Below are 53,203 nucleotides of genomic sequence, written 5' to 3' on the forward strand. Positions count from 1 at the left end.
CAAATTGTCCACATTTTACCCTCCATTAATATTTAGTGTCAATTAGGCCCTTACGATTACAAAATTGTCTCATATTTATTTTTAAATTTCAGAGACCTCATTTATATTGTGTTGTATTGTATAGGACGACATTTTCATAAAATAGACTTTCTTTACATAAAAATAAAATTAAAGTTATCAAAGCAAACATTGTATTTAAACTAATAACATAACCTTCCCTCACGTTGTAAATGATTAATATTAATCTATACCTCCTTTATTTTAACTTTAGTTAAAGTTCTTCTTTTCATTTATGTAACAACTATTTTATTCTATTTATTATTAATGAAAAAATAACATATGTGGACTGATTTGTCCTCCCTAAGATCATGTTTTTTGATTAATTATTATTTTATCAATTCTCCTTTAAAAAGTTATTTCCTAGGAATTGTTATCATGGGCTGTTCACCCATACGTTCCCAACGTTTGAGCTTTTTGTTTCTTCATGTTTTAACTTTTTAGAGAAAGTATCTTGCCAACTACTCTGTGATTGATTAAGAAAATATAGGAAAATAAATTGAAAATAAATTTTATCTATTAAAAATATAAATGTCTTATTGCAATCCAACAACACGTGCTAGATAAATTTTTGATAAAAAGATGTCTTTAAAATGATGAGGCAGTATAGAGACCTTTACCTCTTAAACCCAATTTGCCAAATCCAGTCCATCAGAATACTACTTAATTCCTAGAAGCAAAAACACGAGGAGCACTTGACATACTTACTTACAAAAAAATTACAAGTAAATTACCTTTATTTATTAAAGAAACACTTAGTAATATTTTTTTTTTTTTTTTTTTTTTTTTGCAGAAAATATAATGAGAAGATTTGGGAGGGTTGAAGAGGAATAGGAAAAGAGAACCTTTAAATTATTTATTTTAAATATATATATATATATATATATATATATATATATATATATATATGCTCATTATTTAGAGAAGACTGAAGAACAATTTGGCATTTTTTGTTTTCAGTTTACTCGGAAATGAGATATTAATAAAATAATAATTAATCCAAAGAGCATGATCTTAGGGAGGGCAAATCAGTCCATGAATGTTATTTTTTCATTAGTAATAAATAGAATAAAGAGTTGTTACAAAAAAGTTAAAATGAGGGAGGTAGTCGTAACATTGAGGAAAAAGGGCGATGGAGACAAACGTGAGGGATGAGATGCTACCAAAATTTTTCCTTATTTTTAATTACTAACGGAATTAATTAGCATTAAAAGTTGCCGAAGGTCCAAAAAGGATTAAATTTGTCCCTAAGTTATACAAAATGGTCTAAATATGTTATTTGTTGGAGTAATAATTTGGATAACATATACCTTTACCCCCAAACAACAACATATTCAATATAATCCTATGAGAATTAATTATGTTTTTATCATCACAAACTTGACCTTTATAATTATTTGTCCTCCAAGAATATTCACTTTATTTAATTGTATATATCTTTTGATTTTTTTCTCTTGAGCTCCACTACTTTTAGCCAGATAATTTTTTTTATTCAAAATAATAGAGCTCCAATTATGTAGTATTTTCTTTTTTCCGAGCCAAATTCGTAAAACCTCTAGTGAAAAATCTATCTTTTTTTTAGCTAAATAAAGAAATTGCAACCAAAATGGTGGATTTAGCCAAGTTTTCTTTTTTACAAATTTGACCTAAATAGGATGATACAAGAAATTAACAAATTTAAAATGAAATAAAATATACAGTAGTCTATATGTTTATTTTTAAAGAAAAGTTTTTCACTTTATTTTTTATATATTTTTTCTTCCACTAGCATAGCCAGATAATTTCAATTATGTAAGGCTTGTAAATAAAGAGTACCATTTGTCTTTTATAAATAGGATGATACAAAAAATTAACAAATTTAAAATGAAATCAAATATACGATTGCTTATTTTAAAATAAAAGTCATGAAGCGCCAATTTGACATTAAACTACTTTTTTGGACTACACTCAAACTAGGCGCGTGAAGGGCATTTATATATTTTCGGGCCAATCAAAAAATGACATGTCAATAAATAAAAAAAGCCAAAATATGAATTTAAAAAAAAAAAGGGGAAAAATCCCCTTGTCTTCCCCAATTCTTCACCGGCCAAATCCCCTCTCCACTGCCTCACGTCACACCCCGTTCCCATCTTCTCCCAAAAGAAAAAAAAAAAGAACTAGCAAATGAAGTAGAAAGCTAAAAAGAACACCCTCTGTTCTTAATCACTGAGAATTCAAGCTAAAAGATCACTTAACTCAAATAAACAGAAATGAAGAACCCATTTTTGACTAACCAGTTCAGAACGACGTTTGGATCTTGCATTTTCAGATTTAACAAAACCAACTATTATACCAACTCCAACTATAATCCCAATTACAACACCCAAAACAAACGACATCCTTTAGCTCTTCTTCTTCTTTCAAAGCTCCTCTTTGTTTGTTGAACTAGTACTTTTTTCTTTTCAAGATTCCAGTAAAAGAAGAAAACAAATACTAATAGAAAAAATTTCCATTAAGACCGCAGAAGAGAAGTTCATCAGAAAAATAAAAATCGAATTGGGTCAAAAAGTTTTCCGGCGAAAATCCATTTTTTCGGCAATATTAGTACGACTCTGAAGTTATCTTCTTTGAAATTGTCAAAGCACTCAAATCTTAAATAACCCACAACACAAGAAGAACAAAAATATCAAAATAGATTTCCATTGTTTCTAATTGTACCATGGTTGATTTCTAATTTCCTTTGCGGTTACGAATGGGAATTTTGAGTTCGAATTGTGTGGAGCGGGATGAAGAGATTTGGTATATATGAGTTTGGGGCTAGCCCATTGTTTCCGGCGAAACTCCACCGTTTCCGGTGAATGGATCAAATGAAATGGAGAAAAAGAATGGGGGATGGCTGGATACATAAATAAAAATTGTAGATTGTTTTTTTTTTCTTTTTAAATTAGTTTTCTTTTCTCATAATTCATCCTTTAATTATTATTGTGGCCAAAATGCCACATGTATCTTCTATTAACGTTCTGTCACATCATCGCGAGTGCACTGCACACACTCTATAAATATAGTCAAAAAAGTATTTAAGTGGTATAAATTGATTTGGTTTAGCATATGAATTATGTAGAAATTTGAACTAAAAAGTAACACGTGGATAAAATTCAAGAGTATTTGGTGAGATTGGTTAGGGGTTCGAGGATATCGAAATATAAGTATTGGAGTAATTTTGACTAGATAAAACTTGAAAATGTGCGCTAAATAAAATATGTCAAATTTGAATAATCTGAATTATATACTCCCTCCAGTCCAAAATAATTGAGTGTTTAGGCTTGAGCATATGGATTAAGAAATTAACTAACTCCTAAAAATTAAGAGTATTTTGCCTAAAACTCTTATGAAAATGTGTATCGAGGTGTTATAAATTTGAAAAAAGAGAACTAAATACTTTCTTGATTTTGAAAAATTTCAATTATTTTGGACTGGAGGGAGTATCTATTTATCAACAAACTTTGCTAAACAATTTTAATCATACTATCACCGAGTTTGAACTCCAGTGACCTCGTAATCACATGAAAATTTCCAAGAAAAGAAGTCTATAAATTTTGGGACCAAAAAAAAAAAAAACAATTAAAGCTGGAAAAATGCAAGTAAAAGGAAAAGAAAACACATGTTGTATTCACAACGGTGTCGTTTAACATCTCTTTCAAATTTGAATTCAGGCACAACGCGGTATAATTCCTCAACTCACATTCCCAATCAATCAGCAAAGTTCACACAGAAGCAGCAGAAACTTCTCGAGAAAGAAAACCAAAATGAATTCTCCGATCAATTACGGCATTGACGACAAGGACCTAGACGACGACGCATTATGGGCGGTTATCGATTCCGCTGCTGCCTCCTCTTCCTCCACCACCACCGTCGCCAAATACTGGAAACCTCTACCTTACAACAACAATCACTCTCCAACTCGTCCTTTTCCTAGTATATCTAATCCTTCTTCTAGAAACTTCCAGAACCATCACCGTGACGGAGAAGTACTTAATCACCGGCCACAAAAAATCTCCAGGTCAAACACTAAACTGCGTTACTAAACGGAGAGATATTTTGATCATTTTTGTTCTTATTCACTTAAATTCAACCACTAGAATAGTAGATACTCTCTTCGTCCCGATTAATGTGATATTTTTTGTTTTTCGAGAGTCAAACTTTGAAGCAAATTTGGATTAGGTTACCTCAATACTTTAAGATTTAAAATTTATATATTTAAATGCTACATGAAAAGTTTCAATTTATGTGATACTTTTCGCTTTTTGAGAGTTAATTTGACTAAACTTTGAAGCTACTTTGGATTAGATTAATTTAAATATTTTAAGATTAAAATTTATATATTCAAAAGCTACATGAAAAAATCCCAAATTATGTGATATTTTTCATTTTTTGAGAGTCAATTTGACTAAACTTTGAAGCTAATTTGGATTAGATTAACTTAAATATTTTAAGATTAAAATTTTACATATGTGAAAACTACATGAAAAATACTATAAATTGTAACTTTTTGCATATCAATTTAGTGAAAAAATACATCTTAAAATATTAGTTGAAGTTCATGCAGTTTGAATCTCGAGAGCGAAAAGTATTACATAAATTGGGACAGAGGGAGTACTATGTATATCAATAGTTTAGCCAATTGTGTTAGATATAAGTGTATCCAAATAGCTCAACAATTGCAACAGCTAGAGAGTTCTGGCATGATAAATGATGCTGTTTGATATAAGATAATATCATCTTACTAAATCTCCAGGACAAACACTAACTGTGTTACAACAAGTCCGAATCAAATGGCGGTAGTAAAGCACGTGCAGCGCACGCCTACTGTGACGAATTATTCTTCACCGGTGGCTCAGGTGATGGAGTATGATCACAGCTGTAACAGTCCGTTTGGTTCGGATTGTTCACCGGTGACTATGATGAGTCATAGCTTGGCTGGTCAATTTCCATCCGTTTCTCTGTTCAAGGAGTATCAAAATGCAGCTATGGCGGTAAATTCATCAATTTTCACTTTAGGATAAGGACATTTTTGGTTCCTAAATTATAGGTATATTCTGAATTTTGGTCCTTGTGATGTATGATGAAGCACAGGCCTCATTTGTTTGCCTTGTTAAGGTCTGAATACGAATGGTTCCATCATGCCAATTAAGTGCGTTGTTTTGCGTTAAAATCTAGCAACATTGGGACTTAATAGGTCTTAATCATTAAGATCTTACATCAAATCTTAATATCATTAAGAAGTATTTTTGTATGAATTTTTTTTTTACCACCAGCTCCACCCCAACCTCACCACCCACCCTCCACTCAACCCCACCCTAGCCACTACTCCACCCGACCAACCCCAATCCCACCCCCACCACCCACCCCCACGCTCCACCACCCTTCACACCACCCCCCCCACCTCCCACCCCCCGCCCCACCCCACCACCCCCTATCTCCCGTCCCCACCCCACCACCCACCCCTCCGCCTCATCACCACCCACCGCGCGTATGAATCATCTCCACCATTACTTAGTGAACATAAATGTTTCATTTTTTATCAAATAATATTTATTTTATTGTATTTATTTTCGATATTTAGTTATTTTTATTTGAATTGTATATTTATTATGTTTAAATGAATACATTATGCACATTTAGATGTTGAAAAACAAACAGTCTTAATCATTCAGTATTCAGACCTAGAGACAACATCTTAATCATTCAGATGTGCATTCAGATTCAGACGTCTTAATCTTAATGAAAACAAATGGGCCTTAACTTGTTTAGTCTTTTTATGTAAGAAGTCGAGCTACTTTTAGAACTATATTGCCGTCAATTATGGAGTAACAGTTATGAGTAATTAGGTGGTGGAACGACTAATAATTACAGTAAGTGAATATTCACAAGCAAAAGGACCAAAAATGCACATTTCAATTAATTAGAGGTTAAATGCTCTTAGTCAGATATACTAAGGATTAAATTTAGAATTTATCAATAATTGAAGGACCAAAAGTGCTATTAACTCTTCACTTTATTTTATCATATTCGTTATAATTCATGTAAATTTCAAGCACTAGATAGTACGTTTATCAATAGTTTAGCTAATTGTTTAGATATAAATGTATCGAAATTGCTGAAGAACAGTACAGCTAGAGAGTTTTGGCATAAATGGTGCTGTTCGGTCTGAAATTTAATTTGAATTTGGCATACTACCTGTTGTTATGTGCACTTAGTTTATTGATTCACATGTAAAATTGGTAGTGCATAATAGCCTCTTTCTCAATATAGTTGGCAGTAGTAGCATTGCTTCCTGTTCAAGCTACTTCGATGAACTTGATGAGAAAGCTCTCTAAGTGCTAGTGTCTTCTAATTTTTGATCCTTCTCTTCACCTATTTTGCATTGAGGATACTCGTAAGATGTATGCTATTTGTAGATTTGTAAGGTTTCATTCCCATTTTTCCATTATTTCGTTTTCTTGGTGAGTGACTTGTCTAATTTCCTCATTGAAAATCAGGTTTCTTTTGCCATCAGAAGAAACGTATCTCTCTTCTCTTATAGTTTTGTGATATCAAATTTTCTTTAGTGGTAATGTAAGTACTTCAGCCTCTTAAACAACATTGGTACTTGATAGTAATTGAAGGAAAGCTGAACCAAGAGAAACTATGGAGAACAAGATAGTAGAGAATTTTAAGGAACTGATGAGGAATGAGCATTTTATGCTCAAATTGGATCACCCAATTATCATGCAAAATATCTTTGAATGAGTAGGCAAAACTTGACTATCTCCTAAAATCTGAGCAATGTTTGCACCTTTACTAGAATAACTTGTTACAAGTCACCTACAAGATAACTAGAAGTCTAGAACTACACTGCCTGTCAGTTTCTGTTAACGTCTACAATCAGCAATCACTGCAGTTGTCTCGTAATGACATTTTCTGTATATAAGAATGTGATTTCTTCAGGCCTTAAGCAATTAAACATTTTACAGATTCTGGAGAAAAGTGACTACACTATGATTTCTAGACATCCCTTCATCAAGAAAACTGGTATGTTAACAAGCTTAGGTCATTGGTTTGTTCTACTCTCAGTTACGTTTTACTGCATAAATGGCTATTTGCGCAGGTTGGAGGAAGATATCCTTTTACTTCAATCTATCATATGAAATTAAAGACAAGACCATCGAATTTGATGAGAACCGTAATGTCCTGCGTGCTGAGTTTATAGTTCGGGCATATATGCAGTATGTCTTTTGATTCACTCACTATTCTAGCGTGTTACTCTGCTAGATTGTTTTCGTATTGTACCATTGTTCACTTTCTTGGTTTTGTTCCTAGGGGTGGTAGGTTCTCAGATGGATGGGGTTCATGTGAAAGGCAGGAGAAGAAATTCCTTAAACCAAATCATGATGTTCCCAGCACGGCAGAAACCAGAGCAAAAAATAAAGCATGCCAGGTACATAGATCTCCTTCCCCAGGAACCCTATAATAGATAAGTTACTTGTCCTCGTTTAATTCATTTTATTAGTTCACTGTTGCTCACTACTCATTGTGTTGGTGGAGCAATTTCTTTAATGATCTTAGGCTTTATTGTTGTCAATTGCCTGCAAATGCAGCTTGCACTTTAGGTGAATTCATTGTTCTTTGTGAGTTGGGTCTCTGGTGTTATTTCTTCCATATAAGGTGCATAGACAAACTACTTTGAGGCTTACTTCAGTTTTTGGGCCCTCGTGGTGCTATCAAGGCCTAATATTGTCATAGTGGTACTTGTGTATGCAGCACTAAAACTTATGGCTGTTTGTTTCTTTCGTAGCTTCCACTTGCCTTTATAAAATTTGCAGATGGATTTACATGTATTCTGGTTCTTAAGTGCTGTATTGCGTTAGGTCACTTGATTTTGATGTGCTAACCACAACTCTATTTCTAAGATTCAGATGATCTTCACTGTCTTGCTCATTTCTTTGTCGTTCATCCTAGCAAATATGAAATTCCTGCAATACTTTTATTCTGTACAAGCAGTGTACAAGCAGTGTTCCAATATTAAATGTCCCGCCAATAGGAAATGAGCCATGTCTCCTTATTTCGTACAATCCTTACCTCTTGAACTAGTTTTTGGGTTTGAGTTAGGTCCACGTCCACTCTATCAACATGTTATTAGAACCAGAGCCATTCATATTTCTTGGTTTTCTCAATATTGCCCCCCACCCTGTGTCATATTATCCATGCACCGGATGTCCAGACTGGAGGCGGTTGTTAGGTGTTCCATGTTGGTGGAGGAAATGGGCAGTTGTCTCCTTATAGGGTATGGGATAATTCTCACCTCATGAGCTAATTTTGTCCGATTGAGTTAGACATATAAGGTCCATTTTCTCAACAAAACTAAACCTGCCTCATGAGTTTGACAAAAAGTGTGAAATCCCCATAAGATCAGACCTTTACATTCCCTATCGGAAAGTGGAACAGTCATCTGTTTCCAAACCGATTGTATGGCACAAAGTATTGCGGGATATGAAGAAGAATATGGTGTTCTTTTCCACAATCATACATGCATTGTGCATACTGAAAATGCATCGTCCGTGGCAACTATTCCCTGTTCATGTTCTTGCCAGTCATGTCTACTTGCACCATTCAGTTTATGCTGTTTGGACTATTTATTCCTTTCAATAATCATCAATTCTATACTATTGTAAATTTGTTTGTTAGGCAACTCAATGAGTTTAAACATTTACAGGACTTGCTTGGAATTGGAGAATATCGACCTGGTTTGAGCCAGAGTACGTAGTAACCGGTAGAACAATCAAATCGTAATTGATATCGTGCTCTATACATGACTCATATGCCGTTCCATCATATAAGAAGAGCTAACTCATTATACAAGTCTCCTCTAACAAAATGTTCATTCAAGGCCTAAGTTGAGGTTTGGTTATATGAAAAGCTATTGAAACTAGTACAAGTATAGAAAGAAGTTGTATGTACTACAGTACACTCCCAGTGTGCTTGTAACATCTAAAGCTAACCATGTACTTTGACTTGTCTTTTTTTTTTTTTTTTTTTTTTTTTTTTTGCCCTTTATCCTCTCCTTGACGTGACTCCAACTTTCAATCTTGCTGACCCGGGTGCAATAATATACAAGGCAGCGGCATGGGCTGATAAATTCTATTGCTATACTTTTTCTAATTTGATACTATGAAATGACATTTCTATTTGGCATTTTATACCATATATTGACAGTTAGCTTGTCCTCATCGTCTACGAGTAGATGAGCTTTGCCATAATTACACTTTTTGACCCAAAATGTCAATTCTTGTTTCTTTAGTGGCAATGTGACATTGGGCAAAAAGGACCTAACGGCACAGCAGTAGAATATTTTTTTTTTATCTGACACACCGACACTAGCTCTTGTTAAATTAGATGTATATTTCGAGTATTGTGTATATTATTATTGAGATGGTGATACTTTTATTAATGATCTCCGTTGACCTCGCCGTTCTTGAAGAATGTGACCAATCTATGGCCCATAGTAGCTTCACTAAAAATGACTTTGAAAAGTTTATGACGTATAGACCATAGGTTCCAGTAAAAACTTATGCGAACAAGATGTTCACCCCAATCAATAATGCTTGATATGCGTATGCATATAAACTTCTTTCATTTAATTATGGTTAATTTAATGTGTGTGTATTACTATATTATATAAGAGCAAATGTGAGGACTTTTGTAGTCCTCACAATAATTTTTCAATTTTTTAAAAACTTTTTAATTAATTACTTTTATGTCTGTCTTATTTATTTAAGTCAATTTTTTTGTTTTTTATTTTTAAAGTCTCTTTTCAAAAGTTATCGAACGCAGGGACTTTTGTAGTCCTCACAATAATTTTCAAATTTTTTTAAAACTTTTAATTAATTACTTTTAGGTCCTAATCTTATTTATTTAAGTCAATTTTTTTATTTTTGTTTTAAAGTCTACTTTTCAAAAAGCTATCGAACCTCCTACTCATTTTCACGTTCTTTGATTTTCCGATTGGTGCTCGATATCCGCATTTGAGTCCAATTAATCAGAATAATTCGCACTGATCGCGCCTTTTATTCGGGGGACCGCTTCCTCCAAAGATTTTTTAATATCCATGTTCGAACCCCTAATCCCCGATTAAGAGAGGAGAAGCGGATCTGTTTTGAAAATTATGTATTTGTTTTAAAAGTTCATTAACTATGTATAGATTATTTATTTAGAACTAAATAACTTAAAATTAGGATACATAAGTTATAATGTCAAATTACAGTTCAAATTTGATTTGAATTAAATAATTTCATCAAAATGGAAGTTAAAATATTAAAGGAGTGGAATGAAAATTTTGCTTTCATATAACTACCCACTCTACAATGGTATATGGTGGTTGTTGTTGTTGTTGTACAACTTGTTTAACACAAATTATATTCTTTAGTTAAAATATCTACTTTTATATGTCAGTTTGGGCGGGAAGCACGGGCATCACATAACTAGTATATATATATATATATATATATTGTCATCTTGTTAAATTACTTAATTGGTAAATCTGAATGATTTGATATAAATCATGGGTGCGGTAAATTTTTACCTTTCAGTTCGAGGCCACTTAGTCCCATTTGAATCGGTATTCTGTTACAGTAATATGTTTTTTATGAGTATATTAGTTAATTAATTTCTCAATCGAATGTGTATGTCTTGGCTTTCTTAGAGTTAGTTCATTACTTCTTTTTTGCCATTGCATTTTCTTAATTTTTGTTCTCTAATGTACAGATATATGATGCACGCAACATAAGGTTGCATATGTAATTGCCCAATTTTGCTCTGCCATTTCAATCACAAAGTATGATTGCTAAAATGAGGCCATTCTTGTTTACAGCTAAATGTTTTTAATAATGTACTGACTGATGACCAATACTTTTCCATTTACATTTCTCCTTTTCCTTTCTCTTCTCATATGATTGGCAATTATTTTCTTGGATGCTTTACTTGACCTCATACTCTGTCAAAATTCTATTCAAACAAGAAGCTCTTTTTTTCTCTTTTCCGTTTATCAGGGCCAGCCTTAGACTCACTTTCAATATAACTATAATAAATATAAATGTTAAATCTCACTTTAATAACTGTGTCACCTTTGACCATGTGAGTTTAGCAAAGCATAATTAGCCTTAATTTGGGGGGGAAAAGGAGGATAGCAATACCTTGACAGCAAATGTAAACATCTAATTATGATGACACTATATGCTTTGCTAGTGACTGTTGGATTCAACCAAAAAGTTTCTTAACATGGGGAAGGGAATACAACTATGTGGGATCTATAATATTAAAAGTGCAAGGGTGTGGGCGCCAAACCATTAATAAAGTTGACTCAAATCTTGAAGATTAGAGTTTAAATTTTACCAATAATAAAAAAGGTAATCTCTTCCCATCTGTCTAAATTTTAGTAGACAGAATTAGTCGATATTTGTGCTGGTGGGAAGGTAATAGATACTTGATGAACAAAGACGAATTTAGAATTTAACTTTTAAGAATTTTGAACTGTAGGACAATAACAAGCTAAACCTAATTTATGTAATATACTTAGTGAATTTTTCAATACATATTCCCCACATTCATTTTTATTTATCCATTTTTTATTTTGCACGTCGCTTATAAAACTAATAAATTAAGTACATATTTTACCATAATTCCCATGTTAATTGGTCTATATTCTCAATAGACTTGAAAAGTAATTTGAAAAAAAGTAATTAATGTTAAGGGTAAAACAAGAAAAAAAAAGCTTGTCTTTCTTTTGATATGTTAAAGTGGACAAGTCAAATTAAAAATTTATTTTTAATAGAATAGACAAGTAAAAGTGAACGGATAGAGTATATAAGTATGGACCAAAGCTCAAGAGGCGTGCACAATAACATATTATAAAAAGGAATTAAGGGATCACCACGTTGTACATTTGTACTAACAGTGGCCCTCAGACCCATGAGACAGCGTGAGATCAAGCTACTTTTCCTTCGGAGATGCTATTATTATTAGTTCTCACTACCAGCACATTTTTGTATAAAATTCTTGTCCTTTTTACTTTTCTTTTCTTGTTCAGAGAAAGAGGATGAACTAAGCTGGTGGAGATGACATTTTATTCTTTTTCCCAAGTGACCTCACTCTTCACTATCCCCATAATTCTCACCAATATTAGTCTTTATTAAAGCCATCAGTCTCTTACAAACCAATTGTCAAGGAAAATCCATGGCTCAACAGGTATGTATTCCTTTGTCCTTAATTTTTTCCTATTACATGAGAAAAAATGGGGATGAGAGGAAAACAAAGACAATGAGAATCGAACTGACACCTATTGTATAAGTAACTTTCACCGATAACACTAGACTGTAAGTCGTAGTAGCCATAGTGGTCTCTTTTTTCCTTATTCCCCCTCATAAGCATCAAAATGGGATTCCTTAAAACCATTTTCTTCTATGCTTTTGCTATTACGTACCCTTTTATTTTGGAAGTTTTTATTGAAATGTGAGTTTTGATGATGGTGCAGGAAGAAGGGTGGCCACTTGGGCTGCAACCATTGAATGTGAGAAATCGTGAGTTTAATGGATCAATTTCTTTCAATACTTTGATCACTGGTTCTCCTTCTTCTTCCACTGATTCTTCTTCTGGCCTTGATACTGAGGTCTGTACTCTTTTTTTATTTATTATTTTATTTTGAAGAATATTCTTTATAACCAAAATTAGAAATACTATATGAACAAATAATGGTAAGAAGAGAGAAATATTGGCCTTGAATAGACTGATCGGTTGAGGATACATCAATAATGGAGCTAAGAGGATAATATGTAAAAGTTCCATTGCTTGTTTACCTTTTTTTCTTTTTCGATTTAACAATTTTGTATGCGAAGTTCACTAGGCCGATTAATTTATACCATCCATTAATAGACATACTACAGGAAATAAAGTATTTTTTGAGCTTAAACTCAAAATTTTTAATTAAAAATAAAGGAACTCATTTATCTCACGATAAGTGGTGCTATTTTTGTGTGTTTTGTTTTTTCCCAACGCGTGCAGCATCTTCATGTTATAGTGCTACTAGTATAAGTTTTGTAGATGTCGCTATGGGATCAATGTCTTATCAAAAGTGGAAGGGGAAAAGCAGCACTTTGCCCTTTCTTTACACATGGCCTTACAATTATTATGTTCTCCAGTCAATATCAGGTTTAGAAAAAGACAGTTTCTTCCAATATTTTAAGCAAAATATCTTTCATTTGATGAATGGGAGCCTGGAATCTATTATTTTAAATATTATTGGTTAATGTCTACTTTTTGCTTCAATTTTTGTAGTTTTTTATACATAAATTTATGTTTCGCGTTGAAAGTACTAATTACAAATGAATCCGATAAAAGTTGTTGTCGTGAAATTAGCCACTGATATTTGTCTTAGCATAGACTTCCAATATGCTCTCCTTCCCAAGTTAGTTATTATGTTTCGCTTCTCGATAGTCAATTTGACTAACCTTTGAAACTAAATTATATTACGTACGTAAATTCAATATTTTACTAGCAAAATTTAGATACTCAAAGTTATATAGTGTACTACAAGTTGTACAATTTTTCTAATGTTAATTTGATAAAAATATCTTTTAAAATGTTGGCCAAAATTTACATAATTTGACTCTTGATAACCGAAGCATGACAACTAATCTGGAACGGATCTTGAAGATCTTTTCCAATCTTGTGTGAATACAAAATACTTTGTTCACCGAACTATCATTTTATATCTCTTTATTTTCTTTAATCTAGATAATATTCATAATCAAGTAGTGGATTGACCATAAAGACAATATCCCATAATTGAAAAAGAATCTTTTTTTCTCTGGTTGTTGCAGTCTACTGCTTCTTTCTTCCATGACAAGAGCATTACTCTAGGGAGCCTCATTGGAATTACAAGCATTCTAGAGTTTTCAAGAAGATCAACAAGAAGAAGAACAATAGTTGAACCCAAAATGAGGGACGACAAGAAGAGTAATAGTAACAAGTCAAGAACTTGGTTATTTTCACTTTGCTCAAAATTAAGTACTGATGCAGTGAGCATGAACAATATTAATTCTGCCCCATCATTAGGCCATTTTCTTGAAGCAGAGAGAAAAGCTGCTAATGAAAGACCCAATAATAATGGTTATGGACCTGATGATTTCAATCAATTATCAGATAATTCAAATCATGTGAACAATAATTCATTGTTCATTGGTGGCCAAATTGCTCCTCCTCCTCCTCATGATGAGTCAAGAAAAGGGTTATTTGAGCAAGATAACCAAAATGGTCATGGTGGTCCTCTGCTTTTCTCATGTTTATGTGGGCACCTAGTTCATTGACTCATTTCAATTGTTGTGAAATTTTATTAGTATCATATTTGTTGTCTCCTTGGGATGGAAAATTTGGTTTAATAATAGGTGATTGTTTATTTGATTCACGAGGGGGTGATGAATTCTTGATTCTTGAGCATTTGTTATTGTCATTGGAAGCACTAAATTAATTTTCATTCAACATCTTGGTTCTTACACCACTTGTTTCCCTTGCCAGCAAAGGCGAATCCGGAATAAAAAATTTATGATCTCTACAACAATCTCAAATTAACATAAAACTAGTTAATTTGTTCGCGTTTCGTGCAATCGTAAAAGACATCTTTAAATCTATGAAATATATCAATTTGCGTGTATTTTCGAGATAGAAGAGATGAGTCCGTAGAACATAGATAAAAAAGAAACTTTGACTTTGAGAATTAACTGGTGACCAACTGGAGCTAATTCATTTGCAGTGAATATAAGAACAATAGAGACAATTCCCCCTTGCCCAATAAGTTCAATGTTTACAATAATGAAAATTGCATATGCTCTTGGAAGTGAAACTAAAGAATGATTTGCATTCACAGATTAAAAAAACAACGATACACATTTGTTTAGACTTTAGACTATGTGATGCATCTAAGCTTATCTCTTAGTACTAATTGAGTCTGTTTCAATGGTAATACATGAGTTATTCTTTCGACAAAAGTTGCAAGACTTCTTCCTTTCCATTGCAAGAATGTTTTCCATTTCACCGGTGTCTCACATTGGCAACATTTTGTAGTTACGTTGGGTTATTATTTGAATGTGCTCAGGTCTTGATAGAACAAATTGAACTTCACAATTTGACTCTATTAGAAGGAAAAAAAAAAAAAAAAAAGGTAAATGCAACATGCTATTATCTCTTGTTCAAGCAATTATAAATGTAAAATTTTAATAATCTTGTTCCACAACCAAGCAATTGCTCCTTTCACATGTGCTCATCTACATACATATGGCATTATCACGTCACATATAAGGTCTAATGCTAAATTAAGTCTTTAATCCCAAAGAATAAAATTAATTACCAAGTACTGCACAAATGTTGAACTAAGAAAAAAGCAAGCAAGGTATCATAATTTTTTTTTGGCTCCAAACTCTTTAAATTTTTGGGTTCAAGTCTCATTTTAAACATGGAATCAATATAAGTCTGAAACCCAACCCATTAGATTGACTGATCACCAATCAACCGATCCATTGAATATCTAAAACTTATATATGAAGGGAGCTACTAACAATTTTTGTCACCCGTCTACTTAATTAGTCCAATTATCAAGACTCCGTAGCAAGTCTTTTTGGTTCACACATATGCAAATCCAACGCATGTATTTTGATATAAGTTTCATTTGCATTTTAAGACCTTGTCTGCTATTAAAGTTTTTGCCTATGTTCATCAAACCCGAATTGCAAAATTATATTATATTGATAATGTAAAAAATCTTTATGTCATCAGTGTACATAACTTAGACTCATAAATTTAAATCCTCAAAAATTTCATATGCAAGTTCGACAGCTAGTTCGGTATGTTATTGTACTATGTAATGCAAGATTAAACTAGAGGCCTTCATTATTTTCATACATTTTCCTTCGTATTCATAAATGGATCCAAAACTTACACTAAGGGGATAATTTTATGATTAAAGAAAACGTATAATCACAAGAAACAAATAAAAGCATAACGAATACTGACATTGCATAAGTACTTCTCTCGCGTCATATTATATATGCCATATTAACTGGACACGAAATTTTTCATATTAATTAGACTTTTATATGTATATAAAACCAATAACAGTGATAATATAAGAGCTATTGAACTAATGTTGTCGAATTAGTTTGGTAGAGAAAGCTGTCACATAAACGTTCAAATTTACCATCAAGCAGACCATAAGAGAGGATTATATCCCGAATATATGGACAATGCATTCATGAATTTTGAAAATCTACCTACGGAAAGTGAAAGAACCTTTTGGCAACAATTTTTTTTTTTTTTTTTTTTAAATGTAAGACAGCACACAGTGACAACTATAATTATGCATAAGTTCTGTAGGCGTGTAGAAATATTAACCGCATATAAATTAGGATTTAAAACTTATATACACAATGTTATAGTTATACATGCATTTTGACGTGTTAATTAACAAGTTATTGACTTTATTTTATTTTACCAAGTTAGGCTTAAGCTTACTATAATGAGTTAACCATGGCGTAAGTCATATTAACGTGACGATATTAAAAAATTACTCAATATTATATTGTTAACGTACAAAAATTAATACTTTACCTACGGGATTGCACTAAATTTATTGTTTGTTGTTAGGCACGAGTAGGGGAGAAACACTAATATAAATATAATATCGGAATTTGGCGTGGAAAGGTGAAAAATTTGACACATGACTTCTATTGTGTACCCTCAATTTTTCTCCACTATAACTTGGGACCCAAGACTTTAGTAACCCAAAAATAAATTTTTGGAACCAAAATAACCCATTTAAAAAAAAAAAAAAAAAGAACCAAAATAAAACTTGGCACGCTACGTATTATGTGCGTAAAAGGACCAAAGGATAGTTTTACACTTAAGTTCTTTTACGCACAGAATCTGTGCGTAACGACCTGAAATAAATCGACCCCTTCCTTCTTCCCCACCACTGGTCCCCCAATTCAAAAAACAAAAAGAAAATCAGCCATTAAAGGTCGCTTTCCGAGGTCCCACGCGATCAAAAATATCATTTTCTTGTTTATTTCCAACCCAAAAGTCAATATTTTTGGTATATTGAAGTCTAGGAACAAGTTTCTTTGCAATAAAGTGGCGTATAATTCAATTCAAAAACTCAAAATCAAAGCTTCAATCTAGGTATTTTACTATGATTTTTCGATTACATTATTAACCTAAGCATTACTATTGTGTATTATTTGCGGATATGGACAAAAAAAAAACTTTTACGCACTTTTTTTGTGCGCAAAAGGCTGTTTCTGCCCCTTTTTTCATTTTTTTTATTTGTTTATTTGTTGTTAATTTGTTAATTGTTTATTTAGTATTTGTCAATTGTGAGATTAGTTATTTCAATTGTTAGACTAGCTAATTATTTATTTAGTTTTTTGTTAAGCCAATTGATTATTTGTTAATAATTTGTTAATTATTTGATTAGTTAGTTAATTGTTTATTTATTAATTATATGCTAATTGTTTGCTAGCTAATTGTTAATTATTAATCTTTATATCTTTAATTGTTAATTTATTTATTTGCTAATTAGAAATTGAAAATCCTTAGTTTAGGATTTAATCCTTTGTATAATTTCTCTGTAAAAAATTACATAACTAATACTACGTATTAGAGATTAATTAAAAAAATAATGATTAATTTAAAATGCGTAAAAAATATACCACTTTTGTGTAAAAAATATACCACTTTAATCCTTACTTCATGTATTAATGATTAATTTAAAATGCCTAAAATAGATAGGACACCTCCATGGAGCCGGGGCCCTTCGACAACAGAGGGGTACTTTATCTACAGCATGAGCATAGGTCCCGATGTGTATGGGATGTCTGGGATCGTCTAGTAGAGTGGTCCGTACCCGTTCGGGGGAGTCAACATGGGATATTCTAGAGGCGATTCCCCCATATCCTCGGGTCATAGATATACTACGTCAGGGCGATATCTACCGGTGCATCGAGGTTGGTCGGCTTGTGCACGATAGGGCTCTAGTGACGGCCATGATTGAGCGCTGGCGACCGGAGACCCATACATTTTATCTCTGCATTGGCAAGGCTACCATCACCCTGCAAGATGTTGAGGTGATTTATGGTCTACAGATTGATGGACGTACATTGTATAGAGAGTGGAGCGTCGCGCAGTACGCCGCCGATCGCTGTGAGTTGACTAGGTTCACTGGTTTCGTGCCTCAGCAGAGGGATATACGCGGACAAAGTCGATTGTTGCGGTCCTCCCTCCATGCTCACTTGCGCCTCGTACATTTGCAGCATCCGATTGGCGAGGCGACACCTCATGTTGATGTTGACCGACGTGCTTGCTTATATCTTCTCATCATATTCGGAGGCATCATGTTCCCGAACACGACGGGCGCGGATATGAGCATGAGGTATCCGCTCTTATCGAGGATCTAGACCCGGCACCGGGATGTTACGGTTGGGGTGCCGCCGTCCCGGCTTACATATACGTAGGATTTGATCGAGCCTCTATGGGCGAGGCTCGAGGTCGCTCGCATTTAGCCCTTTTCTTTGGTAATATATTTAAGCGTGTGTAATAAAACACTAAATATATTTTTTCGAAACGACGACCGATAAATATTTTTTTGATGACTATGACCAGATATGGGTGGACTAGGTTGAGACCTTTTCACCTATAGCTCCTCACCCTCCCGACGACTATGTCGTGCGAGGATATGCCATACGTGCGGAGATGGTCGCGAGGCCGTACCAGAGGTGTGGAGATGCACCCTGTCATTCTCCCGTTTAGGGATCAGTTAGACCGCATACCGGCGCCCGAGGTAAGTTTTTTTTTATTTAACATTAGTTTGTTATTTTTGTTAGTCTTTTATTGTTAACTAGTTGAATTCCTTTTATAGGCTTTCATATGGACGCCGTATGATCGATTTCAGGTCACCACGGCGTTTTTGTAGTATGGTGAACACACGTGGATGGCACGGTGTCCATTGATCCACATGGACATCGTTGAGCATCACGTGCCCGACCGCGTGTTACGCCAGTTTGGGTATGTACAAAACATACCCGCGGCTACACATCGGGAGCATACCCACTATACTGTGGACGAGCGTTCGATCGACAAGGCGGTATGGCGGGCGCGTATGCACCAAGAAGTCGATGCATGGAACGCGAGGATGACGACTACTAGCGGGTGTCGGACATGACACTCCTGGTCCGGCGAGTACATGACGTGGTACATGCGTATCACTCGCTCCGATTGCCAACCCCCGACGTCGCGCGTCCTGATGGCTGAAGATATGCATCACTCTCAGGAGCGTGTGAGGCGCTGGTAAGTTTTATTAGTCTTAAACTTAATCCATCGTCTTATTATGTATTACTTTACGAATTTATTCAATTCTTAAAATTTACAAATATATGCAGCTACTGATGACTCTGATGATACGCCATGAGAGCATTCCCCGTACGGAGTCCACCGACCCCGAGATAGTGGCATATGCAGCACGGATAGTTCAGCTTATCGACACTGGTATGACACGGGCACAAGAGTGGCATCGTGTCGATGAGGATGTTCCGCAGCCCGCTCCGCAGCCCTGTACTGGGTGTTCCGCAGGGTGATAGGGCGATAGGTGGTCGAACCGGCAGAGGTCTAGTAGATGAGCCTGACGATATAGCCCGTTAGGCTCCGTCGGCTACAGATATCCCGTCGACTTCTTCTTCCAGGCCGCCGACTTCACAGAGACCTGGATATATGCCAGAAATGTTCCCACATTATCATCCTTGGTCATCATTTCCACGGTGCCGCTTGTGATCTACATACGGGAGACTCGAGAGATGAGGGCATAAACTTGGATATTATTTTCGATGACTACTTTCTTCATCCTACAGCCAAGCCTACGGCACCATCTGCATCTTCGGCTCCGCGGGCCGCTCAGGAGCCTTCTCACATGCCATCTCAGGAGCCCGTCGACACACAGGTTTATTTTTTTTTTTACAATAAAATAATGTATTAATTAATTATTTTATTAATCTAAACTAAATTATTTACATGTATTATAGGTTCATTCTTCTGCGCCTGTGGACCCATCTCCTCTTGTTCAGATTGACCCGTCTCCACCTCCAGCTACAGCTCCGGGTAGCGCTCAGGAGACCGTTGAGGAGCCAGCTAAGGAGCCCTCTGACCAGCCATCTCAGGAGGCCGTCGACACACAGGTTTGTTTTTTTACAAAGAAATAATTTATTAAATAATTGTTTATATGTTATTTCATGTTTAGTTTATAAAACATTAAATTGTTTATATGTTATTTCGGTTCATTCTTCGCTCCCGTGGTCCGGCTCCTTCGATTGAGTCATCTCCGAGGCATATGCCGAGGGCTACTCGTGGAGACCGCCGCCGTCTCCCACAGAAGCATATTTTCACCGGAAGGCACGAAGAAGGAAGAAAAGATGATCTTGCCATAAATCATCCTGTCATTAAGAGGAGGAGAGAGGTTCCTGATGATAGTAAGGGTGGTGGGGTTAGGAGGATCCTTAGGCCTTCGGAGATTGTGTATTTGTAAATAAAAGGTACATTTTATGTTAATATTATATATATATCTTTGGGTATTATTTTTTTAATGATAATTAGTTATTTTAGTATTTATTGTTGATTAATAATAACTCGTGCGACATCCTATATTAATTAGAACCCTATAACGACGATCTAAATGTATATGTATAACAAGTTTTCAAACTTACTTCGAAGCACTTTACAACCCCTAAAACGATGATCTAAATGTATATGTATACTTGATGTAATGAGTCGTTATTATTGTACACTAAAAAAAATATTAAGTTCTATATAAAATATTTATATTCCGGTGTTTTGAAACGTGACTAATTTTCGGTCAAAGTATGGAAAAAACCTTAATTTTGAGTTTGATTTCCAAAGAAATGTTGGGGTGCCCCGGGGGAGGGTTTCACGTGGGCCAAACCTTTAAATGTACACTTTGGTCCTTTCACGCACAGATTCTGTGCGTGAAGCCTACTTTGGTTCTTTTTTTTTTTTTTTTTAACGGGTTAGTTTGGTTTCAAAAATTTATTTTTGGGTTAGAAAAGTCTTGGGCTCCTATAACTTGCGCAAGTGACATATTTTGGACTTCTTATTAAATAAATGGTACTATTAGTAGTGGCGGACCCAGGATTTAAGGGTCGTGGGTGCAACTAAAAGATAACTGCATTTAATATTATCATTATCAAAATTGAAATGCTGAGCAGTAGGTTCGGACACAAGTTTCTTGCCACCTAAGCCTTTAGGTTTCACCCGGAAACTAAAGCACCCAGCTATCTTATTGGTTTCCAAGGTGCTTTTTTAAGATTTATACGCAAATTTCATATATTTCTTATATAATTATACCTAGTTTATGTCGGGTTTAACCACAGCGCTGGAACACCACTATAGGTCCGTCTCTGCCTATTAGCTGAAGAGCAGAATCTAGGTAGTTTATGCTAAGTAACTCTTAATGACTAAAACTGCAGCTTTCTGCAGAACTCTACAACATAGACTTGCCTGGTCTGACTCAAGAAGTTTCCAACTTAATCAAATACTACTAAATAAATATGTTCCTAAAAGAGAGAGTGCAATTGACATTCTACTCTCTAAAATGTGCGTAAGGAATAAGACATAACGTGGCATCGGGGCTTTGCTTCAGTGGTAAGGATGCCACACGACGCGTGAATAGTGTGCGTGTCACGAGTGATGTATGAATAGCGTGCACGTAAATTCCGTGTCGAGTCAAATTAAGACACTTAAAATTTGAATGGAGGGAGTAACAACTTAAATAAAAGTTTTTAAAAGGGTTAAAACTTAAAATCTAAAAAGAAAAAAAGTAGTTGATCACTTAACGTTTAAATAGAGCCATTTAAGTGATTATTTGGACACAAGCAAAAAAAGTAATGGTACCAATACCATCCTCTCATATCTATCATCTCTACTCAAAACACTTTACAAAAACCACTCTCTCATTTTTTTCCCTTTCAGTTTGTATCAAAGAATCTTTTCTCACGTAAAGCTTTCATGCTTCTCCTTTTTTTCATTTTCTTTTTTATTTTTTCTTGTTAAGTTCTTGATCCATAATAATTATATATAATTAGATAATAATAATAAAGTATATCATTCCTCTCTCTCTTACAACACAGCTAAACTAAATGGTTCGAATCTAAATTGATTTTAGAAGCCCATTTACTCCGCAATTTAGACAAAAATGGAATTGTGATGCTGGAATCTTGGGTAGAGACGGGTGATATTTTCGTCGGTAAATTAACACCAACTCTTTCGCACGATCTTAAGAGAGTCTAGTTCCACAAGAGCGTTATCACGAGCCTTTACTTGATGAAAGGCGCCCTGTAAGATGCGCTATATCCTCTAGCTACTTAATTACAAAGTGATGGATAGTTATGATAATATATTGAATGAGCTTGATCCACTTTTTGAAGGTGATGAAAGGAACCATTGGAAGGTTTCAACTGATCAAATCCACAAAGATGATGATCAGATTCTTATAAATAGTCAGGAACAACAGAAAGCAGGTAGTGATGATGCTAAAAAAAATGCAGCTAGTGATGATGCTAAAAAAATGGTCATACAAAAGGTGACACTGATTTGCTAGATTTGAAAGTTGATGATCAATTTAGCTGTTGAAGCTTCTCAAAAAGTGGTTGTTACGGTCCGCTTTTACGCTCGCGCATAAAAGCTTCTCATAACTCAGCCTCTTTGTTGTGAACAAATAGATTCGCCACCTAATTTATTGAATATAAATTATGAAACCAATTTAAAGGTTAATTTTTGAAAACCTTTAAAAAAAATCAAGAGAACGGGTAAGGAATAATCGGTGATCCCCTAAGGAAGGTGCTAAGCACCTCAGTATTAAGGATCCACCCAATGCGGTTTACCTACTGACCTAACATTTTATGGCTAAAAGTTTGTATAACTTGTTTGTAAAATATGTTTAAGGTTTTTTATGTATAAAGTTTGAAAATAGCATATTAATGGCTAATTAATTAAAAAAAGGAAGTATATTTTATTTGGAAGATGAGCTTAGGGGTGTTCTTTTTTAGAGAATCATTTTGGCACTTTAGTTTGCAAAATGGTTTGCCGTTTTTTTTTTTTTTAAAATGTGCATGAGTTTTAGACCTTGAATTAAATTTTTGATCCAATTCCTTAAACTTGTAGATCTATGAATTCACTTTGATAACTATAAAGACATGAATTATCTTTAAGTTAATTAGGTATACTTGAGGCATTGGACCTCAATTAGTTTCCAGAAAATCCATTGAACCTTTGCACCCGAATTGGGCTTTGATATCAAATATCAGCTTATTTGACTTAAAACTCGAACATGAACATATAACTTTTGCCATTTTTGCATCATTTTTTTGAGCGGATTGCCCTTCTTTTGGGGTGGTCTTTAAATTTTGCCCGTCATATTTGTGGTCTTTAAATTTTGTTCCTCATATTTGTGATCTTTAAGTGTTGCCCTTCGCTTGAAAAGGTGGGAGAATACCTGAGGTTACGATTCAAACCTCCGCTCAGGCATAAATAAAATAAAAAATCGCAAGACAAGGCTTGGGGCACGTGTATGCCGGATCCGGCATACACTTCTTAAGGAATAACTATAGTTATGTCGGACCCGGGACAACTAAAAGTCTGCCTCATAAGGCAGAACTTTTCTTTAAGGCATAGTTTAGTTATGCCTTATGGGGCAGACTTTTAGTTAAGGCATAATCAAAAGTATGCCCCATAAGGCAGAACTTTTCCTTAAGGTATAGACTTTGCCTTATAAGGCAAACTTTTAGTTATGCCTTAAGGAAAAGTTCCGCCTTATAGGGCATACTTTTAGTTAAGGCATAACTAAAAGTATGCCCCTAAGGTGAAACTTTTCCTTAAGGCATAAACTTTGCCTTATAAGGCGGAACTTATAGTTATACCGGGTCCAACATAACTATAGTTATTCCTTAAGAAGTGTATGCCGGATCCGGCATACACGCGCCCCAATCTTTGCGATTTTTTTTTTTTTTAATTTTATACTTGAGCAGGGGTTCGAACCCAGAACCTCATGATTTCTGTGCGAAGCTCAGGGTTGCAACGTGAAGGGCAAAATTAAAGACCATCAATTTGAGGGGCAACAATTAAAGACCACAAATATGAGGGGCAAAATTTAAACACCACCCCAAAAGAAGGGAAATCTTGCGAATTGCCCTTTTTGCATTCTCAGAAACTACTTTTTAGGCCTTAAAACCAAATCTTGAAATCATATCGGAACCACAACTCAAGAATTTGCAAATTGGCCTTCGCTGGGGGTGGTCTTTAATTTTTGTCCCTCAAATTGGTGGCCTTTAACTTTTGCCCTTAAGACCCAAATTCCGCCTTGCGATTTTTTTTTTGGTTCGAACCCACAACCTCGGGGTATTAGGCGAAGGACAAAACTTAAAGACCACCAATTTGAAGGAAAAAAATTAAAGACCACCCCAAATGAAGGGCAATCCACGGAAAAAAATAAGGGGCAATTTGCAGGATTGTCCGTCGCTGGGGTGGTCTTTAATTTTTGCCCCTCAAATTGGTGGTCTTTAACTTTTTCCCTTAAGGCCCGCATGGCCAGTTTTCCAAATTCTACCCATGCAAATTCTAGGCAGAATTTGCATGACCAGATTTGCAAAATTCTACCTTGCATTTTTTTTTTACGGAGTTGGGGTTCGAACCCACAACCTCGGGGTATTAGGCGAAGGGAAAAACTTAAATTTGAACCTCTTGCCTCTTCGGTAATAAAATGACCAAATTAAACAATTTGACCCGAAATTAAGATGAATCATTTAATTAATTAATCAAGCTTCCTGATCTAACAAAGTACAATATTTATTTGCGAAAATAGACTAATTATAGTAATTATGCCATAAGTGACTTTAAATTGACAATTTGAAATAGATACCAAATTAAACACTTATTTGAACATAATTAATACTTAATACATACATACATACATATATACATATATGTAACTGAATAGCACTAACACAATTTAGAAAATATTTTTGACTTTTATGGATACGTACTTCACTCTGTTTGAAATTCAAGAAGCTTGACTAGTTAATTTAAAAATGTGAAGGGCTAAAATTGGGTGTCAACAGTGGCCATGCTAGAAAATGGTCAAGAAGTACAAAAAGGTGACACAGATTTGCAAGATGTGAAAGCTGATGATAAGGTTAGGAATGATCAGAAACAACAGAAAGAAGATAGTGATGATGCTCAAAAATTGGCCATGCAAGAAATTGGCCATTTTTAGCATCATCACTAGCTACTTTCTGTTGCTCTTCAGAATTTAATCATCATTTTGTGGATTTGATCAATTGAAATCTTCCGATGATCCCATTCATCACCTTAAAAAGGTGGGCCAAGTTCATTGGATATTTCATCATAATCATCCATCACTTTGTAATTAGCTAGCTAGAGAATCAAGAACTTAAAAAATAAAAATATAAAAAGAGGGTTTTTGTCAAGTATTAATCTATAAAAAGTAAAAAGAGAAGCATAAAAGCTTTATGTGAGAAAAGATTCTCTTATACAAACTGAAAGGGAAAAAAATGAGAGAGTAGTTTTTGTGTAGTGTTTTGAGTAGAGATGATAGATATGGCAGGATCATATATACACCTTTACTTTTTTGCTTGTGTCCAAATAATCACTTAAATAGCTCTATTGAAACGTGCAAGTGATGTGTGAATAGTGTGCATGTCACTAGTGATGATGTGTGAATAGTGTGCATGTCACGAGTTTGACGTTTCCAGGAGCTTTGTATGTAAGGGGGAGCGGCTCATACTATCTTCATAGTATTGCAAATATAGTAGGAAAGAAGGCAATATATGGTGATTCTTCTCAATGTACATGCATGTAATAATAGTTATAATTATAGTACTTCTCAATCTTCTTAATCTTATAAGAAAATGTAATACTCCCTCCGCCCCAATTTAGTGTCTTATTTTTCTTAGCGGTCAATCCAAAAAGAGTGTCTCTTTCTATATTTAGTAAGTTGACAACTCAAATGTCCTACATGACAAGTTTATAACTGTTCGCGATTAATTTTGTTAGCAGAAAATAAATAACTGCAATCATAAATAAGAAAAAAAATCATTTTATTGATTAGTTTGTGAGTATAACTCTGAATGTATCCCTCAATTCTAATCTCGGTGTTGTTCGCCTTGATTTGAGGGCCAATGTAGCGTCTTTCTCAAATGTAGGATGGACTTGTGTTGTTGTGTTGAATCTTAGAAGAACTTTGAGCAGCACTTTGGATTGTTCTTGAGGGAAGACGTCTCTTGAACTCTCTTTTTTGTTGAAGACCTTTGGAGAAGACTTATGTAGATGTCGTTTCTCTCCTTTGCCTCCAGTTAAGATGTTGTGCCACTTTTCAAGATGTCTTCAAAAGGGGATATGTGACCCCTTTATATAGGTGTGAGCTAGGGCTTGAGAGTATTTTGGTCTCCAACAAATTCTAGCGGACCTTGGGCTAGAAAGATGTGGGTTGGGCTTGTCTTGTAGAGGCCCAACTTAATGGATTAACCCAGTTGTAATTTGGATTTCATTCAAATCATGTGATTTTGACTTAAATAATTAATCCGACTTTATTAACCAAAATTTGACTTGGTCAACATGTCAATAACTTAGAATTTAATCCAAATTTTGTATGGATTAATTCAATTAAAATTTCGATGTCTACAGATGCCTCCTAATTCAAGACTTGTCGAGGTGTAGGCTTGCCGCAATTGTAGACGAGACTTGAAGTACCCGTGAAGACCCTTTTTTTTGTCTTCATGCAAACTTCCTTGATACTTGTTTTCGGTGACTTTTCTTGAGATGTGGCTCAAAAGTTAATGTTACTTGAATTTGAACAACCAAAAAGAGACAACTCTCTTCCGTCAATTTTGGGGAAAAATTTATTGCCTCAATTTTTTTGATCAATATTCAAATACCAAAGTTGTATTATAACTCCATATGGCAAAGAGATCCTTCCACATATGTTTCCATGTAGAGCCATAATCATTCCATTGAAAACTTGGTAAGGAACTAATTTAATGCACATGAATTGAAGAAAATATTGCTCTTCCTTTCACTCTTTTTTGAGTAATCTGATTTGATTTCATTTCCTTGTTGAACACCAATCAAGTATCTATTTTTTTCCTTTTGTTTTCTTGAAGACATTAATCACTCCAAGCCAAATTTGGAGAAAATAAATTCTCATCCAACTTAATCTTGGTAAGCCCTCACTCAACCGACTAAGAAATTCTATTGCAGAAGATGCTTTGCATTAAGAATTGTCACATCTGCTTTAAGCCCTTGATATCCAATCAGATGAAACCTTCTATTACTCTTTCAGCAAATCCTTTTTTTTTAGAGCTTGTATTGAACTTTGGAAAGATATGCACTTCTGGCCCATGATCTCACAACTTCGCGCAATCTCACGAAAAACTCCATCTTTTGATATTGGAGTGTCCAAATGACAAGCGGCTTGAATTTGTAGAAAGTAGATATCCAAGGCTATAACATATCCAAAAATCAAAACAAAACTCCTTCCGTTTTGATGGGAATTAATTTTTAAAGTTGAGCTCCATATCGCAATTTCTTCGACGGTTTCACGCCGTCACCAAAACTAATGTATATCGGTGTAGGTGCGTCCAAATGACATGAGGCTTGATTATAAAGATGTTACACTCGTAGGATACAACATATCCAAAAATCACCATCGAACTCTTTCTGGATTAATGGGAATTAATTTTTGAATTTGGTCTCCAGATCAGGCGGTTCTTCAGACAGTTTCATGTAGTCTCACCAAAACATCCGTATCTTGGCGTAGGAGTAGACGAATGATGAGAGTCTTGATTTTGAGGTTGTCACCGTCGTTGGACTGCGACATATCCAAAAATCAACACTGAACTCCTTCTTAATTGACGGGAATAATTTTTTGAAGATGGTCTCCAGATCTGGCGGTTCTTCTCTCAGCACTGTGCAGTCTCACGGAAAACTCCATAGCTTGAGATTGGAGTGTCCAAATGATGAGTGGCTTGATTCCGTAGAAACAAGACATTGATGGATACGACATAACCAAAAATCAAGATGAAAGTCCTTCTGAATCGGCTGGAATAAATTTTCAAACTTGGTGGCATAATCTGGCACTTTGACTTCAAACAACATTCATGGATGCTATTTTTTTTGTTTTCTTTCTTCTTTGTAGGTTTGCACGAGGGTGTAAACGGTCTCTATATCAGTCCGAGAAGATGCACGCGATGTCAGTTGACTTTCAAACTTCATCCATTGTTAATTAGCGTGGAACTACTTGGAGTGTTCATCCGTCCTATTTTGATGAAACTTGTTGCATCCCTCCGTCCAACTCTGCTGAGAATTGTGGATTTTCTACTTTGGCGAAGAACCACTTGGTGTTTCATCCTTCCTTGCAGCCCTGTAACTTTGTGAAGACATCACTTGGCGTCTTTGTTGTCACGTATTTGAACGGACTTCATTCCTCTTGGGAAAAAGACTTGGTGCGTCCACCTTTCCTGAGGCATCAGAGAGATCACTTAGAGTATCCACCTTCCTTGCGACGTTGATGGAGGAGACTAAAGTAGCCTTTCAACCTTGGTGAGCAAGATTTTTCTAGATGGTGCATCTCATCCATGCGACTTGGCAAGTGAACTAGATGCCATTTTGATGAAGACGTACAAAGAGCATTTTATCCTTCCAACGACTTGACGAAAGAATTTATAAAACGTTTAAGCCTTCAAGATTTGGTAGAGAAGTGTGTGTCACAATTCCCGTCATCCCGCGCTAAAGCATTGTGGCGTCATCGTTGTGGATTTTTTTTTACAGGTTATGAAGGAGCATAAATGGTCTCGATATCAGACCAAGAAGACGTCCACGTGATCGGTGAAGAACCACTTTGTATGACCATCCTTTGAGTATTTTTCACAGAAATAACTTGGAGCCTCGAATTTCCTTGCAATGTTTGTGGGACAATTACATGGTGCATCTCATCCTTGCGGCTTAGTGAGATTGACACTTGGAGTAGTCCCTTTTCAACCTTGGAAAGAAAGTCGATGGTGCATATCCCTTTTCTACTTGGTGAGAGAGACAATTGAAGTACCTTATTATTATTATTTTTTTACAAGCAAGTACATGAACTAAGTAGATATGCCCCCAGACATAGTGAGTAGACCCATTGATGCACAAAGATCCATCTACTATGAAGAAGTTGATGTAAAAAGATCGTCATGGAAAATCACTCCATCCTCCAAAGTTGTAGAAGATTATCTTTAGATTCTCCAAGCATGTGAAAAGCACCAACAAAAACTTCATGCAAGCAACTTTTCTTTGGCTCCGCGTTGAAGGGATGAATTTTTTTTTTTTACTCATGTGACTACACTTAGAAGGAAATTCTAAATTGCCTACGTATCTCGGTGAAGAGGATCAGGTCATTACGTAGTTCAGAAAGAGTCTTTTATTTGAGTTTTTTTTATGCAGTTTATAATCGTGCATCATGAAGTGTTGAAACGTGCAGTTTAAGCTCGTACGAAAAAGAGCGTTGCAACGTGTAGTTTAGGCTCGTGTGTCGAGGAGCATTGTGATGTGCAGTTTAAGCTCGTGCATCGAGGAGCATTTTGGGAAAGAACTCCAATAGTGTAACTGGATTTTCAACCCTTCATGATGAAGCATTGTTGCACCAACTCTTGATGTCGGACTTTATGCCTTTGCATGTTTGTAGATGATTTGTTATTGCTTTTGCCTTTGGGCTTTGTTGCTTCAAAGCTTTTTTATGCTTATGTCTTTTGTGAGCAGCTAAAGTCCAAGTTTCACCATCCTTTTTGTTGGAGTGGCCATCCACCTTGGACGTGTTTAAAGATTTCTTCAAATCCAGAACTTCAATTGGTTCGAAGCTCCTAAATTGTAGCACGACTTTTCCTTTTCCAATCTTTGGAGACGCAACAAATGCCTACTTCTTTGAGTTTCTAGCATCGCCTCTTCTTGTTGTGAAGATAAGAGCTAGCATGATTTGCCTCGACTATATCTTCATCATCAATGATTATTTTTTCGTCCCTAAACAACATCATAATCTTCTCTTTCAGGATGAAACATTTTTCAGTTGGATGACTGATAATGCGATGAAATTTGCAATACTTGGGATTGTTGACTTTGTTGGCTTTGTCGGGTCGTTTTGATGGAGGAAGTTCAATGACCTTCTTGTTCAAAGAACTCGTCAAGAATTGAAGGGACATCGAGTTGGAAAAGGGCACACTTTTGCCTCTAACTCCTTCAATGTTGAATCATGACTTTTCTACGGAGGATGTTGAGTTGCAACTTTTTCTTCATTTTGTTTTGCTGGAACTTTTATAGATGTTGTTCCTACGACTATGGTTTCTTCGCCTTGGTGCCTTGATGGTCGCTGAATTCTTTGTTTTCCTTCCCAGATCGAAAAACATGTGAAGCCTTTCAGCTGAGTCGCGATGCTTTCAGCCCATAAGTCATGTGTTTCGCGTTGCTAATTCTTTAAAAGTTTGTGGTTTAAGTCCTGAGAATGTATGCAAGGCCCCAATGCATTCTTTGATGCACATTTCAACAACAGCACATTTCGCAGACGATCTTTGGGCAAGCCTAAACTCGTTGCTCTCCACGGTTGGATGTAGTCAATCATAGGTTCGTCCTTTCATTGCTTGGTGGCTGTTAACTCTATCATGCTTACCGTTCGACGTGTGATGTAGAAGGGATTGAGGAACTCCTTTTCAAGTTGCTCCCAATTATCAATTGATTCTCGCTCGAGATCGGTGTACCAATCAAAGGTGTTTCCCTTCAACGAGCGAACAAGGCGTTGGCAAGAAGATCACTATATGTACTGGAAGATTGCTACAAGTCTCCACAAAATGTGGGACGTGTTGTCTTGGGTTTCCTTTGCCGTTGAATTGTTGCAGCTTCGGTGGTTGATATCCAATCGACATAGGTAGACAGCTGATTCGCTTGGTGTAAGGTTTAGAGTAGTACAATGAGCTTTGTGATGGTTTTATATTGAGCCCTGATGGTGTTTGTTATCATGTCTTGTAGTTGTTGGAAAGACAACGTATTTGAATCAACTTGATTTGCACTTTAATAGTTGGGCATCTTGGTGGCATTCAACCCTCTTTTTCTTGTGGTGTTGGGATGTGGAGTTGACTCGCAGTAGCTGAGTTCCAACTTGTTCATCAATTGGGCTATTTGAAGATCTTTGTCCTTCACAGATTTCTTCAACGCCTCAATAGTTTGCATTATCGCGATGAGTTGTTCCTCTGCGTTGGTCGCATTGGTCATCATGGCACTTACCACGTTAGAAGTTGAAGAATCCACCAAGTCTTAGGACTCGTAGAAGTTAGAGCATGCTTGAGAAACTTCTCTAGACGACAAAAGTGAGGTTTTGCCCTTAGATCTTGCAGTTGCCATCGCCGGTTTGGCTTTGTCTAACATCTCCAAGGAGATGAAACACTTCGATTCCTCCAAACCACCAGCTTTGAACATGCTACGAGTCATTGGGCAAGCAACAACAATAACATTTGTGGATGAAACATCAAAGCTTTTCTCCGAGGCCATCACAGTAGTAGATCTGAGAATTTATAGATTTGATTTTGGGGATAAAGAGATGAAGGGCGATTGGTCCCAATCGGTACAAAAATACGTCATGATCAATTTTGCTAGCAGAAAATAAATAACTGTAATCATAAGACAAATATAAGAAAAAATCATTTTATTGATTAGTTTGTGATTACAACTCTGGATGTATCCCTTGATTCTAATCTTCGTGTTGTTTGCCTTGATTCGAGGGCCAATGTAGCGTCTTTCTCAAATGTAGAATGGACTTGTGTTGATGTGTTGAATCTTAGAAGAACTTTGAGCAGCACTTTGGATTGTTCTTGAGGGAAGACGTCTCTTGAACTCTCTTTTTTGTTGAAGACCTTTGGAGAAGACTTATGTAGATGTCGTTGCTCTCGTTTGCCTCCAGTTTAGATGTTGTGCCACTTTTCAAGATGTCTTCAAAAGGGGATATGTGTCCCCTTTATATAGGTGTGAGCTAGGGCTTGGGGGTATTTTGGTTTCCAATAAATTCTAGTGGACCTTGGACTAGAAAGATGTGGGTTGGACTTGTCTTGTAGAGGCGCAGCTTAATGGATTAACCCAGATGTAATTTGGATTTCATTCAAATCATGTAATTTTGATTTAAATAATTAATCCGACTTTATTAACCAAAATTTGACTTGGTCAACATGTCAATAACTTAGAATTTAATCCAAATTTTATATGGATTAGTTCAATTAAAATTTCGATATCTACAATAACCACAAGATCAAATGACACTTTTATACATTATACACATCTTTAATTCTGTCCACAAGATTCAAAGTCTCTCTTTATTTCATAAACTCCGTGCCTAGTCAAACTAAGACACTTAAATTTGAATGGAGGGAGTAACAATTTAAATTAATGTTTTCAAAAGGACTAAATTTTAAAACTTAGAAAGAAAAAAGTAGTTGATCACTTTAACGTTTAAATAGAGCCATTTAAGTGATTATTTGGACACAAGTTAAAAAGTAACGGTGCCAATACCATCCTCTCGTATCTATCATCTCTACTCAAAACACTTCATAAAAACCACTATTGCATTTTTTTCCCTTTCAGTTTGTTTTGAAGAATCTTTTCTCACATAAAGCTTTGATGCTTCTCCTTTTTTATTTTTCTTTTTATTTTATTTTTTCTTTGTGAGTTCTTGACCCTCTAGATAGCTAATTACAAAGTGATGGATGGTTATGATAATATTTCAATGAACTTGATCCACTTTTTGAAGGTGATGAAAGGAACCATAGGATGATTTCAACTGATCGAATCCACAAAGATGATGAATCAAATTCTTATAAATGGCCAGGTACAACAAAAAACAGCTAGTGATGATGTTGAAAAAATGGCCATGTAAGAAAATGGTCAAGAAGTACAAAAGGTGACACAGATTTGCTAGATTTCAAAGTTGATGATCAATTTAGCTATTGAAGCTTCTCAAAAGTGGTCATGCTAGAAAATGGTCAAGAAGCACAAAAAGGTGACACAAGATTTACAAGATGTGAAAGCTGATGATAAGGTTACGAATGATCAGAAACAACAGAAGGAAGACAGTGATGATGCTAAAAATTGGCCATGCAAGAAATTGGCCATATTTAGCATCATCACTTGCTGCTTTCGGTTGTTCTTGAGAATTTAATCATCATTTTTGTGGATTTGATCCATTGAAATCTTCCAATGGTCCCATTCATCACCTTAAAAAAGTGGACAAAGTTCATTGAATATATCATCATATTCATCCATCACTTAGAAAGAAAATATAAAAAGAGGGGTTTTGTCAAGTATTTATCTAGAAAAAGAAAAACGAAGAAGCATAAAAGCTTTATGTGGGAAAGGATTCTCCGATACAAACTCAAAGGGGAAAAAATGAGAGAGTAGTTTTTGTGAAGTGTTTTGAGTAGTGATAATAGATATGATAGGATCATATTAGAGCCTTTACTTTTTTGCTTGTGTCCAAATAATCACTTAATTGGCTCTATTTAAATGTGCAAGTGATGTGTGAATAGTGTGCATGTCAAGAGTTTGACATTTCCAGGAGCTTCGTGTCCAAGGGGGAGCGACTCATTCTATCTTGATAGTATTGCAAATATAGTAGCAAAAAGAAGGCAATATATGGTGATTCTTCTTAATGGACATGTAATAATAATGATAATAGTACTTCTCAATCTTCTTAATCTTAAAAGAAAATATAATACTCCCTCCGCCCCAATTTAGTTTCTCACTTTCCTCAGTGGTCTATACCAAAAAGAGTCTCTCTTTCTCTATTTATTGAGTTGACAATTTAAATATCTTACATGACAAGTTTATAACCATAAGAATCAAATGACACTTTTATACATTATACACATCTTTAATTATGTCCAAAAGATTCAAAGCCTCTCTTTATTTCATAAACTCTAAAGATGTAGTGTTAAAATGCAATAAATTTAAATGGAGGGAGTAATAGCCTAAGCTTTTAAAAGGGCTAAAATTTAAAATCTAGAAAGAAAAAAAAATAGTTGATCACTTTAAAATTTAAATAGAGCCATTTTTTGTGATTATTTGGACACAAGCAAAAAAGTAATGGTGCTAATATCATCATCTATACTCAAAACATTTCACAAAAATGCCTCTCTCATTTTTTCCCTTTCAGTTTGTATCGAAGAATCTTTTCTCACATAAAGCTTTTAAGCTTCTCTAGCTAAATAATTACCACAAGTAGATCAAGTTCATTGAATATATCATCATAACCATCCAGCACTTTGTAATTAGCTAGCTAGAGGATCAAGAACTTAAAAAGAAAAAAATAAAATAAAAGATTCTCTGATACAAACTGGAAGGGAAAAAAATCAGAGAGTGGTTTTTGTTAAGTGTTGTGAGTAGAGAAGATAAATATGAGAGGATGGTATTGGACCGTTACTTTTTGGCTTGTGTCCAAATAATCATGTAAATGGCTCTATTTAAATGTGTAAGTGATGCGTGAATTTATGTGCATGTCACGAGTGATGCGTGAATAGTAGCTTAGTATTTAAGGGGGAGCGGGTCATAGTCTCATACTATCTTCGTAGTATTGCAAGTATAGTAGGAAAAGAAGGCAATATATGGTGATTCTTCTTAATGTACATTTATTAATAGTGATAATAGTACATCTCAATCTTCTTAATCATAAAAGAAAATGTAATATTCCCTCCATCCCAATATAGCGTCTTACTTTCCTTTTTCGTCTGTCCCAAAAAGAGTATCTCTTTCTATATTTAGTAAGTTGATAATTCAAAAATCATACATGATAAGTGTATGACCACAAGATTATTTTTATATTTAGTAAGTTGACAATTCAAAAATCCTACATGATAAGTATATGACCACAAGATTCAAAGGACGTCTTTAATTTATGAACACAAGATTCAAAAGTCTCCTTTTAATTCTTAAACTCTGTGCCGAGTCAAACTAAGACACTTAAATTGGAATGGAGGGAATAACAACTTAAATAAAAGTTTTTAAAAGGACTAAAATTTAAAATCTAGAAAAGAAAAAAAAGTAGTTGATCACTTACACGTTTAAACAGAGCCATTTGAGTGTTATTAGCAAAAAGTAATGGTGCCTATACCATCCTCTCATATCTATTATCTCTACTTAAAACACTTCATGAAAACCACTCTCTCATTTTTTTTCACTTTCAGTTAGTATCGAAGAATCTTTTCTCACATGAAGCTTTTATGCTCCTCCTTTTATCGTTTTCTTTTTATTTTAATTTTTCTTTTTAAGTTCTTGACCCTCTAGCTGGCTAATTACAAATTGATGGATGGTTGTGATGATATAATCAATGAACTTGGTCCACTTTTTGAAGATGATGAATGGAACCATCAGAAGTTTCAGCTGATCAAATTCACAAAGATGATGATCAAATTCTTATGAATGATTAGGAACAACAAAAAGCAAGCTAGTGATGATGCTAAAAAAATGTCCATAAGAAAATGGTCAAGAAGTACAGAAAGGTGTCATAAATTTGCTAGATTTGAAAGTTGATGATAAATTTAGCTATTGAATCTTCTCATAAAGTAGTCATGCCAGAAAATGGTCAAGAAGTACAAAAAGGTGACAAAGATTTGCAAGATGTGAAAGCTGATGGTGAGGTTATGAATGATCAGGAACAACAGAAAAAAGCTAGTGATAATGCTCAAATTTTGGCCATGCAAGAAATTTGCCATTTTTTCAGCATCATCACTAGCTACTTTCTTTTGTTCTTGAGAATTTGATTATCATCTTTGTGGATTTGATCCGTAGAAATCTTCCGATGGTCCCATTCATCACTTTCAAAAAGTTGATCAAGTTCATTGAATATATCATCATAATCATTCATCACTTTGTAATTAGATATCTCGAGGATCAAGAAAGGATCAAGAACTTAAAAAAAGGAGGATTTTTGTCATGAGTTAATCTGGAAAAGGAAAAAAGAAGCATTGAAAGGCTTATGTGAGAAAAGATTCTTTGATACAAACTAAAAGGGTAAAAAAAGAGCGGTTTTGTGAAGTGTTTTAAGTAGAGATGATAGATATGAGAGGATCATATTAGCACCGTTACTTTTTTTTTCTCGTGTCCAAATAATCATTACATGGCTCTATTTAAACGTGCAAGTGATGCGTGAATAGTGTGCATGTCACGAGTTTGACGTTTCTACGAGCTTAGTATTTAAGGGGGAGCGGCTAGGAGTATCTTCGTAGTATTGTAAATATAGTAGCAAAAGAAGACAATGTATGGTGATTCTTCTTAATGTACATTTAATAATAGTGATAATAGTATATCTCAATCTTCTTAATCTTAAAACAAAATGTAATACTTCCTTCATCTCAATTTAATGTCTTACTTTCCTTTTTGGGTAAATATCTCAAAAGGTCATTGAACTTTGAGAAACTATGTAGTAAAGTCATTGAACTTTGCTACATATCAATAAAATCACTCAATTTTGGCCTATTATCTCATAAAATCACTCAACTACATATGTCACTAAAAAAATCTGACATGACAATATTAATTAACTATTTTGTGCTATGTAGACGTGGGCCCCACAATAAAATAAAATAACTCTATCTTTATACCCACACCCACTCACCAACGCTTCATCCAAATGGACCAAATCCACAATAAAATAAAATAAATCCATATCTTTAGATGGGCGAATTCATAATTTAAACATCATAAATTATAAAATGAGAAAGTGAATTTTGAAATATATAAATCTGTATTTATTAAACTTATTTTTTCACAAACATATAAATCAACGTTCAAAGCATTGGATTTTATCGAACCTACAAGTCCTTGATTAAATCCAACTGTGTCTATGAGTCAACATTTGGTATAATCAGTGGGGCTAATAACTCTTTGTTTTAGATGAAAAAAATAACTTATTTTGATTAAATACATTGCATGTATTCCCTATACTTCAAAGCCATATCGTCACTATTTGCATCCTCTCCTCTTAGTTTTTGGCGGACTAGCTATGTGCAATTTTAAGTTGATCTTTTTTTTTTTCCCCTCTTTTCATGTTTATCGGTTTCACTATTAACGAATTTTATTGGTGTTAAAATTAATGTAGATTAATTATGAAGCTCTCACCATCAAGATCTATATACATATTTGTTTAATTTTGTACTGACATTATGTCTTCGTTACACAGATGATTTGTTGTATCATAAGATAGATTATTGTCGTGCCCTTACAAACATCAAGCACTAAAATAGTTTAAAATTATTTTAATTTCAATGAATCGGCTGTGATTAGTGCTCTTCTTTTTTGTTTCAAAATTGTTGTGTGTCGCTTAAATAATTTAGCATTTGAGTCGATGCTTTCACATGGAACTTTTGAAACCCACAAGAAGTTCTCCTTTTTCATAATCTTTTTTAACACCATGCTGCACTTAATTAGACACTTGTCAAAACAAATCAAGTATCTTTTTATTTGTGTGTGTGAGAGAGAGAGATCAAAGTGATGTTTTTCACTTATACTTCTCACAATATAAACTAAGTGAACTTTTTAACATTCTTAATTATCTTATGTGAAAAAATTACAGTTTATAGTACTTTTCTTTACAGTTTTTCGTATATCTAAATCTTAGTTTCCATATTTTATAATATTCATTGTCTATTATTGTGGAAAAATGGGTTTTGGATGAAGGGTTGGTGAGTGGGTGTGGGTATAAAGATATGAATTTATTTTATTTTGTTGTGAGACCCACGTCTACATGGCACAAGATAATTAATTAATATTGTCATGTCAATTTTTTTTAATGATATATGTAGTTGAGTGATTTTATGAGATAATAGGCCAAAGTTGAGTGATTTTATTGATATGTAGCAAAGTTCAATGACTTTACTACATAATTTCTCAAAGTTCAATGACCTTTTGAGATATTTACCCTTTCCTTTTTGTTAGGTCCCAAAAAAGAGTGTCTCTTTCTATATTTAGTAAGTTGACAATTCAAACATCTTGCATGACAAGTTTATAACCACAAATGACACTTTTATACATTACACACATCTTTAATTGTGTCCACAATATTCAAAGTCTCTCTTTATTTCATACACTCCGTGCCTAGTCAAACTAAGACACTTAAATTTGAATGAAAGGAGTAACAACTTAAATAAAATAAAAAATTAAAGGACTAAAATTTAAAATCTAGAAAAGAAAAAAAGCGGTTGGTCACTTTAACGTTTAAATACAGCCATTTAAGTGATTATTTGGATACAAGTTAAAAAGTAACGTTGCCAATACCACCCTCTCATATCTATCATCTCTACTCAAAACACTTCACAAAAACCACTCTCTCATTTTTTTCCCTTTCAATTTGTATCGAAGAATCTTTTCTGACATAAAGCTTTGATGCTTCTCCCTTTTATCTATTTCTTTTTATTTTATTTTATTTTTTCTTGTTAAATTCTTGACCCTCTAGCTCGCTAATTCAACTAATCAAATTCTTATAAATGGTCAGGAACAACAGAAAGCAGCTAGTGATGATGCTAAAAGATTGGCCATGCAAGAAAATTCACAAGAAGTATAAAATGTGACACATATTTACTAGATTTGAAAGTTGATGATCAATTTAGCTATTGAAGCTTCTCAAAACGTGGCCATGCTAGAAAATGGTCAAGAAGTACAAAAAGGTGACCCAAATTTGCAAGATGTGAAAGCTGATGATGAGGTTATGAATGATCAGGAACAACAAAAAGAAGCTAGTGATGATGACCAAAAATTGGCCATGCAAGAAATTGGCCATTTTTCCGGCACATAACTAGATGCTTTCTGTTGTCCTGAGAATTTGATCATCTTTGGGGATTTATCAGTTGAAATCTTCTGATGGTCCCATTCATCACCTTCAAAAAGTTGATCAAGTTTCATTGAATATATCAACATAATCATTCATCACTTTTTAATTAGCTAGCTGGAGGATCAAGAACTTAAAAAAAGGGAGGGTCTTTGTCAAGAATTAATCTAGAAAAAGAAAAAAGGAGAAGCATTAGAAAGTTTATGTGAGGAAAGATTCTTCAATAAAAACTGATAGGTAAAAAAATGAGATAGTGGTTTTTGTGAAGTGTTTTGAATAGAGATGACAGATATAAGAGGATGGTATTGACACCATTACTTTTTAGCTTGTGTCCAAATAATCACTTAAATGGTTCTATTTAAATGTGTAAGTGATGCATGAATAGTGTTCATGTTACGACTCGTTTAAATGTGTAAGTGATGAGAATCATATCTTTCCTCCAATAGATTTTTATGGAGATATGCGTCATTTTAATCCTAAATGGTTTGAGGATTATCCTAATTGGTTGGATTATAGCGTAAGTAATGATGCATGCTGCTCCCAAACGCACACACAAGTATACGCGGTCATACAAGTAATATAGGAATAAAGTCCAGATGGGACTTATGATTAACTATTTACTAAATTAAACTAATGCTAATTATCTAAACAAGAAATAAAATCCAAAGTTATATTTATAAACTAACTAAAAATAAAAGAAAGCAAATAATGAACTTCAACCAAGAAAGATCGGATTTTTATCGGAGAAGAAATAGATCTAGGGTTATGACCACTAACGATCCAATTGCTATACCTATTTTATTTCCTGGTTACTAGTTGACGGGTTAGTTGTAACTTTATGATATTCTTTCGAACTACTCACAAGCCTGTAGATGCTACTATAACGCCTATATTTCTATGGTTGCCAGAGGTAACAAGAATGCATTTACTTCTCCGTAAGCAACTAAGTAGTGTTAAAGGGTATATTTCTATCCTCAGTAGCGAAACAATTAAATCGAACAAACTCTATTTATTCTTATTACGTACACGAATTCCCTCTTTGAAGTCCAACTCATGCACCACAGATAGTGTCAAACTATTGGCCAAATAATCAAACAATTAAGCACAAGAATAAATAAGCAACCCAAAGCTGGAAATTCAATAGAGATAAACAATAATCAAACATCAACTTTCATGTTTGTATCAAAACCCTAGAACTAAAGAGTTTAGTTCCACATAGACATGGAGGAAAAACAACAAATCATCCGAATAAAAATGTAAAAACGAGTATTACAGAGAAGAGAAGGTAAAACCCTAACTACGGCCTCCACGGCGGCTCCAAGCTCTCTCTAGGATTAAAGTTATGAACTAAGGGTTTCAAGTTATCCAAAGTTATGTAAACCTGTCTGGACATCCTCAGCTTTCAACTTGGCTTAGGTGAGCAGAACGTTGCCAGGTACTATTTCTTTTGCAAATTCAATTTCGATTGTTTCTTTACTTTATTCAATTCCCAACACAATCATTGCCCCACTCATTTGGTCATCATGACAGATTCCCATTATTTTTTTCTTTCAACTTTTTCTGCGACATTCCTCTTTCACTTCTAAACTCCTTGATTCATTCTTTACTTATTTTGCCCACTTTTTATTCAATTTTGCTCCAAGTCTCTTCATCTTCATACCACTTTATTTTTACATAATAAAAATATAATAGTAGCACAACTCATTATAATTAATACTCAAAAGACAATTAAAAATATTAAAATGTGAGGCAACAATGGTTACATATATGCATTTTTGGCCAAACATCACCACCCCATACTTAAACTCTTGCTCGTCCTCGAGTCAGTACTAAACAATTTCAATAAATCAAGCCTAGGAACACCACGACTTTGGTTTATACCAACAACTATGCCTTATAACAACTCAAACCATTAAACATATACTTCCTGATTATCATGCAAGATATACAAGTCAACTTAAGTAAACAACAAACTTCTAACCTCCTAACCTCAAAGACGGACTCTAACTCATCAAATTTAAGCTCGTTCACCTATTCTGTCAAAGAAATCTAGTAACATCACCTCTCTATCATGAAACAAGTGCCCTCGCAAGAATAAATAATCTACGCATCAAATCAAAGAATCGAATGTAATTTAAGGACTTAGCATCAAAGCACAACTCTCGCACTCACAAAGAAATTCACATGTATGAACAAAGAACCATAGGCTTTCCCATTATGTACATCTCTACTAATCAAGTGTGCTCAAATAGAATCAAATAAAACTTTAACAGGAATGTTGACTAGGGAACATGTAGGAAAACTACATAATAGTGGCTTACACTTCCCTAAGCACTTTGCACTTTTAGACTTCATCACCTATTATTTTCATCTCTTCACATTATTTTCAGCCCTCTCTTCATCAATTATTTCACAAGTATTTCCCTCATATCAAGAACGTTTCAATCATATTTTTTTTTCTCTCTTTTTTTTTTTTCATGTCGCATTCTTTTTAAGAGGGCATTTTCATCACTTTCCAGCTATCATTGGTCATAATTTTTTTACTTGACCATACCTTTCTTTTAGATATGTCAATTATAACACAGTCTAAGCTACAGTGCTCAAGGAAGCAGGGTGCAAAAACTAGGGATTCAAACAAAAGGATCAAGGCAAAATACGACTAACAACAAAGGCTACAGGCTCAAAGGGCTAATTAGTGGTAATAATATCTGAAAAGGCTAAAATTCACAAGGCATATCAAAGAAAGTCTATCATCATCTTCTAAATAGAACAACACTTTTTATTTCGCTTCAATAACATGCAGGGCAATTTCTAGACTAAGATGCAAAACATGGAATATAAGCAAGAAATTCTCACTACACATCGCACAAGTATCAATCAAGATGGATAAATTCTACTGTAAGACAGATAGGGTCATGATGAACTACATAATAAGAAAAAGCTATATATAGAGTCACAACCATGAGTGGAGGTGCCAGAAAATCTGCTATCTTTTTCATTAATCAAGCACTCACATGAAAGTACTACTGAAGCTCAGGCCCAAATATACTAGTATCAAAGATGTCAAAAGGGTATTTTTACTACTCCTAGAAAAAATCCTAAAAATAAAAATTACCCGGTTCAAAGGGCCCCCCTCGGGAAAGAACAAGCCATAAGAAAACCCAAGGGGTGGATAATCTATGCTGCCAATGAAGGACAAAAAAGCTATAAAAGAAAGAACAAAGTAAAATCTTTTTGAGCTTTTTCTTGGTTTTCGATATTTTTATTTTTATTTTTAAAAGTATATAAGGCTAAGAAATTAAAAAATCCTATGGCATAATCATCCTTGACCTCAAAAATCAGAAGTACCTACCCCACATTTAAAAATATGTATTGTCCTCGATGCATGTATAGTAGAGAAAAATTAAAACAAGGGTCAAAATTACTCCCTAGGACCCTCTACGGCCTAGCTAGAAGCATATTCCTCAAACATAAAGGGTCGACACGACCCCACACTTAAGCCCAAACATGCTCCTCAGCTTCAACTTCGGGTACTCAGACTTCCTCTAATCTGCAAAACAAAAACTAAATAAAACGTGAAACTATAAAAATAAAAATCTAAACTAGTACACATTGGGTTGTCTCCCAATAAGCACCTTAGTTAACGTCGCGTCACGATGCCATCATTTTCACCACTTTTCCTTCCACTTTGAAGATATGAATTTTGCCCCCAATTTTGCATCAAATTTTCTACTTCGCTCATGGGGCGGCGGTGTGAAAATATAGGAACCAAGAAATAGGTGTCGCATTTTGCACTTGTTGGCCCTTAAGTGAGGAATATCGTTTTGTCTTTTTAGTGTGGCAAATTTCAGAATGTAAGGCTCTTGTTCTCATCTATACACTTGTTCGTCGGTGCGCAAGGCTTGATTTCCATGTTGCCAACCAAACACAATGTAGAAAAATATTTAGAATGAGGACCAACATATCCCAACTCCAAAACTACATTATTTTTTACGTCCTCACTAATGTACACCTCCTCAACCTCAGCATCATCAACAATATTCTGGTCTCATGGCTGGAATTCCTCTTTCTGCTCCAAATCCTGACTAATATTCACCACAACTGGTAGTTGGGCATCAGACGACCCAACCTTTTTATTTAATTGAACTTGTAGGTCATCGATATCTGAGCCAAATTTGTCTATCCCTTTTGTTAGTTCAGTTTTTCTTTCTATCAGTTATATCGCCATGTCCGTAAGACCATCACGGAGAAACCCATAAAATTTCATTTGTTGAGCTTGTTCCATAGGTTAGCCAAGACTGACTCACTCTCTCCGCTTCTTAAAAGTTATCTCCTTGCAGGAACTCACTCTTTTCTTCTATTTGAGGTTCGTCTTGGGTATTGGCTAAGCCTGTAACTTGCAGATTATTACAAGTTTCAGACTCGGCCTGCATCTCTGTGAGTTTGACATGAATCCTCTCTATGGCCTTCCCTAGTTCTGCGGTTTGCTCTCTTACTAATGTGTTGTGCTCCACAATTTGTTTCATCATATCTCTAACTTGAGCAAGACTTTCCGCATCCTCCACTTCATTACTCCTATTAACACCACAAACAACAAGAGAATCATAATAGGAGCTCGGGGATAGAAAATAAGAGTTAGGACAACCATTTCAATGGCCATCTTGAACACCACATATACTTCAAACGTTCCACTCAAAGGATTGGGCAGGTGCGCACAACTCATTCCCAAAAATATTATGACAGTGTTTCCACAAGGGGGGGTCCTCCACAAATCAGACATGAATCACAAAAATAGGAACAACCAGTATTCGACCAATTTTTATTCCAATATGCCATGTCAAGAAAGATAACCAAAATATTAAATTAAAAAAAAAAACTTGAATAGACAAAAGAAAAGTCTAATCTAGATAAACAGCTAATTTCTAAGTCCCTGGCAACGGCGCCAAAAACTTGTTGCTCCCCAACGCACACGCAAGTATACACGGTCGTACAAGTAATATAGGAATAAAGTCCAGATATCGTACCCACAGGGACTTATGAATAACTATTTACTAAATTAAAGTAATGCTAATTAATTATCTAAACAAGAAATAAAATCCAAAGTAATATTTATAAACTAACTAAAAATAAAAGAAAGCAAATAATGTACTTCAACCAAGAAAGATCGGATTTTTATCGCAGAAGAAATAGATCTAGGGTTATGACCACTAACAATCCAATTGAGTCTTCCAATTGCTATACCTATTTTATTTCCTGGGTTACTAGTTGACGGGTTAATTGTAACTTTATGATATTCTTTCGAACTACACACAAGCCTGTAGATACTACTATAACGCCTATATTTCTATGGTCGCCAGAGGTAACAATAACGCATTTATTTCTCCGTAACTAACTAAGTAGAGCTAAAGGGTATATTTCTATCCTCAGTAGCAAAACGATTATATCGATTAAACTCTATTTATTCTTATTACGTACGTGAATTCCCTCTTTTAAGTCCAACTCACGCACCACAGATAGTGTCTAACTATTGGTCAAATAATCAAACAATTAAGCACAAGAATAAATAAGCAACCCAAAGCTGGAAATTCAATACATATAAACAATAATCAAACGTCAACTTTCATATTTGTGTCAAAACACTAGAACTAAAGAGTTTAGCTCCATATAGTCATGGAGGAAAAACAACAAATCATCCCAATAAAAACGTAAAAATGAGTATTACAGGGAAGAGGAGGTAAAATCAATAACTACGACCTCCAGGCTGCTCCAAGCTCTCTCTAGGTCCAAAGTTCTGGACTATGGGTTTCAAGTTATCCAAAGTTATGTAAAAACCTGTCTTATGGACTATTTATAGGTGTATTAAAAAGCCAAAACGAAATAACCAAATCCAAAATAAAATAGGAAAAACTAGAATCCGAAAATTAGCACTGTGCGAGAGGACATGCTCCGCTTCAACTTGGCTTAGGCGAGCAGAATGTTGTCAGGTACTATGTTCCTTTTGTAAATTCAATTTCAATTGTATCTTTTCTTTATTCAATTCCCAACAAAATCATTTCCCCACTAATTTGGTCATCATGACAGATTCCCATTATTTTTATTCTTCCAACTTTTCTGTGACGTTCCTCTTTCACTTCTAAATTCCTTGATTCATTCTTTGCTTATTTTGCCCATTTTTTATTCAATTTTGCTTCAAGTCTCTTCATCTTCATACCGCTTTATTTCTACATAATAAAAATATAATATTAGCACAACTCATTATAATTAATGCTCAAAAGACAATTAAAAGTATTACAATGTGAGGCAACAATGGGTAACATATATGCATTTTTGGCCGAACATCAATGCAACATAATTTTTTTTTTATTGTTACTTGTTTAAAGATAGTAACATTCATCAAGGTGGAGGTGATGTATTTTCGACCATAGGCTTTAAGAGTTGGAATAAAAAGAAAAGTCTGTGGACACATGTTGCTAAGCCGAATAGCATTCATAACCAGGCAAAAAGGAGATGTCAAGATCTAAGTTGACAATAACAATCCATCATATTTGCATTTGGGAGGGGGCAACTGATCAATTTAAGCATGAGTATTGGCTTCGCTTAACTGCTTCAATTAATGTAGTAAGACATCTTGTGAATCAAGGATTTGCAATTCAGGGTCATGATGAATCTAAATCGTCACTTAATTGGGGTAATTTTCTTGAAATTCTCTCATGGTATGCGAAACACTGTGATAATATTCATGATTATGTATTGGAACATACTCCTCAGAATGACTGAATGACCTCTCCAATGATTCAAAAAGATATTTTGATTGCATGTAAGATAGAGACCATCAAAGCTATCATTAAGGAATTAAATGTGACTGCATGTGAGATAGAGAACATCAAAGCTATCATTAAGGAATTAAATGGTGGCTACTTTGCCTTAGTAATTAATGAATCTTTTGATGTGTCACGTAAGTAGAAAATGGCTGTTATTTTATGATATGTTGATCGAATGGGATTTATGATGGAGCGATTGATTGATAATGTACATGTTCAAGATACCAGTGCTTTATCTCAAAAGTGTGCAATTGTCAATTTACTTTCTCAACATTCATTGAGTCTATCTTATGTGCATAGGAAATATTACGATGGGGAAAGCAATATGCAAGGTGAGATGAATGGCCTTAAAAAGTTGTTTAGGCAAGAAAGTTTCTCAACACATTCTATTCATTATTTTGCTCATCAACTTCAACTAATTCTTGTTGTGGTTTCTAAAAAATGTATTCTAGTGGGGGACCTTGTATTATTAGTTTCAAATGTTTTGTATGTGTTGGGAGCTTCTTTAAGCGTATGGGGCAATTTTGAGAATCTCAAAAAGAAAGAATTCAAGAGGCATTACACATGGGTGAACTTACAACAAGTAGAGGCTTGCATCAAGAACTTGGTCTTATAAGAGTAGGTGATACTCGTTGGGGATCTCACTACAAATTTTTTGTAATTTTATTCTTATGTTTGACACTAATATTGATGTTCTTGATGCACTTTTTGTTGATGCATATTCTCCGGATGAAAGTGTCACGACCCAACCCTTTGTGATGACACCCACACTAACGCCCCTGGTGGGTGGACCATCCCCTTAACCAATTATTCAATCAATAACCCAATTATAAATCAATAATCATGAAGTAAAACCATAAACTGTATAGTCATGCCATAATAATACAAAATATGTGGAAGTCTAACAATTACAACCCCAAAATTCGAAAGTCATCGTACAAGGACCCTAAAACATATAGCTGTGTACGAAATAATAGCTGTCTGAAATGAAATAGACATCAAGATAGGAAAGATCTTTAGGCGGCATCGCATGGATAGGAGCTCACCCTCTAATCAGGACAGGAAATAGCCTCAAGCTAGATGTGAGGTTTGGAAAAAGTCTCTGGCACACAATTTGCACTCAAATAAAAAGTGCAGCAAGGTAGTATTAGTACAAACACTACGTACCAGTAGCTATCAGCCCGACTAGTATTAGTATCATGCATACGTTCATAAAATCAACAGAATAGACAGATAGGCCCAACAACACAACCAAATAATGTCCTCAAATAGTCATCAACAAATCACAGAAATAGGAATGAGTCAAATGCAATGCAACTGATGATAGTATCTCAACTATACACATATGCCAGCGACTATTTTCGCCCATTAGTCATGACCTGCAGGGGTCCGTGGTGTCCACGTGCCACTGGCTCCGGAACTGACCTCGGATCACGAGCCCTTATTTAGGCCATATCCTCAACCCCTGTCAAATGTGCCTTTATATATTTCTATATCTGATCACAATATGCATCTCAACGTATTTCCAGTCCAACAGTCAATATGGAATAGGATCAGTTAATAAATGCAAGGCACCATGCCACAAGCGATAACAAGACTCAGAGAAATCAATCCACAATAGCATAAATATGCAACTATCTCAATCAACAAGAAGAGTATATATCGATCCATTCTTTCCAATTCACAACAAGTACATCTCATGTTCAATGCATAAAGTAATGGCGACAAGCCCACATAATAAGAAGTCATACCAACCTAGTAGTATCCCACCATAATTCATGCTCGGAAGCCTAATCCTGCTTTCTTCCGTCAATCTACTACATATACAATCAACTAATCAAAGTCTACTCAAGTAAAACGTAACCTACCTTAGATGCAGAACAAAAACAATGCAATCTACTCCGCAATAGCTTTTCTCTTCCGTAATGGTTTGGAACGCTCAAAGTCTAGCAATATAACGCTAAGTGAGTAATGGATTATCTACTCAAACAAAACAATAATTGGGGAAGAAAACTCAATTACTCCTACCCTTTTCAAATGGGTGAACTATCATTTAATAAAAAATTTGTCATAATCTCAATCCCAACAATTATAATCTTTTAATTTGTGGGTTTCTAATCAATTTACTCTTTTCGAAACAGATTTTAGGCCAAAGTTCCCACTTTTAATGTAACCCTAAGTCTCAACACACAATTCTCATCATAAATAATAAATTTCCCATCCTAGAAAGTGATCACCTACACTCCTAGATAATTAAACAACAATAAAACCAACCATCCATCAATTATTTAAGGTTTTAACCATTCTAGGGTTCTAGGATTTTCATTCACCATTGAACAACCTCCACTAGCATATGAACTTAGAGATGATGATGAAATGAACAACATAAAGGTTAGGACTTACCCTCAAAGAAGAACCAACCCAAGCCTTAGGAAATTCGCCTCCTACTTTCTTGGGAACTATTTTTGGTGTTATGTGGTGAATGACTTCAAAATTTGTAATATAAAAGTGGATTTCTGTCTCCCGTCGATTGTTGCAGCGGTCTCGCTGTAGCCGAAAATCCCACCGACACGGTGGACCTCATTAAACCCGCAGTCGGCACGCGGTGCACAGCATTCGACCAAAACCTTCGATTTTTGACCCAAAGATCCCAACATCAATCCGAGTCCCTACAAACACAACCCAAACATGCACACACATGTAAAAACACACTACGGACTCACTCGTTGCCTCGAATTTCACAACGAAGGTCTAATTTACTAAGTCAACCCCCAACGAAAATAAGTGAAGTTTTCAAACAAGTGCACAAATACAATCAAATGCCTTCATTTTATATTTCCAACTATTTAAGTTTCCATCAGACTCACGCGTAGTCTTAGAAATGTACGGGCAGGGTAAAATGGTAAAAGTGCACATAACGACCTAGCAGGTCATTACATCAGATACTAATTAAACAATCGTTCGTCCTAGAATAGACAAAGAAAGGAAATAAGGGGAAAGGTATGTGACTCAGTGAAAAGCTGGGGATACTTATTACGCATATCAGACTCGGTCTCCCAAGTAGCCTCCTCAACGGGACGATTCTTCCACTGAACCTTCACAGACGCTATCTCCTTAGACCTTAACTTATGAACTTCTCTGTCTAAAATAACAATAGGATCCTCCTCATAAGACAAGTTATCATCCAACAAGATCGAATCCCAATGAATGATGAAGGAACCATCACTATGATATCTTTTCAACATAGAGACATGAAACACTGGATGAACGTCGAACAAACCTGGAGGCAAAGTCAACTCATAGGTTGCCTCCCCCACTCGATCAAGAATCTCAAACGGACCTTTGAACCTAGGAGCAGCTAAGAGCTTATCCTGAATCACCTTAACTTTATCTAATGACTCTCTCAAAAGGTCAGTACCCCATGGCCTTACATCAAATGCATCAAACCGCCCATTAGGAAATCTACATCTCCTCCCAAACAGAGCCTCAAACGTAACCATATCAATACTCGAGTGATAACTGTTATTATAAGCAAACTCCACCAACGGTAAGAACTGGTACCAATGACCAACAAAGTCAATCACACAAGCTCGGAGCATATCCTCAAGAACCTGAATCGACCGCTCAGACTGACCATCTGTCTGAAGATGAAAAGTTGTATTGACATACAATTGAGTGCCCAACTCGGTCTGCAAGGTCCTCCAAAATTGGGATATAAACTGCGTGCCTCTATTAGATATGATAGAAATGGGGACCCCACGCAAATGAACAATCTTACGGATATAAATTTGGGCCAACTTCTGAGCATGTAGGTAATCTGAACGGGTATGAAATAAGAAAACTTAGTTAATCTATCAACAATGACCCGGATTGAATTAAACTTGCCTAAGGTCTTAGGAAGACCAACGACAAAGTCCATGGCTATCCTCTCTCACTTCCACTCAGGAATGGGCATCTTCTGAAGCGTAACCTCGGTTATTTGGTACTAACCTGCTAACAATTTAGACATTGTGAGACAAGCTCATATCACGCTTCATCCTATCCCACCAATAGTGCTGCCTCTAGTCGCTATACATCTTGGTAGCACGAGGATGAATATAGCATTTAGAACGAGGAGACTCCTCCAAAATTGTCTGAATTAAGTCATCAACACGAGGAACACAAACACGCCCCTTAATCCTCAAGACCCTCTCACTATCACTCATGGCCTCACCACTCAAAACTTTATCACGGATCTTACACAAGCTTGCATCCTCGAGTTGCTTTGCCTTAATATGCTCTAAAAATGACGACCTCGCCTCTACAAAAGCCAACACTCTTCCCGAATCAGACATATCAAGCCTCATGAAACTGTTAGCCATAGTCTGAACCTCTATGGCTAACGGATGCTCCGAAACTATCAAGCGAGCCATGCGACCCATACTAGCTGACTTCCTACTCAAGGCATCCACTACTACGTTTGCCTTGCCAGGATGATACAAAATAGTAATATCATAATCCTTAAGCAACTCCATCAATCTCCGTTGCCTAGAATTAAGATCCCTCTGAGTAAACACATGCTGAAGACTGCGATGATAGGTGAAAATCTCACAATGTACACCATAGAGATAGTGCCTCCAAATCTTCAAAGAAAATACCACCGCTGCCAACTCTAAATCGTGAGTGGGATAGTTGTTTTGATGAATATTCAGCTGTCAAGAAGCATAAGCAATAACTCTCTTTTCCTGTATCAACACAACACCCAAACTAGAACGTGAAGTATCACAATAAATCATAAAATTATTGCCCTCCACGGGCAATGCGAGGATCGAAGTTGTAGTCAATAAAGTTTGAGCTTTTGAAAGCTCTCCTCACACTTGTCGGACCACTGAAAAGGTATCTCTTTCTGAGTCAAACGGGTCAAATGTGAAGCAATATAAGCAAACCCCTTCATAAACAGACGGTAGCAACTGGCTAACCCCATAAAGCTGTGAATCTCTGTCACTGATGTAGGCTTAGCCCATAATCCACATGGCCCAAGAACTTGGCATACAACTCCTAGTCTCTCAGCAACCCAAGAACAACCCTCAAGTGTTTCTCATGATCCTCCCTACTCCGCGAGTAAACTAGAATGTCATCAATAAACACTATCACAAAAGAGTCCAAGTATGGCTTAAAAGTGCCATTCATCAAACCCATAAAATCAGCAGGGGCATTAGTAAGCCCAAAAGACGTAACAAGGAACTTGTAGTACCCATACCTAGTCTGAAAAGTTGTCTTAGGAATATCTTCGGCCCGAATCTTCAACTAATGCTAACCTGATCTCAAGTCAATCTTAGAGAACCCAGAAGCCCCCTGAAGCTGGTCAAATAGGTCATCAATACGAGGAACGGGGTACTTATTCCGAATGGTGACTTTATTAAGCTAACGGTAATCAATGCACATCCGCAGAGTCCCATCCTTCTTCTTCACAAAAAGCACAAGAGTGCCCCAAGAGGATATGCTCGATCTGATAAATCCCTTACTCAAAAGGTCCTGAAGTTTTTCTTTCAACTCCTTCAACTCTGCTGGTGCTATCCGATATAGCGGAATAGAAATAGGGCGAGTCCCTAGCTCTAAGTCAATGCAGAAATTAATATCACGATCTAGTTGTATACCTAGAAAGTCTACAGGAAACACCTCCGCAAACTCACGTACCACAGGAACTAGGGGTGGGCATAAACACCGAAAATTGAAAAATCGGACCGAACTGAATTAATTTGATTTTTAGGTACGGTTTTGGGTTTTTTGTTATAACAAATTTGGTGTTCGGTTCCGGGTCACCGATTTTTTGGTATTTCGATTTAACCGAAGTTGCTACGTTGTTTACGGGGTCGAGTTTAGTTTGCCTCTTCCGTTTATTAGAAATAGCTAGTCGATGCACGATTCTATAAAGGCCTACCTCGCTCATTCCCCTTTCTAATTTTGAGTTCTTTTGCTTATCTTAGTGTGTTTAAAGCTAAATTTATATTTTAAGGTATTGTATTATAATGCTGTAGGTCTGTAGCCATTGAAAAGGGTGGATTTATTATAAATGTACATTACTACTGCTATACAATTATACATAGAGTCCACCAACATTGTAAAAGCAGTGGCGTCTTCCACACTGCTGCCTTTATTGTTGGTGTGGCTAAATGCTAATGTATCTGCAGATGTTGGTGTGTCATAAGCTACTATATCACTTTGTTTTGATCTCTTATAACTTTGAACTTGAAAGTCTTAGCTTGGACTAATTATAGATAGTATAAGTTTTAGATGTACAAGGGTACACTGTAAAGTGTAAATGGTAGGACTTCTGTAGTAACTAGTAACACCCTCCCTAAACTTTAACCTTTGCTTTGCTGTAAATTAGAACGTTTAACAATTTAATTCCATGGGATTACTATTTTGTGTTCATGCTATTTTATGCTTGATATTTCTTCAACGTCCTATATAGTCGGGCTTGGTTTAGTAATTTATGTTCTCAATTTTATGTTTCACTACTATATTAGTTATAAGTACATGTGAAAATTGAATGCCTATTAATTAGGCATGCCAATTAAAATAACGTGATCATTTCCTTGTGTTTGATGTAATCATGAATTGAAATAGCCCATTTTGAAAGAAAAAAAACGAATTAGAAAAGCCGAAACCGAACTGAACCGAACTTCAAAAAACCAAATCGAACCGAATTAGTTCGGTTCGGTGTTCAGTGTGCACTTTCAAAAATCGAAACAGAAAAACCGAACCGAAATTTAAAAAAATCGAATCGAAAAACCGAACGCCTACCCCTAACAGGAACTGACTCAAGAGATGAACTGTCGCATACTGGTATCAGGAATATACTCCAAATAAGCCAAACAGCCTCTATCAACTAACTTTTTGGCATGAAGGAAAGATATGATCTTCTTTCGAGAGGGACTTGATACGCTAAAATTACACCTATTAATGGTATAACGCGGACGTTGTCAAATATAGTAACCCAACAAGGTTGGGGTCGAATCCCACAGGGAATAGGGTGTGAAAAGGGTACTAAATTCGTAGAATGTTATGTTTAGGTCTAATGTCTTAATCCGATGATTTTGAGAAAAGTTGGGTTTTTGGTGGGTAATTGCTAAGTATTGCTTTGGTTGTGAATTTATGGTAAAAGAAACTAAGGTTGTGTCCCCTTTTGATAGAGTGTATGATCATGGGTATTTGATCTTGATATACTTCTAATGGATCATTATATGAATGCACTTAATCCCTATATGAATCTCCCACTATTTCCCAATAAATAAAGATTATTTCTTTCATGATTTTCCCCCAAAAT

The 53,203-nt window shown here is 35.2% G+C and overlaps 3 protein-coding genes across 5 annotated transcripts; 2 read left to right on the top strand and 1 right to left on the bottom strand.

Moving 5' to 3' along the window:
- The first annotated feature begins 3,709 nt into the window (after nt 1–3,709).
- LOC132057153 (uncharacterized) lies at nt 3,710–12,197 on the top strand. Of its 3 annotated transcripts, none has more exons than XM_059449617.1 (6): nt 3,710–4,096; nt 4,832–5,069; nt 7,050–7,107; nt 7,184–7,301; nt 7,396–7,513; nt 12,158–12,197. In XM_059449617.1, the coding sequence occupies exons 1-6, from the start codon at nt 3,843–3,845 to the stop codon at nt 12,173–12,175; spliced, it is 804 nt and encodes a 267-aa protein (XP_059305600.1). In that variant the 5' UTR covers nt 3,710–3,842; the 3' UTR covers nt 12,176–12,197. The 3 variants fall into 3 exon arrangements, with proteins under 3 accessions (XP_059305600.1, XP_059305601.1, XP_059305599.1); XM_059449618.1 differs by lacking the exon at nt 12,158–12,197 and adding an exon at nt 7,674–8,780; XM_059449616.1 differs by lacking the exon at nt 12,158–12,197 and adding an exon at nt 8,789–9,222 and having other exon boundaries at nt 3,713–4,096.
- LOC132057154 (uncharacterized protein At3g17950) lies at nt 11,975–14,616 on the top strand. Its single transcript, XM_059449619.1, has 3 exons — nt 11,975–12,315; nt 12,602–12,736; nt 13,947–14,616. Exons 1-3 carry the CDS (start codon nt 12,304–12,306, stop codon nt 14,430–14,432), a joined length of 633 nt encoding a protein of 210 aa, XP_059305602.1. The 5' UTR covers nt 11,975–12,303; the 3' UTR covers nt 14,433–14,616.
- Nucleotides 14,617–43,392: 28,776 nt separating this feature from the next.
- LOC132057964 (uncharacterized) lies at nt 43,393–49,903 on the bottom strand. Its single transcript, XM_059450538.1, has 3 exons — nt 49,885–49,903; nt 49,015–49,711; nt 43,393–43,648 (listed from the first exon to the last, which is right to left on the bottom strand). Exons 1-3 carry the CDS (start codon nt 49,901–49,903, stop codon nt 43,393–43,395), a joined length of 972 nt encoding a protein of 323 aa, XP_059306521.1.
- Nucleotides 49,904–53,203: the final 3,300 nt, after the last annotated feature.

This window comes from Lycium ferocissimum, chromosome 5 (genome assembly GCF_029784015.1).
Source record: "Lycium ferocissimum isolate CSIRO_LF1 chromosome 5, AGI_CSIRO_Lferr_CH_V1, whole genome shotgun sequence".
Classification (NCBI taxonomy): Eukaryota; Viridiplantae; Streptophyta; class Magnoliopsida; order Solanales; family Solanaceae; genus Lycium; species Lycium ferocissimum.

Bases quoted from the DNA above. Each gene is read 5' to 3' on its own strand.
- LOC132057154 (XM_059449619.1), top strand. The intron at 12,737-13,946 runs GTCTGTACTCTT...TGGTTGTTGCAG, and splicing joins CTTCTGGCCTTGATACTGAG to TCTACTGCTTCTTTCTTCCA.
- LOC132057964 (XM_059450538.1), bottom strand. The intron at 43,649-49,014 runs GTCTAAGGAGAT...TGGTGTTAATAG, and splicing joins AGAGAAGTTCATAAGTTAAG to GAGTAATGAAGTGGAGGATG.
- LOC132057153 (XM_059449616.1), top strand. From the start codon at position 3,843: ATGAATTCTCCGATCAATTACGGCATTGACGACAAGGACCTAGACGAC. The intron at 4,097-4,831 runs GTCAAACACTAA...CTAAATCTCCAG, and splicing joins CGGCCACAAAAAATCTCCAG to GACAAACACTAACTGTGTTA. The intron at 7,302-7,395 runs GTATGTCTTTTG...TTTTGTTCCTAG, and splicing joins ATAGTTCGGGCATATATGCA to GGGTGGTAGGTTCTCAGATG.